Source organism: Moschus berezovskii, chromosome 15 (genome assembly GCF_049115385.1).
Source record: "Moschus berezovskii isolate FMDL1 chromosome 15, NW_MosBer_1.0, whole genome shotgun sequence".
Lineage (NCBI taxonomy): Eukaryota > Metazoa > Chordata > Mammalia > Artiodactyla > Moschidae > Moschus > Moschus berezovskii.
This window is the reverse complement of record NC_142474.1, coordinates 40,794,158-40,866,246: the sequence shown is the minus strand read 5'-3', so window position 1 is coordinate 40,866,246 and position 72,089 is coordinate 40,794,158. Positions and strand designations below refer to the sequence as shown.

General features: G+C 41.7%; 2 protein-coding genes across 3 annotated transcripts in view; both read left to right on the top strand.

The window, feature by feature from the left end:
* The first annotated feature begins 15,168 nt into the window (after positions 1-15,168).
* LOC129559483 (aldo-keto reductase family 1 member C3-like) lies at positions 15,169-47,108 on the top strand. Of its 2 annotated transcripts, XM_055431282.2 has the most exons (9): positions 15,169-15,256; positions 33,421-33,588; positions 33,874-33,990; positions 35,534-35,611; positions 36,029-36,151; positions 36,949-37,058; positions 37,912-38,077; positions 43,808-43,890; positions 45,943-47,108. In XM_055431282.2, exons 1-9 carry the CDS (start codon positions 15,176-15,178, stop codon positions 45,983-45,985), a joined length of 969 nt encoding a protein of 322 aa, XP_055287257.2. In that variant the 5' UTR covers positions 15,169-15,175; the 3' UTR covers positions 45,986-47,108. The 2 variants fall into 2 exon arrangements, with proteins under 2 accessions (XP_055287257.2, XP_088700130.1); XM_088844004.1 differs by lacking the exon at positions 33,874-33,990.
* Positions 47,109-62,929: 15,821 nt separating this feature from the next.
* LOC129559569 (aldo-keto reductase family 1 member C4) overlaps positions 62,930-72,089 on the top strand; it is a 9,781-nt gene continuing 621 nt past the window's right edge. Inside the window, exons 1-8 of the mRNA XM_055431480.2 lie at positions 62,930-63,087; positions 64,425-64,592; positions 65,879-65,995; positions 67,241-67,318; positions 67,747-67,869; positions 68,876-68,985; positions 69,845-70,010; positions 70,203-70,285. Coding sequence (XP_055287455.1) covers positions 63,004-63,087; positions 64,425-64,592; positions 65,879-65,995; positions 67,241-67,318; positions 67,747-67,869; positions 68,876-68,985; positions 69,845-70,010; positions 70,203-70,285 — 929 coding nt within the window. The 5' untranslated portion in view covers positions 62,930-63,003. The remainder of the gene's footprint in view (positions 63,088-64,424; positions 64,593-65,878; positions 65,996-67,240; positions 67,319-67,746; positions 67,870-68,875; positions 68,986-69,844; positions 70,011-70,202; positions 70,286-72,089) is intronic.

Below are 72,089 nucleotides of genomic sequence, written 5' to 3'. Positions count from 1 at the left end.
CTTTTGTGCATTTGCAGTTCAGTCTGTCAGCTCAGCAGTTCTGCTTTAACAGGTGGATGTGGCTCTTGTCAGAGAAGGCTGAAGACATCTTTGTATAGTTTTTATTGGCTTGAATAAGGCAACTAACCTAGTCTTCTTTTCAGCACAGTGATATGATTCTCAGTCAGTGAGTGGGGGAAAAATCTCTTCCTTTGGGGTCACAAAGAGTCGGACATACTGAGTGACTGAATAACAACAACTGTCCATATTTTCCACATTTTCTTTGTCAACTCTGTCACATAACAAGGGTCCATAAGTACATTTCTGTCCACTATTTTCTATTTAACTATTTCTGTACTGTGTTACTGAAGTAAAAAACAAGTTTTGCTTTTCAGTATGGTACGATCTTCTATTTTAAGGATGTCTTGACTGCTTTTGAGTAGCTCTTCTCTTATTTAAAAGTCAGTATCACTATACCAACTTCCACAACAGAATATGTGTTTTAGTCTTTGGTTCATGTTGCATTGAAACAAGAGGTCTCTTTGGAGAAAATGAATTTCTTTACAATATTGAGTTTTCCATTTCAATGTTATAAGGTGAACTTTTAATAATTTGTTGTTCCTTAAGGTTTAGACACTTTTCTAACTTTCCCCTGGAAGGTATATACATAAAGTTTCTTTTTTAGATTCAATCAAAGATAATGAGTAGTTTGATATCAGATTCCTGAATAGGTTTTCTCAGGGGCGCCTCCTTCCCACATTGCTTCAGCTGAATGCTGTCATCCTTAGGGCATGTTAGGGAAAGACAATCAGTCTAATGTCAGCTCAGGTTCAGGTATCACGTCAGGAGTGTGTAAAAGCAGTGTGTTTGGAAAAAAATCATTTTAGATTTTTTTGTCCCAAGTAATTCAATTAGAAAGATAAGCGACTGATGCACTGTAATGTTTGTGAGGTGGACAGAGAAGGAGAATGTGTGGGAAGGGAGAGGTGAGAACTCAGCAGAAGGTCCCAGGTTTGTTCACCTGGGAGCTGAGGAGAGACATGGCTTCCCTGTCCACTCTTCTTGTCTCCATCCAGCTGGAAAGTCCTCCAGTCCCCAGGGGGAGTCCAGCTCCTTGGGGGAGAGGTCAATGTGATTCTTCTTTCCTTCCAGGTGTTTGACTTTGAACTGACTCCAGAAGACATGAAAGCAATCGATGGCCTCAACAGAAACATAAGATATTACGATTTCCAACCGTAAGTGACTTGCTGATTTTCCCCACAAATACTGATTTCTGTAGCAGGCAGGTCAGGAGGAGAGCTTAGCTTTTTAAAAGCTTAATTCTAGGAAAACAGTGCTGATTTCCAGAGTAGGAGTAAACCAGGGGCTTCCTGCAGACCTCAGAACAGAGGTTTCCTCCAGGGCTCTGTCTCTGACCAAGAGAAATGTGATGGGGTCCAGGCCAGCCCTTCAATTAAATCACCTGGGTTGACATCGTGGTGAATTCACTACTTTGTGCCTCTAATCCCTGTGCGTGGTGTACCTCCTCTCAAGGTTGAGGGACCCAGGAAACATAGAGCGGACAGTGCCTGTAGCCCTGTATTCTTTCAGGGTCCGAATCCATCACAAATTTCATTCAAGTTTTGTTGTTGTTTTTATTCACTCAGTTATTTACAACTCTTGGTACCCCATAGACTGTAGCCCGCCAGGCTCCTCTGTCCCTGGGATTTCCCAGGCAAGAATACTGAAGTGAGTTGCCATTTCCTTCTCCGGGGGATCTTGCCAACTCAGGGATCAAACACATGTCTCCTGCTTTGTAGGTGGATCCTTTACCACTGAGCCACCTAGGAAGCCTGCAATCATGTTAACCCCGACACAACTATAAAATGTATTGTAGATGTTTTTTCTGGAGGAGGGTCCTAGAAAGGCCAACATCCATCAGTGCTGCGAAGTCATATGGGTCTGCCCCACCCTGTCCCCTAAGTGTCTGGTGGACATTCTCCCTAATGGAAATTTCTCCACCAAGACACCATTTGCTTCTTACAAATCGATCTTTTCACTGCCCTTTCTTCCCTATTACAACTTCCATGTCCTCATCCTTGTTATCTCACAAAACTGAATTACAAGTAGATCTTGAGCTTAACTGACCCTCCAGTGAGTGACTGCTTAGCAGGACACACTGAGATAAGATCGTCTGCGTCTCTCTGGTTTCTTGAGTCAAGACTCACACCAGTATAGTATTTGTCCATCAGGGGTCCACCACCTGGGGAGCCCCTACCTTCGTGACTTTGACTTAGTCACTAACATTGAATTCCAGCTGCCTAATTACTGTAGGAAGATGTCAGGATTGAAGGGACAGAGGGCTAATCAAACAGGGAGATGCCGGAAGGGAGTTTAGAGAGAAGGGAATACCAATTATTGGAGAAACGAAATTTTGTTTCCAATGAAAGATCTCAAAGCTCTCCATATTGTTTTTATAGCTATCATGCTTCTGATAAAAGACATGTTAATTGAAAAAAGGTGGATAGTTATTTTTTTCTACTTAAAGGTTTTTAAGTATAATTGTATGTTTTCCTTCATTAGTCTGTGAATACCTAGACTTATTTATCTTTGTGGGCTCGGGTCATTAGCCAGGCTCCTGGTACTTGGTATCACTTAGAATGCATTCTTTAATGAATCAAATTGAAAAAGTTAAGTTCTGAAAGAAAAGTAGAAACATGGGAGAAATGAAAAAAGCAGTAATAGTAATTACCGCATAACAAATGTTTGACTAGACTATAAATTACAAAGGTGATACTCCCACTGTGAACTGTACGGTTACTCAGGTGCACATGGAAGCTCTCTTATAGATGACGAGTTCCTCTATGGAGGCGCTCGCTCTGTATGTGTGGAGTGCCCAGTATTTGCTCATCCATGGATGTGTGGAAAAGGACAGCGAATCTGTTCACTGTGCACCTTCTCATCAACTAGGGACCGAAGAAGTTCTACCTGTGTCTGAAATGACCTCCACAGTTAGCCCTAAGTCTTGTGATCTCATAAAAATTGTAACTTGAGTCAGACTACCTGTCACCGTGGAGTGAATATCACACGTGAATGTTGAGACTGGACGTGCAGGTGCCATGTGCACATGGAGCAGACACCTACATGTGTGCTTGTCAGGGGAGAATGAGGGACGTGTTTATATATTTAGACAAATATATCCTGACTGCATCTATCGAGCAGCAGTTTTCAACAGCATGACAGATTTAATAAGTTAATCCTCCTCCTTTCTTTCAGTGGTGTTGGTCAGCCTGGCTATCCATTTTCTGAAGAATATTGACAATCAGCTCTCACTGTGGTTCTCTGAGAATTACTTGCTTCTAGGACTATGAAGAGGATTTTTGTACTTGGTGACAGTGCTTAAATGAAGTGTCTGAATGTTTGAAAATTTGCCTTTCCTTTAAAATATAAGCAGTTTATGAAACAATAAAGACTTCAAAGTAAGAATACTTTTTTGTGATAGTTAAAAAATGCAAATTACAGAAAGTTTGGAAAGTTGAAAGGAAATGATGGAGCATAAAGATAAGCTGTGATTAACCCATTTAAATTTGGTGCCTTTTCCTTATGATTTTCCTGTAGAAATGTGTGTGTAGTTTCATTTACAAATAGAAAAGATCTTCAATTATAGGTTTTCTACTTATTTTTGACTTAGCATAATTATCTTGGTAAAATAAAAATATGACTTAGAAATCCAGTATTATATTTTGCTTACTATGAAGCAGCATATCTTATTCTTTTATTTAATTTCTTAGTTTTTTCCCCATGCTTAGCATTTTGAAGAATTTTTATATATTTGGCCATTGATTCATTGCTTGTCATTCACTCATTAATTCAGCAAAACCTTACTGAATATTCTTTAGTAACACATGGTATTATCAATAAATATCAATTAAAATGAGAAATTCTTGAATTGATATCCTACTGGAGGATAAGACTGTGAATGAAATCAGGAGGACTTAGCTGTTAGAAATGAGTAAGTGCCTGTAGGAGATAATTCTGCACAATCTCTCTCATTTCTGTACATCTGTTAGGCAGAGACACCAACTACCCTTCATCCCACACAACTTTTCATTTGTACAAGAAACAGCCTTGCAACATAGAGACAGTGGCTCCATTCATTACCTGGAACAGAAAATACTAAGTTCAAGAAGGACAAGGGTTATATAACATTTAGGGACAGCAATCTGTCTGACATTACTTTACCAACAAAGATCCGTCTAGTCAGAGTTATGGTTTTTAAAGTAGTCATGTATGGATGTGAGAGTTGGACTATAAAGAAAGCAGGATGCACGGGGCTGGTGTACTGGGATGAACCAGAGGGATGGGATGGGGAGGGAGGTGGGAGGAGGGTTCAAGTTTGGGAACACATGTACACCCAGGCAGATTCATGTCAATGTATGGCAAAACCAATACAATAATGTAAAGTAATTAGCCTCCAATTAAAAAAAATAAATTAAAAAAAAAAAACAACTAAGGCTTCACAACAACAACAACAACAAAATAAAGAAAGCTGAGCACTGAAGAACTGATGCTTTTTAGCTGTGGTGTTGGAGAAGACTCTTGAGAGTCCCTTGAACTGCAAGGAAATCCAATCAGTCAACCCTAAAGGAAATTAGTCCAGAATATTCATTGGAAGGACAGATGCTGAAGCTGAAACTACAATACTTTGGCCACCTGATATGAAGAACTGACTCATTTGAAAAGACCCTATTCTGAGAAAGATTGAAGGCGGGAGGAAAAGGGGATGACAGAGGATGAGATGGTTGGATGGAATCATCAACTCAGTGGACATGAGCTTGAGTAAACTCCGGGAGATGGTGATGGACAGGGAAGCCTTGCATGCTGCAGCGCATGGGGTTGCAAAGATTCGGACATGACTGAGTGACTGAACTGAACTGAAGTTGGCTGATGTGGGTGAAATTTAGTGAGGTGCAGAGACAGAAGCTGAAGATAAGCCAGAGAGATAGTGGCACCATAAGGTTTGTGTCACAAGGGGTTTTGAAAGGAATTTACTGTGAGGGAAATGAAGAATGGTATTTTGGGTTCTGAGAAGGGTAGTTACATAAATAAACACGCCTCACAAAAATTACCCTCATTCATATTTTGAGATGAAAAAGGGGAAAAAAGAGCCCTCTTTAGGACTCTACAGCAATCTAGGTGAGAGATGACGTTGGCTTTGACCACAGAAGGAACAGTAAGTGTGGTCAAAGTTGTTAGAATAAGGATACATTTTAAGGGCTGAATAAACTAGACTGTCTAACATATTGGACATAAAGTGAAAGGAAAAGATGAATCAAAACTGACTCCCAATGTTTGTGCTTAAGGGATAGGAAAAGGAGATGCCATTTTCTCAGATGGAGACAATGTGGGGGAGCACACTTTCATGGGAAGATTAGGAGTTCAATTATAGACATGTATATTTGAGATGCCTTTAAGTACCCAAGTGAAGATGCATGCATATAGCTGGGCATAGAAGGCTATTAGAGTAAAGGGTTAGGTAAAATATTTATATTTGTGGTTTCTCAAATTTCAGTTCAGTTCAGTCGCTCAGTCGTGTCCGACTCTCCGCGACCCCATGAATCACAGTACGCCAGGCCTCCCTGTCCATCACCAACTCCCGGAGTACACTCAAACTCATGTCCACAGAGTCGGTGATGCCATCCAGCCATCTCATTCTCCGTCGTCCCCTTCTCCTCCCGCCCCCAACCTTTCCCAGCATCAGAGTCTTTTCCAGTGAGTCAACTCGTCGCATGAGGTGGCCAAAGTTTTGGAGTTTCAGCTTTAGCATCAGTCCCTCCAATGAACACCCAGGATTGATCTCCTTTAGAATGGACTGGTTGGATCTCCTTGCAGTATAAGGGACTCTCAAGAGTCTTCTCCAACACCACAGTTCAAAAGCATCGATTCTTCGGCGATCAGCTTTCTTCACAGTCCAACTCTCACATCCATACATGACCACGGGAAAAACCATAGCCTTGACTAGACGGACCTTGGTTGGCAAAGTAATGTCTCTGCTTTTCAATATACTATCAAGGTTGGTCATAACTTTCCTTCCAAGGAGCAAGCATCTCTTAATTTCATGGCTGCAATCAGCATCTGCAGTGATTTTGGAGCCCAAAAAAATAAAGTCTGACACTGTTTCCACTGTTTTTCCATTAAAGCCATGAAACTAGAAAATCGGAGACAATATTGTATACATTGATTGAGTGTAGACATGGACATCAAGCTTCATGAGAACCCAGCATTGAAAAGTTAATTTTTTCTTAAAAAAATTGTGAGGAACCAGCAGAAGAGGCAGAGAAGAAGAGGCTAGTGAGGTAGGAGGGACTGTTCTAAGAAGGCACATGAAGGAAATGATTGGAGGAGAAAAGAATCCAATTCTTCCAAGGGGACAAGTAAGAGAAGACTGAAACTGATCATTGGATTTGGCAGTTAACTGTGGCAAGGTCAAGTGCAGCTTTGATAGAGTGGTGAAGGCAAACTCTGAGTAGAGTGGGTTCAAGATGTGGTGTTAAGAGATCAGTGAGAAACGGAGTAGACACAGCTTTCAAAGACTTTGCTGTAATGAGGACCACGGAATTGGTCAGTTGCTGAAGAAGAAAGTGGAATTAAGAGACAAGTACACTGTTGGGGTACCCTGAAGAGGATCATCAGCCTCTGAGGTCAGAGGAACAGTCCAGCAGAGAGAAGAAAACCTATGATGTTGCAGACGGAGATGGGCAGTTTTGAAGCATGTCCGTATTAGTTACTGCTGCTGCTACACCAAATGACTAAACACTTTGTGTCTTGAAACAACACCAATGTATTTACATATGCTGAGGTCAAAAATCCAAAATCCGTTTCAATGGGCTAATGAGAGTTGGACTGTGAAGAAAGCTGATCGCCGAAGAATTGATGCTTTTGAACTGTGGTGCTGGAGAAGACTCTTGAGAGTCCCTTGGACTGCAAGGAGATCCAACCAGTCCATTCTAAAGGAAATCAATCCTGGGTGTTCATTGGAAGGACTGATGCTAAAGCTGAAACTCCAAAACTTTGGCCACCTCATGCTATGAGTTGACTCACTGGAAAAGACTCTGATGCTGGCAGAGATTGGGGGTGGGAGGAGACGGGGATGACAGAGAATGAGATGGCTGGATGGCATCACCGACTCGATGGACATGAGTTTGAGTGAACTCCAGTAGTTGGTGATGGACAGGGAGGCCTGGCGTGCTGTGACTCATGGGGTCGCAAAGAGTTGGACGCGACTGAGCAACTGAACTGAACTGAACTGAAAGTGCCAGCAGGCCTGCATTCTTTTCTGGAGGTTGTAGGGGGAAATCCATTTTGTTGCCTTTTCCAGCTTCTACAGAACAGGTCTTGTGTTGTTTGAAGAGGGTGTTTGCTAAGAGCAGAGCCTTCTCTTGACAAAATTCTGTTAGCTTTTGCCCTGCTTCATTTGTACTCCAAGGCCAAACTTGCCTGTTAATTCAGGTATTTCTTGACTTTCTACTTTTGTATTCCAGTCCTCTCATGAAAAGGATATCTTTTTTTGGTGCTAGATTTTGAAGGTCTCTTAGGTCTTCAGAGAACCAATCAACTTCAGCTTCTCTGGCCTTTGTGCTTGGGACGTGGACTTGAATTACGGTGATGTTGAATGGTTTGCCTTGGAAGTGAACTGAGATCATTCTGCCATCTTTGAGATTATACCCAAGTATACTGCATTTTGGACTCATTTGTTGACTATGAGGGCTACTCCTTTTTTTCTAAGGGATTCTTGCCCACAGTAGGAGATATAATGGTCATCTGAATTAATTCCAACCATTCCCATCCATTTTTGTTCACTGATTTCTAAAATATCCATGTTTACTCTTGCCATTTCCTGTTGGACCACATTAAATTTACCTGGTTTCAGAGACCTAACATTCCAGGTTGCTATGCAATATTATTCTTTAAAGCATCAGATTTTACTTCCACCACTAGACACATCCACAACTGGGTGTTGTTTCTGCTTTGGCTCTGCCTCATTATTCCTTTTAGAGCTATTTCTCTATTCTTTTCTAGTAGCACATTGGACACCTACAAACCCTGGGGTCTCATCCTTCAGTATGATATACTTTTACCTTTTCATACTGTTCATGGGGTTCTCAAGGCAGGAATGCTGAAGTGGCTCACCATTCCTTCTCCATCATCAGATCTCTCCATCATGACTTGTCCATCTTGGGTGGCCCTGTATGGCATGACTGATAGTTTCATGAATTACACAAGGCTGTGATCTATGTGATCATATTGTTTAGTTTTCTGTGATTGTAGTTTTCATCCTGGAGGCCATAGAATTGAAATTCTTACTTATTCTGTGTTGCCCTCTAATGGATGAGGATGAGTGGTTGTTCAAGTTTCCTGATGGGAGGGACTGACTGTGGGAAAGTTTTTATCTGGTGGGCAGGGCAATGTTTAGTAAATCTTTAACCCAATTTTCTGCTAATGGGTGGTGAAATGAGGCCGAATCCTTTGTTTCTTGCCCCTGTACCATGTCCTTCCCTGCTCTTTGTAGAAAACTTCAAAGAATAAGTTTAATCAGAGAATTGAGAAATGTAGACAGAAAAGAAAAGGGTCAAAGGAGACTAAATAATAACCGTGTGGTCATTAAGCATAATCAAGGACCTTCTGCTTTTTGTCAAGGGCTAGAACCATATCCCGTGAGCTGCCTTATAGATACTAGAACACCAGGTGGAGAAGTTTACCACATGATGGCCAGAATATATCCATGACATAAGCTGCCACAATTCTGAGTATTGGCCTGAAGAAATGCAAACAAATAGGTCCTGGAACTGAAGACTAATGTACATAAAACAATCAAGATGACACAGGTCAGACCACTGATGACCAATCTGAAGATGACTGTCAGAGCTGACTGTGCTGTTTCTGCATATAGCACCCCTGTCACTTCTGTCTATAAGGGCTCTCGCCCCACTGGTTGAAGTGGAGGGGGTGGGTCGGATTTGGACAGATGTCTGTCACCCCAACAGCCCAGTTGCCAGAATCTGAAATCAAACAAACTCTCCTTTCCACCAACCTGGCCTGATTATTGGCTTTGAAGTGAATAGAAGCTGTCGCCACAAATGCCCTTTTGGTAACAGTGGGATGTGCTCCCTCCAGTAGAAGGGAAAACCAGTAGGCCATTATGGCATGGCCTAAATGAAATTCTTTATGATTTTACAGTGGAAGTGACAAAAAGATTCAAGGGATTAGATCTGATAGACAGAGTGCCTGAAGAACTATGGGTGGAGGTTTGTAACATTGTATAGGAGGTGGCCAAACCATCACCAAGAAAAGAAATGCAACAAGGCAAAATGGTTGTCTGAGGAGACGTTACAAATAGCTGAGAAAAGAGGAAAAGCAAAAGGCAAACGAGGAAGGAAAAGATTTACCCATCTGAATGTAGAGTTCCAAGGAATATCTAGGAGAGGTAAGGAAGTCTTAAATGATCAGTGCAAAGAAATTGAGGAAAGCAATGTAATGAGAAACACTAGAGATCACTTCAAGAAAACTAGAGATATCAAAGGAACATTTCATGCAAAGATGAGGACAATAAAGGACATAAATGTATGGACCCAGAGTACATCATGAGGAACGCTGGGATGGAAGAAGCTCAAGCTGGAATCAAGATTGCTGGGAGAAATATCAATAATCTCAGATATGCAGATGACACTACTCTTATGTCAGAAAGTGAAGAGGAACTCAAAAGCCTCTTGATGAAAGTGAAAGAGGAGAGTGAAAAGGTTGGCTTGAAGCTGAACATTCAGAAAACAAAGATCATGGCATCTTGTCCCATCACTTCATGGGAAATAGGTGGAAAAACAGTGGAAACAGGGTCAGACTTTATTTTTTTGGGCTCCAAAATCACTGCAGATGCTGATTGCAGCCATGAAATTAAGAGACGCTTACTTCTGGGAAGGAAAGTTATGACCAACCTTGATAGTATATTAAAAAGCAGAGACATTACTTTGCCAACCAAGGTCCGTCTAGTCAAGGCTATGGTCTTTCCCGTGGTCATGTATGGATGTGAGAGTTGGACTGTGAAGAAAGCTGATCGCCGAAGAATCGATGCTTTTGAACTGTGGTGTTGGAGAAGACTCTTGAGAGTCCCTTGTACCGCAAGGAGATCCAACCAGTCCATTCTAAGGGAGATCGATCCTGGGTGTTCATCGGAAGGACTGATGCTAAAGCTGAAACTGCAATACTTTGGCCACCTCATGCGACGAGTTGACTCACTGGAAAAGACTCTGATGCTGGGAAAGATTGGGGGCGGGAGGAGAAGGGGACGACGGAGAATGAGATGGCTGGATGGTATCACCGGCTCTGTGGACATGAGTTTGAGTGAACTCAGGGAGTTGGTGATGGATAGGGAGGCCTGGCATGCTGTCATTCATGGGGTCGTGGAGAGTCGGACACAACTGAGCGACTGAAATGAACTGAACTGAACTGAAGATAGGCAGAAGAGATTAGGATAAGGTGGGAAGAATACAAAGAAGAACGATACCAAAAAAAGGCCTTAGTGACCAGGATAACCATTATGGTGTAATCACTCACTTAAACCAGAAATGGAATGCGAAGTCAAGTGGGGCTTAGGAAGAATCACTATGAACGAAACTAATGGAGGCGATGGAATTCCAGTTGAGCTATTGTAAATCCTAAAGGATGATGCTGTGAAAGTACTGCGCTCAATAGCCCAGCAAATTTGGAAAACTCAGCAGTGGCCACAGGACTGGAAGAGGTCAGTTTTCATTGCAATCCCAAAGAAGTGCAATGCCAAATAATGCTCAAACTGCTGTACAATTGCACTCATTTCACATAGTAGTAAGGTAATGCTGAAAATCCTTGATGCCAGGTTGCAGTGGTATGTGAACCAAGTACTTCCAGATGTACTAGCTGGATTTAGAAAAGCCAGAGGAACCAGAGATCAAATTGCCAACATCCACTGGATCATAGAAAAAGCAAGAGAATTCCAGCAAAAACATCTACTTCTGTTTCATTGACTATGCTAAAGCCTTTGACTCTGTGGATCACAACAAACTGTGGAAAATTCTTTCTTAAAGAGATGGAAATACCAAACCACCTTACCTGCCTCCTGAGAAACCTGTATGCAGACCAAGAAGCAACAGAACTGGACATGAAACAATGTATTGGTTCCAAATTGGGAGAGGAGTACATCAAAGCTGTATATTTTCACTCTGCTTATTTAATTTATATCCAGAGTACATTATGTGGAATGCCGAGCTGGATGAATCACAAGGTGGGTTGAAGATTGCCGGGAGAAATATCAGTAACCTCAGATACGCAGATGACATCACCTGAATGGCAGAAAACACTTCCCTGGTGGCTCAGATGTTAAAGCGTCTGCCTACAGTGCGGGAGACCCAGGTTCGAACCCTGGGTTGGGAAGATCCTTTGGAGAAGAAAATGACAACCCACTCCAGTTCTCTTACCTGGAAAATCCCATGGAGAGAGGAGCATGGTAGGCTACAGTCTATGGGGTCACAAAGTGTCGGACACGATTGAGTGACTTCACTTTCTTTCTTTTAAAGGCAGAAAGCAAAGAGGATCTAAAGAGTCTCTTGACGGAGGTGAAAGAGGAGAGAGAAATAACTGGCTTAAATCTAAGTATTTGAAAAATTAAGATCATGGCATCTGGTTCCATCTGTTCACAGCAAATGGAGAAAAAAATGGAAACAGTGACAGAGTTTATTTTCTTGGCCTCTAAAATCACTGCAAATAGTGACTGTATCCATTAAATTAAGATGCTTGCTTCTTGGAAGAAAAACTATGACAAATCTAGATTACCTGTTTAAAAGCAGAGCCATCACTTTGCTGACAAAGATCTGTAGAGGCAAAGCCATGGCATTTCCAGTAGTCATGTATGAATGTGAGAGTTGGACTGTAAAGAAGGCTGAGCCCTGAAGAATTGATGTTTTCAAACTGTGGTTCTGGAGAAGACTCTGGAGAGCCCCTTGGACAGCCAGGAGATCAAATTAGTCAATCCTGAATGAAATCAACCCTGAATATTCATTGGAAGGACTGATGCTGAAGTTGAAACGCCAATATTTTGGCCACTTGATGTGAGGAACCAACTCATTGGAAAAGACCCTGATGCTGGAAAAGATTGACCGCAAGAAGAGAAGGGGAGGACAGAGGATGAGATGGTTGGATGGCATCACTGACTCAATGGACATGAGTTGAGCAAACTATTGGAGATAGTGAAGGACAGAGAAACCTAGTGTGCTGCAGTCCATGGGGTGGCAAAGAGTTGGACGCAACTGAGAAACTGAACAAGAGAACTCTTACATCTTCATTTGTAGACTCTACTGAGATCTTCAGAGACAGACTATAGCATCTTAGAATCTTTTATCTAATGCTCCTATATTCCCACCTTCTCTTCGAATACAAACCTCCCAGATCACAGGTGTAAGGAATTTGTCATTATATTAGGGTTACCAAGGAAACCAAGAATATTCTGTCTATCAAAATTTTAATCAGCTTTACAGGATCGTTCCCAGCCCAGGTTCAGAACCATGCCCCCTGCAGTGGAAGCACAGAGTCCTCACCACTGGACCACCAGGCAAGTCCCAGGTTAAAGGAAATTTTTAGTCATAATTTCATCACACCTAGATTTTTGACTCCCTTCTCCATCTCTTCTGCTTCTGGAACCCCTGCTCTGTGAATGTTATTATGTTCTATTCCCTAGTTGATGTAGCATTCTTCTTATGATTCTGTAGTCTGGTAAATTATTTTGGTAAATTATTAATCTCTATCTCAATATCTGATCTTTTCAAGTTTTTTTTTCCTTATTGTTTCATTTTACACAAATTCCTCTCTCTTCTCATTTTGCTTAGCTTCCTCCTTTTCTATTAAGTTAGGTGAAAAAGTTACCTGTCCTGGTTTTTCAGGGCTGTCCTTGTGTGGACCCGTCCCTGTGCAGTCTGTGTGCACAAGGCTTTGGGGCAGAGCTGGTCAGAGGTCACCCCTTCCCAGGGCGTGCTGGCAACTGTCACCTCGGTGGGAGGGGGAGGGTCCAGAGCCAGAGCCCAGTGTGAGCAAAGGCTTCTCCTGTGCTCACTGACTGTCCCAACCCTACTGGGCCAGGTAGGTCCCAAGGGGCTGGAGCAGAAGTCATGAAGGTTGGCCTCTTCCACCCCTTGCAAGTGTGCGCCCCCCTCCCCATCCCTGACACTGGCACCTTTGCCCCAGAGGGGAGCAGAGCTGGAGGAAGGCATGCTGGAGCAGCCCCTGGCATGGATGGCCATGCATGTGGTGCAATCCTGGCAACTTGTCAGAGCTCCAGACCCTGGTCCTCTGGCCCCTCTCTGATGGTTGCCCTGCCCCATCCGTACGTGCCTGTGTTCCTGTGTGTGTTCCTTTGTGAAGGTGTTCATAGTTGGATACTTTAAACAACTTGTTTAACAAACAAGGCAAATAATCTTGATAGATTTGTTCCTTGTCATGATTTTCCTTCATTAGTTTGCTTAGTATGCTCCTGGTCCTGGTTTTAGCCCAACAGGAAAACTGAGGGGTCTCAGATCATTTCTGAGTCAGCATCTGGCCTGGCCCATGGGTGGCTTTATGATTCTGGTGTATTTATGACTGCTTTTGAATGCTCTATGTTCTCCCCCACCCAAATCCACACCCCAGTTCTACTCAGGGTTTTATTAATACTTGGTCTAGTCTATGACTCCCCTCCCCCTTATTCCTTTGTCCTTGGCCCCATATATAAATGGGCTTTTCTGGTGGCTTACATGGTAGAGAATCTGCCTATAATGCAGGAAACTTGGGTTCAATCCTTGGGTAGGGCGGGTCCCCTGGAGAAGGGACTGGCAACCCACTCCAGTATTCTTGCCTGGAGAATTCCATGGACACAGGAGAATGGTGGGCTATTGCCCATAGGGTCGCAAAGAGTCAGACACGACTGAGCAACTAACACTCACTCCATACATATATAGTCCCCCTGCAGCTGTAATAGCCTCTCTAGCTGCTCTTCAGTTTAAGTTGAGTTAAATGGAACAGACAGCAAACTCCAAACAGCCCCCAAGTAGGTTGGAACATTGCATACAGGTTTTTGGTGATCACTTTGTTTTGAGGGAGGCAACTGGGAGCTGATCAAGACTGCACTGCTCCATACAGGAGGAGGGTACAGGTGAATGATGCACAATGGAATTCCTTGTCACACTCTGTTCTGAACTTTTCCTAATTGCCTGTTTACTTTGTTGCTCTAGATCTTTGTTTGACTGCTTTCCAGAACTCCTATGAGGTTTTTCAGTTGCTTTCTCTCTCTTTTTTCATCTTTCCTTGGGAGAATTTAGTCCTTCTAGCTCACTATTTTGCTGTCATCATAGTACATATTATACTTTTGACTTCACAATATAACCATGTAGCATTGCATGTTAATTTCCCTTACTTACTCTTCCTGAATTTGTTATAATTTAAGTTGTTGGCTATTCTTTTATGAGTAATGCTGAATAAGATAGTAAGTTAAGTGAAATATGTAAAATATGTATCAGCTACATTATGAGAGTACACTAAAAGTTACATAATTAAGGACAAGGTATAAGCACTCAAAGTCTGTTTGCACGTTGCATATGGTGTCGTAAAGCTATTTATAGTTAACCTCCAATAAGGACTTTGCCAAATGTCTGGTTTTGGTATCCTGTTCAGCATTTCACCACTGTAAGATCTGTAAAGCAAAATAATTTTCCTGGTGGGAAATGTAAAAAAGGAAATGTATGTAGTTTTGAAGTTTTAATTCTTTATTAAGGGATAGCGTTTTGAAAACTCCTTATTAAACACTTTTGTATGTGAATGTGTTTGTACTATAAGGTAGTTGTTTCAATTAATGTTTGAGATCAGCTTCATAATAGAAAAATAAAAAAGATTACTGTGTAGAGTTTCTTGTGCAACTAATGATTAATAATTGTTCAGCACATCTCATCATTATTTGATACTTAAGGTCATATTGATTTAAAAAATCAAACAAGTTAACTGATCTCAATTCTCTTCTTACTCTATGGGAACTGGTTTAATCATGCTCTTCCTACAACATATCAGCTAACATTGGCTCCTGCAGCTGGGTGTTAACTTCCTGTTATTTATAACTGTGAGGGTAGAAGAAAAAAAAAATCAGTCTGCTTACTCAGAGGAGAAACAAGCAATGGATCCCCAAAAGCAAGTGAAGCTTAATGATGGCCACTTCATTCCTGTCCTGGGATTTGGAACTTATGCACCTCCAGAGGTAAGAGTAGTGGATTGGGGTTGAGATATAAAAAATAGTGGAGGTAACATGAGTGAAAGGGATGTGGGGTCTCAAGTTTTGAGTCCCCATGTGACACTAGGAGGGTCATTTGGTTCATTAACCAGGCTAGAACCATGCCCTATGAAAGAGGAGAGAGCATCCAGTATCCACTCTGTATCAAGGTCTGAGGTTGTGCTCACCTGCAGATTACTCTGGGTTCCCCTCCAGTTTCCATCTCTTTCCTAGTTTGGCAGAAGAGGTGAGACTTGGCCATCAAGATCACTGACTGTCAGCTACTTTGCTTTGAGGGGGATTGCAATGGTGGGATTTCTCTGTGTATTTCATTAGGTCCAGAACACTTTCCTTCTTCCAAAAAGACATGATCCAGAGAAGCATTTGAAGTGGAAGGTCCTGAAGATGAGGTGACTGAAAAATAATGGGAGAGAATTGCTTTTTTTACTGTGGGATACCTACTCAGTGCCAGAGCAGAAACATTCCAGCTGTGTTTTTCCCTGTACTTCTCTTTCTGCTTGGAAACTTCTTCTGATGGGAACTACAGTATCATCTGAGTTGGGAGGAGGATATAACTGAGGGGATATCACTGAGGGGATAAACTACAGTCGTACAAGCCAGGTTTTGCAATGTATTCTTGGGTTTCATTGTGTGTTTTTATTAAAGTATAGTCTGAAGTGCTCGGGCGTAAGTGGGGCTAGTGGGCAAGTCTTTAGACTGGAAGGCAGAAAGTTAGCTGTCCATCTTGTCTTTAGAGCATGTAATTGTCACAAGGGACTGGTCCTTAAACTTTGAGTCTCACTTTTTTTCATCTATAAAACAGATAGAAATATCCAGAGATATTTTGGAAACAGAAGCAGGACTTTGTAGTACTCAGGGGTTGAGGGCAGGGAAGGTCCAGGCTGTCAATGAAATTCACTGGTTCATGGCTCAGCACATCCCCAAATGTCCGAACATTTAAGAAAAACCAGGAGTAGACACAACCGAGAAAAATTAGGCCAAATATCTATCTCCTTGAAATAGGAAAGATTCTGAACCACATTTAAAAATTGGAGGAATTGTACTGGAGAAGGATTCCAAATGTGTCTCAGCCGCAGCCGCAACCGCGCCACACGGAGGGAGCAGAGACAGTCCGGGTCCACATCCCGGGAAAGAGAATGCAGGTGCTAAGAAAAGTCCCGGTCCCCAGAGCGAGATCGGAGAAGAAGCCGCTCTCGCTCCCCACACAGAAGGCATTCCAGGTCCCCAAGATGACACAGATCCACATCTCCTTCCCCTTCTTGACTGAAAGAAAGAAGAGATGAGGAGAAGAAAGAAACAAAAGAAACAAAGAGCAAAGAATATCAGATAACTGAGGAAGACTTAGAGGGCAAAACAGAGGGAGAAATAGAAATGATGAAGTTAATGGGATTTGCCTCCTTCAGTTCAGTTCAGTTCAGTTCAGTTCAGTCACTCAGTCGTGTCCGACTCTCTGCGACCCCATGAATCACAGCACGCCAGACCTCCCTGTCCATCACCAACTTCCAGAGTTCACTCAAACTCATGTCCATAGAGTCGGTGATGCCATCCAGCCATCTCATTCTCTGTCCTCCCCTTCTCCTCCCGCCCCCAATCTTTCCCAGCATCAGAGTCTTTTCCAGTGAGTCAACTCGTCGCATGAGGTGGCCAAAGTATTGCAGTTTCAGCTTTAGCATCAGTCCTTCCAATGAACACCCAGGATTGATTTCCTTTAGAATGGATTGGTTGGATCTCCTTGCAGTCCAAGGGACTCTCAAGAGTCTTCTCCAACACCACAATTCAAAAGCATCAATTCTTTGGCCCTCAGCTTTCTTCACAGTCCAACTCTCACATCCATACATGACCACGGGAAAGACCATAGCCTTGACTAGACGGACCTTGGTTGGCAAAGTAATGTCTCTGCTTTTAAATATACTATCAAGGTTGGTCATAACTTTCCTTCCAAGGAGTAAGTGTCTTTTTGCCTCCTTCGACTCCACAAAAGGGAAAAAGATGGATGGCTCTGTAAATGACTATGCCATAAATGTGTCTCAGAAGAGAAAGTATAGGCAGTACATGAGTCGAAATGGTGGATTCCGTCCTGGAGTGTGAAGTCAAATGGGCTGTAAGAAGCATTACTATGAACAAAGCTATTGGAGGTGAAGGATTTCCAGCTAAGTTATTTCCAATGCTAAAGGATGATGTTAAAGTGTTGCACATAATATGGCAGCTAATTTTGAAAACTCAGCAGTGGAAAAGGTCAGTTTTCTTCCCAATCCCAAAGAAGGGCAATGCCAAATAATGTTCAAACTGCCACATAATCGGGCTCGTCTCACTTGCTAGCAAGGTAATGCTCAAAATCCTTCTAGTTAAGCTTCAATAGCAGATATACAAGCTGGATTTGGAAAAGGAAGAGGAACCAGAGATCAAATTGCCAACATCCATTTGATCACAGAAAATGCAAAAGAATTCCAGAAAAACAGGAGGAGGGAACAAGATGGCAGAGGAATAGGATGGGGAGACCACTTTGTCCCCCACAAATTCATCAAAATAACTGTAAAGCCGGACCCCGGTGGCCATCTTGGCTTCTTCTTCTCCTCTTCATTTCCCGCCAGCTGGAAAAAGTCCCTCCAAACCACTGAAGGGTCTCTGACGCAACAGCTCTCGACTGAAATCAACCCTCCCTCCTAACCTCCAGAGCGATCAACCTGGTCTCAACACCTCGACTAGCTGACTGCCACTCCAGACCTCACCTTTTTGGGGAAGAATTTCGCTGCTCCTTACTGAGAAGCTATAAAAGTCACTCTCTGCCTTTGTTCAGTGCAGACCTCCCCGACCTCGCTCTGTTAGGTCTTGGGGTCCTGCCCAGGGGTGCCTAGCCAGTAAAGCCTGTTACATTATCTATTTGGCATGTGGGTTCTTTTATTTAACATCATTGGGCCGTCTCGACCTTACTAGAACATTTGAACGCTGAGTAAATTCCACAAAACAACTTCTGAATGCCGGCAGAGGACATCAGGCACCCAGAAAATCAGCCCATTGTCTTCAAAAGGAGGTAGGAAAAAACATAAAAGATAAAAAGAGAGACAAAAGAGGTAGGGACGGAGCTCCATCCCAGGAACGGAGGCTCAAAAAAGAGAGAAGTTTCCAAACACCAGGAAACACTCTCACTGGTGAGTCTGTGGTGAACCTTGGAACCTCAGAGGGAAACATAACAGGGAGGAAAAAGAAATAAATAATTAAAAGCCACAGATTATGTGCCCAATGGTAACTCCCAGCGGGGAAGCAGTGGAGACACTCGCATCCACCATTAGCAAGCTGGGGCTGGGCAGGGAGGGGCAGGCTGCATTACTTACAGTAAGGACCAGGCCTGAATGCCTGAGAGCAATCTGAGAGAGCTAACTGGAGATAGCAAAGCAGACTGTGGTACAGCTACCCTGCGAAAAGGTGAAAAGCCCTGATCTAAGACTCAGCCAGTCCCACTCACAGGACAAAGGATTGAGTAGAGCTAGCCGGCTGCAGACAACCCATCCTCCTCCGAGACAGGCAGGGGAGGGCAGCCAGAGCCGGAAGGGGGCAATCAAGGCCCCAGTGAGGCATCAGACACCAAACTGCAAGCAGGCTTCGTTGCTAACCAAGACTTCTTGGGTTTCTGGCTGGTCGACATCCGCCTGAGAATGTGCGCTGGTTGTACACACAGAAAACCCAGAGGCAGGGACCAGGGAGGCGATAAGTTGCAGTGACCTCGCTCGCCAAACACCTGATCACCTGAGCTGCACAGAATGGGGAAGGGCACAAAACACAGGTCCAACCATGTCTGCCACTTTGTGGATTACCCAAGTACCTGAACCTGAGCGGCTTAGACCTGGGATGTTCATGCAAACCATTGTCAGCCTCAGACAGTTCCTGGCAGAGCAACATAGAGCCTGTGCAGTGCAGACTGGGACAGCACACACGCCGTGAGTGGGGGCAAACCCAGTGTGGCCAAGACACTGCGAGCACTCCGCACAGATGCCAGAGATATTTGTCTGCAACGTTCCTCACTTCCCACAGCACGACTGAACAAGAGAGCCTTAAAAAGTGTCCACCACAACCCCTTAGTGTCAGGGTGGAAATTAGACACTGAAGAGACCAGCAAACAGAAGCTAAAACAGAGGGAACCACCTTGGAAGTGACAGATGGAGAAGTCTTGAGGCTATTGCAAGAATAAGACTGAAAACCAGAGGCAGGAGGCTTAAGTCCAAATCCTGAGAACACCAGAGAACTCCTGACTCCAGGGAACATTAATCGATAGGAGCTCATCAAATGACTCCATACCTACACTGAAACCAAGCACCATCCAAGGGTCAACAAGTTCCAGAGCAAGACATACCAGGCAAATTCTCCAGCAACACAGGAAAATAGCCCTGAGCTTCAATATACGGACTGCCCAAAGTCACTCCAAACCCATTGACCTCTCATAACTCATTACTGGACACTACATTCCACTCTAGAGAGAAGAAATCCAGCTCCACACATCAGAACACCGATACAAGCTTCCCTAACCAGGGAACTTTGACAAGCTACCCGTCCAACCTCACCCACAGAGAGGAAACTCCACAATAAAGAGAACTCCACAAACTTCCAGAAGATGGAAAGGCCACCCCAAACACAGCAATATAAGCAAGATGAAGAAGCAGAGAAATACCCAGCAAGTAAAGGAACAGGATAAATGCCTACCAACCCAAACAAAAGAGGAAGAGATAGGGAACCTACCTGATAAAAATTCTGAATAATGATAGTGAAATTGATCCAAAATCTTGAAAACAAATTGGAGTTACAGATAAATAACCTGGAGACGAGGATTGAGAAGATGCAAGAAAGGTTTAACAAGGATCTAGAAGAAATAAAAAAAGAGTCAATATACAATGAATAATGCACTAGATGAGATCAAAAACACTCTGGAGGGAACCAACAGTGGAATAACGGAGGCAGTAGATAGAATAAGTGAGTTAGAAGATCGAATGGTAGAAATAAATGAAACAGAGAAAAAAAGAAAAGAAAAACTAATTAAAAGAAATGAGGACAATCTCAGAGACCTCTGGGACAATGTTAAATGCCCCAACACACGAATCATAGGAGTTCCAGAAGAAGAAGACAAGAAGAAAGACCATGAGAAAATACTTGAGAAGATAATAGTTGAAAATTTCCCTAAAATGGGGAAGGAAATAATCACCCAAGTCCAAGAATCCCAGAGAGTCCCAAACAGGATAAACCCAAGGAGAAATACCCCAAGATACATATTAATCAAATTAACAAAGATAAAACACAAAGAACAAATATTAAAAGCAGCAAGGGAAAAGCAACAAATAACACACAAGGGGATCCCCATAAGGATAACAGGGGATCTTTCAATAGAAACTCTTCAGGCCAGGAAGGAATGGCAGGGCACACTTAAAGTGTTGAAAGAAAATAACCTACAGCCCAGATTACTATAGCCAGCAAGGATCTCATTCAAATATGAAGGAGAAATTAAAAGCTTTACAGACAAGCAAAAGCTGAGAGAATTCAGCATCTCCAAACCAGCTCTCCAACGAATGCTAAAGGACCTTCTCTAGACAGGAAACACAGAAAGAGTGTATAAACTTGAACCCAAAACAATAAAGTAATTGGCAATGGGATCATTCAGTTCAGTTCAGTTCAGTTCAGTCGCTCAGTCGTGTCTGACTCTCTGCCACCCCATGAATCACAGCACGCCAGGCCTCCCTGTCCATCACCAACTCCCGGAGTTCACACAAACTCACGTCCACAGAGTCAGTGATGCCATCCAGCCATCTCATTCTCTGTCGTCCCCTTCTCCTCCCGCCCCCAACCTTTCCCAGCATCAGAGTCTTTTCCAGTGAGTCAACTCGTCGCATGAGGTGGCCAAAGTACTGCAGTTTCAGCTTTAGTATCAGTCCTTCCAATGAACAACCAGGATCTATCTCCCTTAGAATGGACTGGTTGGATCTCCTTATGGTACAAGGGATCATACTTATCAATAATTACCTTAAATGTAAATGGGTTGAATGCCCCAACCAAAAGACAAAGGCTGGCTGAATGGATACAAAAACAAGACCCCTATATATGTTGTCTACAAGAGACCCACCTCGAAACGAGGGAAACATACAGATTGAAAGTGAAGGGCTGGAAAAAGATAATCCACGTAAATAGAGACCAAAAGAAATCAGAAGTAGCAATACTCGTATCACATAAAATAGACTTTAAGACAAAGGCTGTGAAAAGAGACAAAGAAGGACACTACATAATGATCAAAGGATCAATTAAAGAAGAAGATATAACAATTATAAATATATATGTACCCAACATAGGAACACTGCAATATATAAGACAAATGCTAACAAGTATGAAAGGGGAAATTAACAATAACACAATAATAGTGGGAGACTTTAAAATCCCACTCACACCTATGGATAGATCAACTAAACAGAAAATTAACAAGAAAACACAAACGTTAAATGATACAATAGATCAGTTAGACCTAATAGATATCTATAGGTCATTTCACCCCAAAAAATGAATTTCACCTTCTTCTCCAGCACACATGGAAATTTCTCCAGGATAGATCACATCCTGGGCCATCCCTCACCTTTGAATTTAGCCTTAGTAAATTAAAAAGAAATTGAAATCATTCCAAGCATCATTTCTGACCACAATGCAGTAAGACTAGATCTCAATTACAGGAGAAAAAGTATTAAAAATTCGAACATATGGAGGCTGAACAACACGCTGCTGAATAACCAACAAATCATAGAAGAAATCAAACAAGAAATCAAAATATGCATCAGTTCAGTTCAGTTCAGTTCAGTTCAGTCGCTCAGTCGTGTCCGACTCTCTGCGACCCCATGAATCACAGCACGCCAGGCCTCCCTGTCCATCACCAACTCCCGGAGTTCACCCAAACTCGTCCACAGAATGGGTGATGCCATCCAGCCATCTCATTCTCTGTCCTCCCCTTCTCCCGCCCCCAATCTTTCCCAGCATCAGAGTCTTTTCCAGTGAGTCAACTCATTGCATGAGGTGACCAAAGTATTGGAGTTTCAGCTTTAGCATCAGTCCTTCCAATGAACACCCAGGATTGATCTTTAGAATGGACTGGTTGGAGCTCCTTGCAGTCCAAGGGACTCTCAAGAGTCTTCTCCAACACCACAGTTCAAAAGCATCAATTCTTCGGCGATCAGCCTTCTTCACAGTCCAATTCTCACATCCATACATGACCACGGGAAAAAACATAGCCTTGACTAGACGGACCTTTGTTGGCAAAATGATGTCTCTGCTTTTAAATATACTATCAAGGTTGGTCATATCTTTCCTTCCAAGGAGTAAATGTCTTTTAATTTCATGGCTGCAATCAGCATCCCCAGTGATTTTGGAGCCCAAAAAAATAAAGTCTGACACTATTTCCACTGTTTTTCTATTTCCCATGAAGTGATGGGACCAGATGCCATGATCTTTGTTTTCTGAATGTTGAGCTTCAAGCCAACCTTTTCACTCTCCTCTTTCACTTTCATCAAAAGGCTTTTGAGTTCCTCTTCACTTTCTGCCATAAGGATAATGTCATCTGCATATCTGAGGTTATTGATATTTCTCCCATGCATAGAAATGAATTAAAATGAAAACACAACAACCCAAAACCTGTGGGACAGTGTACAAACAGTGTAATGGGAAGCTTCATAGCACTACAGGCATACCTCAAGAAACAAGAAAAAAGTCAACTAAATAACCTAACTCTACACCTAAAGCAACTAGAAAAGGAAGAAATGAAGAACCCAAGGGGGAGGAGAAGGAAAGAAATCTTAAAAATTAGGGCAGAAATAAATGCAAAAGAAACAAAAGAGACCATAGCAAAAATCAACAGAGTCAAAAGCTGGTTCTTTGAGAGTGTAAATAAAATTGACAAACTACTAGCCAGCCTCATCAAGAAACAAAGGGAGAAAAACCAAATCAATAAAATTAGAAATGAAAATGGAGAGATCACAACAGACAACGCAGAAATACAAAGGATCATTAAGAGACTACTATCAGCAATTATATGCCAATAAAATGAATAACTTGGAAGAAATGGACAAATTCTTCGAAAAGTACAACTTTCCAAAACTAAACCAGGAAGAAATAGAAAAATTTAACAGACCCATCACAAGCACAGAAATTGAAACTGTAATCAAGAATCTTCCAGCAAACAAAAGCCCAGGTCCAGACGGCTTCACAGCTGAATTCTACCAGAAATTTAGAGAAGAGCTAACACCTATCCTACTCAAACTCTTCCAGAAAATTGCATAGGAAGGCAAATTTCCAAACTTATTCTATGAGGCCACATCACCCTAGTAGCAAAACCTGACAAAGATGCCTCAAAAAAAGAAAACTACACGCCAATATCACTGATGAAGACAGATGAAAAAATCCTTAACAAAATTCTAGCAATCAGAATCCAACAACACATTAAAAAGATCATGCATCATGACCAAGTGGGCTTTATCCCAGGGATGCAAGGATTCTTCAAATCAATCAATGTAATAAACCATATTAACAAAATGAAAAATAAAAACCATATGATTACCTCAATAGATGCAGAGAAAGACTTTGACAAAATTCAATATCCATTTATGATAAAAACCCTCCAGAAGGCGGGAAGAAGGGACATACCTCAACATAATAAAAGCTATATATGACAAACCCACAGCAAATATTATCCTCAATCGTGAAAAATTGAAAGCATTTCCCCTAAAGTCAGGAACAAGACAAGTGTGACCACTCTCACCACTACTATTCAACATAGTTTTGGAAGTTTTGGCTACAGCAATCAGAGCAGAAAAAGACATAAAAGGAATCCAAATTGGAAAAGAAGAAGTAAAACTCTCACTGTTTGCAGATGACATGATCTTCTACACAGAAAACCTTAAAGACTCTACCAGAAAATCACTAGAGCTAATCAATGAAAGGAGATCAATGCTGGGTGTTCATTGGAAGGACTGATGCTAAAGCTGAAACTGCAATACTTTGCCACCTCATGCGACGAGTTGACTCATTGGAAAAGACTCTGATACTGGGAAAGGTTGGGGGCGGGAGGAGAAGGGGACAACAGAGAATGAGATGGCTGGATGGCATCACCGACTCTGTGGACATGAGTTTGAGTGAACTCCGGGAGTTGGTGATGGACAGGGAGGCCTGGCGTGCTGTGATTCATGGGGTCGCGGAGAGTTGGACACGACTGAGCGACTGAACTGAACTGAACTGAATCAATGAATATAGTAAAGTTGCAGGATATAAAATCAACACACAGAAATCCCTTGCATTCCTATACACTAATAATGAGAAAATAGAAAGAGAAATTAAGGAAACAATTACATTCACTGTTGCAATGAAAAGAATAAAATACTTAGGAATATATCTACCTAAAGAAACAAAAGACCTATATATGTGAAAGTGAAGTTGCGTAGTCGTGTCTGACTCTTTGTAACCCCATGGACTGTAGCCTACAAGGCTCCTTGGTCCATGGAATTTTCCAGGGAAGAATACTGGAGTGGGTTGCTCTTTCTTTCTCCAGGGAATCTTTCCAACCCAGGGATCGAACCCAAGTCTCCTGCATTGTAGTCAGACTCTTTACCATCTGAGCTACCAGGAAAGCCCTATAGAAACAAAAGACATATATATAGAAGACTATAAAACACTGGTGAAAGAAATCAGAGAGGGCAATAATAGATGGAGAAATATACCGTGTTCATGGATTGGAAGAATAAATATTGTGAAAATGAATATATTACCCAAAGTAATTTATAAGTTCAATGCAATCTCTATCAAGCTACCAACAGTATTTTTCACAGAGCTAGAAGAAATAATTTCACAATTCGTATGGAAATGCAGAAAACCTCGAATAGCCAAAGCAATCTTGAGAAAGAAGAATGGAACTGGGGGAATCAACCTGCCGGACTTCAGGCTCTACTACAAAGCCACAGTCATCAAGACGGTATGGTACTGGCATAAAGACAGAAATATAGATCAACGGAACAAAATAGAAAGCCCAGAGATAAATCCATGCAACTATGGACACCTTATCTTTGAAAAGGGAGACAAGAATATTCAATGGAGAAAAGACAATCTCTTTAACAAGTGGTGCTGGGAAAACTGGTCAACCACTTGTAAAAGAATGAAACTAGAACACTCCCCAACATCATACACAAAAATAAACTCAAAATGGATTAAAGAGCTAAATGTAAGACCAGAAAATATAAAACACCTAGAGGAGAACATAGGCAAAACACTCTCTGACATAAATCACAACAGGGTCCTCCATGACCCATTCCCAGAATACTGGAAATAAAAGCAAAAATAAACAAATGGGACCTCAGTTCAGTTTAGTTCATTTCAGTCTCTCAGTCGTGTCCGACTCTTTGCGACCCCATGAATCACAGCACGCCAGGCCTCCCTGTCCATCACCAACTCCCGGAGTTCACTCAAACTCATGTCCATCGAGTTGGTGATGCCATCAAGCCATCTCATTCTCTGTCATCCCCTTCTCCTTCCGCCCCCAATCCCACCCAGCATCAGAGTCCTTTCCAATGAGTCAACTCTTCGCATGAGGTGGCCAAAGTATTGGAGTTTCAGCTTTAGCATCAGTCCTTCCAATGAAAACACAGGGTTGATCTCCTTTAGAATGGACTGGTTGGATAAAAACTTAAAAGCTTCTGCACAGCAAAGCAAACTGTAAGCAAGGTGAAAAGACAGCCTTCAGAATGGGAGAAAATAATAGCAAATGAAGCAACTGACAAAGGATTAATCTCAAAAGTATATAAGCAACTACTGCAGCTCAGTTCCAAAAAAAATAAACGACCCTATAGAAAAATGGGCCAAAGTACTAAACATACATTTCTCCAAAGAAGACATACAGATGGCTAATAAACACATGAAAAGATGCTCAACATCCCTCATAATCAGAGAAATGCAAATCAAAACCACAGTGAGGTACCATTTCACGCCAGTCAGAATGGCTGCTATCCAAAAGTTTCCATTCCATTCCATCGCTCAGTAGTGTCCGACTCTATGCGACCCCATGGACTGTAGCCTACCAGGCTTCTCCGTCCATGGGATTCTCCAGGTAAGAATACTGGAGTGGGTTACCGTTTCCTTCTCCAGGGTATCTTCCCGACCCAGGGATCGAACCCGGGTGTCCCACATTGGAGGCAGACGCTTTAACCTCTGAGCCACCAGGGAAGCCCATCCAAAAGTCTACAAGCAATAAATGCTGGAGAAGGTGTGGAGAAAAGGGAACCCTCTTACACTGTTGGTGGGAATGCAAACTAGTAAAACCACTATGGAGAACGGTGTGGAGATTCCTTTAAAAACTGGAATAGAACTGCCATACGACCCAGCAATCGCACTCCTGGGCATACACACCAAGGAAATCAGAACTGAAAGAGACACATGTACTCCAATGTTCATTGCAGCACTGTTTATAATAGCCAGGACATGGAAGCAACCTAGATGTCCATCTGTAGATGAATGGATAAGAAAGTTGTGGTACATATGCACAATTGAGTATTACTCAGCAGTTAAAAAGAATACATTTGAATCAGTTCTAATGAGGTGGATGAAACTGGAACCGATTATACAGAGTGAAGAAAGCCAGAAAGAAAAACACCAATACAATATAATAACACATATATATGGAATTTAGAAAGATAACCCTGTATAGCGATAACCCTGTATACGAGATAGCAAAAGAGACACAGAAGTATACAACAGTCTTTTGGACTCTGTGGGAGAGGGCGAGGGTGGGATGATTTGGGAGAGTGGCATTGAATCATGCATATTATCATACGTGAAACGAATCGCCAGTCCTGGTTCAATGCATGATAAAGGATGCTCGAGGCTGGTGTACTGGGATGAACCAGAGGGATGGGATGGGGAGGGAGGTGAGAGGGGGGTTCAAGATGGGGAACACGTGTACACCTGGGGCAGATTCACGTCAATGTATGGCAAAACGAATACAATAGTGTAAAGTAATTAAAATAAATAAATTAATTAATTAATTATAAAAAGAATATATTGAAAAAAAAGAATTCCTGAAAAACATTTACTTCTGCTTTATTGATGAGGCTCATGCCTTTGACAGTATGGATCACAACAAATTGTGAATACATCTTAAAGAGTTGACAATACTAAACCACCTTACTTGCCTCCTGAGAAACCTGTATGCAGGTCAAGAAGCAACTGTTAGAATTGGATATGGAATGATAGACTGGTTCAAAGTTGGGAAAGAGGCACATCAAGGCTGTATATTGTCACCACGCTTATCTATATTATATGCCGAATACATCATGCAAAATGCCAAGCTGGATGAATCACAAGCTGGAAACATGATTTGGGGAGAAATATCAATAACCGCATGTATGCAGATGATGCCACCCTTATGGCAGAAAGGGAAGAGGAACTAAAGAGCCTTTTGATGAAGGTGAAAGAGGAGAGTTAAAAAGCCAACTTGAAGCTCAACATTCAAAACACCAACATCATGACATCTGGTCCCATCACTTCATGGCTAATAGATAGGGAAACAAAGGAAACAGTGACAGATTTTATTTTCTTGGGCTCCAAAATCACTGAGGATGCTGACCTTAGCCATAAAATTAAAAGTTCCTTGGAAGAAAAACTATTACAAACCTAGGCAGCATATTAAAAAAGAGAGATATCATTTTTGCTACAAAGTTCTGTATAGTCAAAGCTTTGGTTTTTCCAGTAGTCATGTACATATGTGAGAGTTGGACCATAAAGAAGGCTGAATGTGGAAGAATTGATGTTTTCAAACTATGGTGCCAGAGAAAGCTCTTGAGAGTCCCGTTGAGACAACAATGGGATCAAACCAGTCAATCCTAAAGGAAATCGAAGCTGAATATTCATTGGAAGGACTGATGCTGAAGCTGAAGCTCCAATACTTTGGTCATCTGACCAGAAGACACAACTCATTGGAATAGACCCTGATGGTGGGAATGATTATAAAAGGAGGAGAAGATGGTGACAGAGGATGAGATGGTTAGATGGTATCACCAACTCGATGGGCATGAGTTTGAGCAAACTTTGGGAGACAGTGAAGGGTAGAAGTGTCTGGAGTGCTGCAGTCCATGCTATGGTAGAGTTGGACACCACTGAGGGACTGAACAACAGAAGAACACTCCATTCTTGGTATTGTAGACTCTCCAACCATCTCAGAGACAGAGCATATTGTCTTTGAGTCTCTTATCTAATGCTCCTTTCTTCCCACCTTCTCTTTGACTACACCCCTCCCAGGTCCCACGTATAAGGACTTTGTGATTACACCAGGGTGACCCAAGTAATCCAGAAACATCCCCATTTCATGGTTTTAATCTCCTTTGCTAAGTAGTTCCCCTACCAGTTTCAGAACTTGTGCCCCCTGCAGTGGAAGCATAGAATCCTCACCACTGGACAACCAGGATAGTCCCAGGCTCAGAAAGTTTTTACCCATAATTTCACCACATACATTTTGCACCCCCTTTCCTCTCTCTTCTCCTTCTGGGACCCCTATCATGTGAATGTTAGTATGTTCTATTTCCTAGTTAGAATAACATTCTTATTACTGTTCTGAATTCTGGTAAATTATTAATAGCTATCTTATTAGCAGATATTTTTCAGGTTTGTTTTTTCAGGGTTTCATTTGAAACAGATTCCTCTGTCTTCTCATTTTGCTTAACATAGAGACAGAGGTGTCTCTATGAAATTAGGTGAAAAAGTTACCTGTCCTGGTTTTGTGGGGCTGTCCTTGTGTGGACGTGTCCCTGTGCAGTCTGTGTGCCCAGAGGCTTTGGGGCAGAGATGAGCTGAGGAGGGCAGGGTCACCCCTTCCCAAGGTGTGCTGGCAACTGTCACCCCGGTGGGAGGGGGAGCGGCAGACTAGAGCCAGAACCCAGTGTGAGCAAAGGCTTCTCTTGTGCTCAGTGGCTGTCCCCACCCTACTGGGCCAGGCAGGCCCCAGGACACTGGAGGAGAGCTCTGAGGGTTAGGTCCAGACTGGTTCCACCCCTTGTAAGTGTGCACCCTCCTCTCCCACTCTGGAACCTTTGCCCCAGAGGGTGGCAGAGCTGGAGGGAGGTATGCTGGAACAGCCCCTGGTGCGGGCGGCCGTGCCTTTTTTGCAGCCCTGGCACACTGTCAGAGCCCCAGACCTTGCAGGCAAATACTCACTGTTGGTAGATCTTGTTCCTTGTCCTGACTGGCTTTCACTAGTTTGCCTGGCATTATCCTTGCCCTTGTTGCACCCCAACAGGAAAGCTAAGCGTGACTCAGTTCATTTCTGAGTCAGCATCTTGCCTGGCCTGTGGGTGGCTTTCTGATGAATTTATGACTGTTGTTGAATGCCCTATGGCTCCCAAATATACGGCCCAGTTCTACTCAGGGTTTTATCAGTATATGGTCTAGTCTGTGGCTCCATCCTTATTCCTTTGTCCTTGGCTCTGTATAATTCCCCTGCAGCTGCAATAGCCATTCCAGCTGCCCTTCAGGTTAAACTTAGAGTTAAGTGGAACAGACACCAGTCCCCAGGCAGCCCCCAAGCTGGTTGGAACATTGCACAATTGGTTTTCTCTGATCTCTCTGGATTGAGGGAAGAAACTGGGGGCTGATCAAGACTGCACTGTCCCAGGCAGGAGGAGGGTACAGGTGAGTAATACAAGATGAAATTTCCTACCATTCTATTCTGGATTTTTCCTAATTGTGTGTTCACTTTGTTGCTGTAGATCTTTGACTCTTTTCCAGAGAACTTAAGAGGATTTTCAGTTGCTTTCTCTTTCATTTCTTGCCTTTCCAAGGGAGAATTCACCATTTTGCAACTTCACCATTTTGCTGATATCACTATATATGTTAAATTTTATTTAACTTCACCACATCCCCATATATCAGTGCATCACAATTTCCCTTACTCTTTCCAAATTTGTTATAATTTATGTAGCTTATGCAGGAGACTCGGGTTTGATCCCTGGGTCAGGAAGATCCCCTGGCGAAGGAAATAGCAAACTATTCCAGAAGTTTTACCTAGAAAATCCCATGGATGGAGGAGTCTGGTGGGCTACAATCCATGGTGTTGCAAAGAGTCGGACACGACTGAGCAACTAACATGCATGTAGTTTATTGGGTTTTCTTTTATGAATAATGTTCAACAAGTTAGTCAGTTATGTAAAGTATGTATCAGTTACATTATGAAAGTACTCTGGGTGTGTGCTAAGCAGTTTTAGTCCCATCTTACTCTTTGCAACCACATGGAATGTAGCCTGCCAGGCTCCTCTGTTCATGGGATTCTCCAGGCAAGAATACTGGAGTGGGTTGCCATGCCCTCCTTCAGGGTATCTTCCCAACACAGGGATTGAAACCAGTGATCGAAACTTTACATCTCCTACATTGGTAGGCAGGTTCTTTACCACTAGGGCCACCTGGAAAGCAAGCATACTCTAAAAATTATATAACTAACTACAACATAGAAACACTCAGAGTCTCTTTGACCACTGCACATGGTATCCTAAAGCTATTAATAATTAACCTCCAATAAAGACTTTTCCAAAATGTCTGGTTTAGGTATCCTGTTCAGGATTTCACCACTGTCAGGTCTGTAAAGCAAAGTAATTTTGCTGGTGGGAAATGTAAGAAGGAAAATTTACTTTCATTTGAAGTTTTGATTCTTTATTAAGGGATAACATTTTCAAAAATGCTGTTATCACTTTTACATTTTGTGATGTATCTGTGCTGTTTGTACTGTAAGATAGTTATTTCAGTTTATGTTTGATTGAGATTGGGCCTATAATAGAAAATAAAAAGATTGGTGTGTGGAAATTTCTAGTTTATGGTGTGTGGAAATTTCTAGTTTAAGTAATGGTCATTAATTGCTCAGCCAATCTCACTATATATAATACTTTAGATTATACTGATTAAAAAAAATCAAACAAGGCAACTCTCTGATTCCATGGGCATTAGTTTAATCACACTTCTCCTATAATGCATCTGCTAACATTGGACAGTGCAGCTGGAGGTTATCCTCTTGTTATTTATAACCTCTGAAGGCAGAAGAAAAAATCAATCTGCTTACTCAGAGGAACAACAGGCAATAGATCCCAAAAGCCAGAAGGTGAAGCTTAATGATGGCCACTTCATTCCTGTCCTTGGATTTGGAACCTATGCTACTCCAGAGGTAACAGTAGTGGTTGTGGGTTGAGATATAAATAGTAGTGGATGTGACATGAGCAGAAGGGACTTGGGTTGTCAAGCACTGAGATCCTGTGTGACTCTGGGAGGGTCACGTGGTTCCACTAACCAGGCTAGAACCACACCCTGTGAAAGGGGAGAGAGCATCCAGTCTCCACTCTTCATCAGGGTCTGAAGCTGTGCTCACCTGCAGATTACTCTGAGTTCCCCTCTAGTTTCCGTCTCTTCCCCAGCTTGGCAGAAGAGGCTCGGCTCGGCTGTGGAGAACACTGACTGACAGCTACTTTGCTTTAAGGATGATTGCAATGGTGGGGTTTCTCTGTACATTTTATTAGTTCAAGAACTCTTTCCTCCTTCCAAAAAGATGTGACCCAGAGAAGTTTTTAGGTGGAAGGTCCTGAAGATGAAGTGACTGAAAAATAATGGGAGAAAATTGTTTTTCTACTGTGGGGTGCCTGGTAGGTGTTAGGGCAGAAACACTCCAGCTGTGTTTTGCCCTGTGCTTCTGTTTCTGCTTGGAAACTTCTTCCGATGGGAACTATAGTATCATTTGAGGTGATAAAATTCAATCTCACAGGTCAGGTTTTGTAATGTATCTTTGTGTTTTGTAATGTCTTTTTATTTAAGTATTGTTTTCAGCACTGGAGTATAAAAGAAGAACTAGTGGACAAGTCTGTATGTTGTAAACCAGAAAACTTGTTATCCATCTTATTTTTATAGTATGTAGTTGTGACAATGGACTTGTCCTTAAACTTTGAGTCTCATGTTTTTCATCTATAAAAATGATGGAAATAATTAGACACATTTGGAAACAGAAGACAGTACTTTGTAGTACAAATTGGGGTGAGGGGAGGGAAGAGTCCAGGCTGTTACTGAAGCTCACTGGGTTCATTCCTTGGTATACACACAAATACCCAAGCATTTAAGAAAATCCAGGACTAACCCTAGCAGAGAGAAACTACACAAACTATCTACTTCCTTGAAACAGGAACGTTTCTGAATCACATATAAAGAAATGGAATATTATTCAATATTAAAAACAAAATTAATCCTGTCATTTTCAACCAAACATATGAACTGGGAGAACATTAAGCTAAGTGTAATAAGCCATAAACAGAAAGACAATTACTGTATGATCTCCTTATAAGTGGAATCTAAATAAGTAAAACTCATAGAAGAAAGAGTAGGGTATGGTGACCAGAAGTTGGGGACAAGTCTTGGAAAAACGAAAAGATGTCCGTCAAGGGTACAGACTTTCAGTCCTAAGGTGAATAAATCTGAACACCTGATGTGTAGCACAGTGACTATAGTTAAAGACAGTGGGCTATATATTAAAATTTTGTAGAGACTAGACCTTAAATTTTCTTACAAACGCACCCTAAATTTAAGTATGTGAGGTGATGGATCTGTTGCCTAGGTTGATTGTGGTAATCATTAGCATTGTATACTTATATGAAAACATCACTTTATTCTATATATATGCTTTTAAATTGGTGTATTCTGTGTGGCTTCACTGGGAGACAGAAGTCTTAATAGCTTTCTCATGGCTCTTGATGCTTTTACCAGGCATTTTACACCTTTGTTGATTTTGCTTCAAACATCTCACAGTATAAATCTTATCCATGACTACAAATTTATGCTGACTCCTCTGGGTCTTCCAGCAAATCACTGAAACTAGAGGTTGTCTTGGGGTCCTCTGAGGCCTGTGATCAACCACTGGCCATCTGAGATTGAAGAGTTCCTTAGTGCCCAGTTAATCACTGGCCAGGATATTCAGAGAAACTGTCATGAGTTCATCACAACACTTGCAGAATGAACCAAAAGCACAAAGAAATGTTGATTCATAGGAAGATCAACCTTGCACCTTAGCAATCTCTTGATCATGTAGATATTCACCTTCTACCTTGTTGCTTATGTAGGCTGCTAAGAGGGAAGCTCTGGAAATCACCAAATTGTCTATAGAGGTTGGGTTCCGCTATATCGACTGTGCACATGCATACCAAAATGAAGAGCAAGTTGGCCAGGCCATTCGAAGCAAGATTGCAGATGGCACTGTGAAGAGAGAAGACATATTCTACACCTCAAAGGTGCTTTGTGTTGAGTGTATGCACATTTGTGCATGTGATTTTGCCCATGTGACAATTATTTAATAGGATCATTGTTCGTTGAAGGATTGTTTGCTGAACTATTCTTACATACATTCCTGAAGTATTAGAGTTCCCTGGTGGTTCAGTGGTTAAGAGTTGGTGCTTTAATGCCATGAGCCCAGATCTATCCTTAATCAAGGAAGCAATATCCCACAAGCCAAGTGGTAAGGAAAATAATTTACCTAAAGTGTTATTAATACAACTTCCATTCTTTAATCTCTGCAGCTTTGGTTAACTTCCCTTCGACCAGAGTTGGTCCGACCAGCCTTGGAAAAATCACTGAAAAATCTTCTACTGGACTATGTTGATCTCTATATTATTCATATTCCAGTGGCTCTGAAGGTTAGAACTTTGTGTGATACATCAATTTGTATCTTGTGTTAGAATGTGCATCAACTTGCTTGGATGGTTGAATAAAGATTTTTCTTAGTAGGTTGAAGGGAGGATTGCACTAGAGTAGAATCCCCCAAATAATCATTTGTGATCATCTTTTTACTGGGTTTCTTTGAATCCCTTACAAGGCTCCCAGGGAAAGGTATCAAATGATCTGATTTTTTCTGCCTGAAAAGCTTGAGAAATAAGCCCGTTCTGCACACAGTCCTGGTTATGACACCTGAGTCTCTGGGGATTTAATGAACCAAGAGTTAAGTGCAGCTGTGGTGAGCAAGACACTGCCTTACATTGAACATGATGACTTTATCTTGTCTTTCATCCTTTTAATTTGAGTAGATTTGGTGGTGCTCCCTCTGGGTGCATCTAAACCTCATAACTTTACAAGGCCTTGGAAGACCTTGCCTACACTCTTGCCTATCTTCAGGATGATGTTTGTAAATTACACTTAGCCAATAAGAATAGTTTACTTAGAATTCCTGATTTCAAGTTATAGAAATCAACTCGTTATCTGATGTAGAATCGCTTAGTGGACTATGTAGATGACAAGTCCCAGTCACAGACAGATTTTAAGAGTTGCAGTACTCTTCAGAAATGTCTCCTAACTTCTTTTTTTAAATTTGTTTATTTTAATTGGAGGCTAATTACTTTACATTCTATCCCTTATCATGGCTTTACTCATGGTATGCTTTATGTTTATTGAACATTTTCCATTGGTGGCAAATATGGCCTTGGGGCAGTTCAAAGATCACAGTCACGAATTTGATAGCTTGTCTGGATCTTCCACATTCCATATCCACCTAACTTGAGCCTTGGTGGTTCATATGCCTGCCCTAGGGCATCTGATCCTCAGAGGGAAAAGAAAGAGATTGCAATATTTATGCTGGAAATAAAACCCAAGTAACTTACTACAAGTTCTAGCTCAAGAGAGGCATTTCAAAATAGACAAGTACAAGGAACAGACAAAATTCACAGAAATCATTGTGAGTCACTTTTAGGACCTAGAAAAATCGTATTTATTACAACATATATTAAGTATAAGAGATTAGAATAAGCCTCCCTCCTAAAGACATTGCTTCAGTTCAGTTCAGTTCAGTTCAGTCGCTCAGTCGTGTCCGACTCTCCGCTACCCCATGAATCACAGCACGCCAGGCCTCCCTGTCCATCACCAACTCCCGGAGTACACTCAAACTCATGTCCACAGAGTCGGTGATGCCATCCAGCCATCTCATTCTCCGTCGTCCCCTTCTCCTCCCGCCCCCAACCTTTCCCAGCATCAGAGTCTTTTCCAGTGAGTCAACTCGTCACATGAGGTGGCCAAAGTATTGCAGTTTCAGCTTTAGCATCAACTCCATAAACAAATTACTTGGCAGATATTAGTATCTAGAAAGTTGTAAACCTATCTCATGGATGTTTAATTCCTGATGCCTGTCACCCTGGATAAATGTTGGGAAATTATTTTGTGACATCTCTAAAATGCCTGCTTCTGTTCCAGCCAGGGGAGGAATTACTTCCAAAAGATGAAAATGGAAAACTGATATTTGACTCAGTGGATCTCTGTCTTACGTGGGAGGTGAGTCCAGGGAGGAGAGAACCAGGGGAGGAGCCAGGAGAGGGGGGAACATCCTTCATTTCTTCCACCTGTGAGAATGGGCTGTGGACCATCAAACTCAGCAATTCATGGATCTAAGGGTTGTGATGTTGAGGTTGTTGGGAGGAAACCATTGCTGAAATGTTCACAGAGAGGAATGAAGGAGGAGAATATGGGACAGTGCAGACAGGTATCTCTTTCCTTCCATGTGATATGTCTTCTCTAGGGTTTTTTCTAAGGAGGAGACAAGAATTCTTCTTGTGTTATGACTTTTTTCCACTTTTTTCTTCTTGATAATCAATGCTAATTCTTGATGGATGACGGTGATTACCGATGTTTTTCAGCATTTATTCTTGCTCTATCATTCCATGTAATTGTTCACCACCCCTTCCTCCCCAGGCCCTGGAGAAGTGTAAGGATGCAGGGCTGACCAAGTCCATTGGAGTGTCCAATTTCAACCACAAGCAACTGGAGAAGATCCTGAACAAGCTGGGGCTCAAGTACAAGCCTGTGTGCAACCAGGTGAGCTTCTTGGCTCCTCTCCCTCCTGCTCTTCAGAACCTCCTTCTTGCACTGGAGCCTGATGTTTGTCTTTCCTCGCCTCCTGTTCATCTGACCTTTGTGGACAGATGATTCTAGAGCTCAGAGCCTCTGTCTGGATGGTCTGAATAGAACCTAGAATGGTATCCCTAACTGATAAATTTGGGTGGAAAAGGTGGGGAAAGCTTCCAGGTAAATTATGGGTAGAACCTGGAGGCATTTTTCTAAGATGAAAGCATGACCAGAAATTGGACGGGAAAGTGCCTTGTGGCAAACCATGTATAGGAAGGAAAACCATGAAAAGATGGAATGAGAAGTAAATGAAAAAGACAAATCATGTAAGACTGGCTTAAGAATTTGTGTGGAGTTTTGATGGCTAAATCCTTAGTCTTGGTGGTCTCCTCCTTTATGGGTCTTCAACAGGGAGCACAGTACAAAAAATGTGCTGGGGATGATGAAAATCACCTAGGTTAGAGGGTGAAGTTAAAGGTTCATGGTAATATTATCAGTAGATAAAATATTTACTCTGAAACTTTTACTCAGATGTAGAGTCCATATTTTGATTACTCAATCTTGGACTTGTTCTCCCATCCATTTCCATCATAAAATTAACTATATAAACACACTTTTCTCTATTTCACTCTTGCTGTTGATATTTCAAGTTTCCAGTTAATGTTACAGTTTTTCCCTCAGCATGTTTTTAACCTTTTAATCTTTCTCTGTCTTGTTAATGTTACCTTTGCATATAATCTGACACTCTTCTCTTTGGCATTCTAGAGGTAGAATGTCACCCTTATCTCAATCAGAGCAAACTGTTGGCTTTCTGCAAGTCACATGATATCGTTCTTGTTGCCTTTGGTGCTCTGGGATCCCAACGAGTAAAAGAATGGTACTGAATCCTATTGAAGACAACTGGAATTGTCCTTGAAATTCAATTTTTGATGAAATAGTTTACATTGTACAGTACTCAGATAGTTCTCATAGGGAGAGGGAAGAGAAAGGAGGGATGGAATGAATTCTTCTCTTTTATCATCCCATCACCCCGCCTGTTTTTCCACATGGTATTAGCTTGTCGACTCATCAGTAATAAATGTCTGCATTAAAATCTACATGTAGTCCCCCAGTTGAGATCAGAGACACAACATTGTGTCATGATTTACTTATTAACCAAGGAACACATTTCTAAAAATAGATGTTCTAAGCCTCTTACCTTATGTATAAAATTAAGATAATATGTAACACATAGATCAATCATGATAGAAAAATATTGATGAACCATTTTTGTAAACATCTACAGTAGAATAATGGTGAAATAAATATCTGTTATTTTGAGACTTCTCAAATAATACCTTAGAAAAGTGAAATTTTAAAATGATCCCTGTTTATTTTTTCTTCTTCTGTTTCTCTATTCATGCTCTTGATAATAGAAGAAAAACAACCTCTCAGATTTAAAGAACAATCCATGAGTTTGGCAGTCCTAATCTCAAGTCAATAATGGATCTGAATCACCTGCAGAACTCTGTAAACCCAGAATGGGAGGTTACACAGTTGAGGTCCTGATTCAGTTTGTCTTCAGCTAAGCCATAGAATTTGTATTTCTTACAAGATCCCAAGTGATGCTGATGCTGTTGGTCCATGGTCCACAATTTGAGAAGCCCTGTCTACAGTGGACCTTCTTGGTCTGTTTGAGAAACTGAGACAAATGAGTCTCAGCTCCTCATCATTTCTGAATTTCCTTCCAGGGGTAACCTGAACCATCCCATTCTCTTGGAGGACCCAGTTCTCTCTTCCATTGCCCAAAAGCACAAGCAAACCCCAGCTCTAGTTGCCCTTTGCTACCAGATACAACGTGGGGCTGTGGTTCTGACCAAGAGTTTCAACAAGAAGCGGGTCAAAGAGAACATACAGGTGATGATGAGTGGGGCTGCAGGCAGAGGGCTCCTAGGGAAAATCCTTCACTAGGGTCATTTTAGGTCCATCTCGCAAGACTTTCCTTGAGTCAAGATGGGTTACCTGCTCTTTCCCATGTATGAAAACCTTGTGTGTATTCCTGGTGGTTTTCTCCACCTGATGTGATAACAGGAGACTTGGCATGGCTGGAGAGGGTTACGGTTGTACACAGAACAGAGATTTTAACTCCAGTGTTATGTCTCCAATTTATTCTGTCACGTTGTACAAATGATATCTTATTGTCTTTGTTCTCAATTGATGAAATTGCATTATGTGATTTTTTTTTAGACAGTTTTGTGTGTTTTAACAAAATTCTACAGACTGAGTGACTGAGAAAAAAATGGAAATTTGTTTCTCACAGTTCTGAAGCTGGAGGTCTGAGGTCGGGTGCCCATGTGGCCAGGTGAGGGCCCTCCTCCAGGTCACAGGCTTCTCCTTGTATCTTAACATGGTGAAGGGGGCAAAGACCTCCCACAGTTCTCTTATATGAATATGATGTTCTTTAAATCTCATTCATGAGGGCTCCACAATTATGTCCTAAACATTTCTCAAAAACTTCTTTTCTAACATCATCAAATTGTGAATTTGGAGGCACAAATTTATGGCAGTGTTTTTAACCTCCTTTTTAAAATTAAATTAATTCATTTATTTTAATTTGAGGCTAATTGCCTGGAGAATCCCAGGGATGGGGGAGCCTGGTGGGCTTCCATCTATGGGGTCACACAGAGTCGGACACGACTGAAGTGACTTAGCAGCAGCAGCAGCACTGTACTATATTGTAGTGTTTTTTGCCATACATTGATATGAATCAGCCATGGGTGTACATGTGTTCCCCATCCTGAACCCCCCCCCCACTACTTTCCATCCCATCCCTCAGGGTCATCCCAGTGCACCAGGTCTGAGCACCCCGTCTCATGCGTTGAACCTGGACTGGTGATCTGTTACACAAATGATAATATACATGTGTCAAGGCTATTCTCTCAAATCATCCCACCCTTGCATTCTCCCAGAGAATCCAAAAGATTATTCTTTACATCTGTGTCTCTTTTGCTGTCTCGCATGTAGAGTCATCATTACCATCTTTCTAAATTCCATATATATGCATTAGTGCACTGAATTGGTGTTTTCCTTTCTGACTTACTTCACTCTGTATAATAGGCTCCAGTTTCATCCACCTCATTAGAACTGATTCAAATGTATTCTTTTTAATTGCTGAGTAATACTCCATTGGATGTGAGAGTTGGACTGTGAAGAAGGCTGATCACCGAAGAATTGATGCTTTTGAACTGTGGTATTGGAGAAGCCTCTTGAGAGTCCCTTGTACTACAAGGAGATCCAACCAGTCCATTCTAAAGGAGGTCGATCCTGGGTGTTCATTGGAAGGACTGATGCTAAAGCTGAAACTCCAATACTTTGGCCACCTCATGCGACGAGTTGACTCACTGGAAAAGACTCTGATGCTGGGAAAGGTTGGGGGCGGGAGGAGAAGGGGACGGCAGAGAATGAGACGGCTGGATGGCATCACCGACTCTGTGGACATGAGTTTGAGTGAACTCCGGGAGTTGGTGATGGACAGGGAGGCCTGGCATGCTGTGATTCATGGGGTCGCGGAGAGTCGGACACAACTGAGCGACTGAACTGAACTGAACTGAACTGAATACTCCATTGTGTATATATACCACAGCTTTCTTATCCATTCATCTGCAGATGGACATCTAGGTTTCTTCCATGTCCTGGCAATTTTTGACAGTGCTGTGATGAATATTGGGGTACATGTGATTCTTTCAATTCTGGTTTCCTCAGTGTGTATGCCTAGCAGTGTGATTGCTGGGTCATATGGCAGTTCTATTTCTAGATTTTTAAGGAATCGCCACACTGTTCTCCATGGTGGCTGTACCAGTTTGCATTCCCACCAAGAGTGTAAGAGGGTTCCCTTTTCTCCACACCTTCTCCAGCATTTATTGTTTGTAGACTTTTTGATAGCAGCCATTCTGACTGGCGTGAGATGGTACTTCATTGTGGTTTTGATTTGCATTTCTCTGATAATGAGTGATGTTGAGCATCATTTCATGTGTTTCTTAGCCACCTGTATGTCTTTTTTGAAGAAATGTCAGTTTAGTTCTTTGGCCTTTTTTTCAAATTGGGTCGTTTATTTTTCTGGAATTGAGCCTCAGGTGTTGCTTGTATATTTTTGAGATTAATTCTTTGTCAGTTGCTTCATTTGCTATTATTCTATCCCATTCTGAAGGCTGTCTTTTCACCTTGCTTATAGTTTCCTTTGCTTTGCAGAAGCTTTTAATTTTAATTAGTTCCCATTTTTTTAGTTTTGCTTTTATTTCCAATATTCTGGGAGGTGGGTCATGGAGGATCCTGCTGTGATTTATGTCAGAGAGGGTTTTGCTTATGTTTTCCTCTTAGAGTTTTACAGTTTCTGGTTTTATGTTTGGATCTTTAATCCATTTTGAGGTTATTTTTGTGTATGGTGTTAGAAAGTGCTCTAGTTTCATTCTTTTGCAAGTGGTTGACCAGTTTTCCCAGCACCACTTGTTAAAGAGATTGTCTTTTCTCCATTGTATATTCTTGCCTCCTTTGTCAAAGATAAGGTGTCCATAAGTGCATGGATTTATCTCTGGGCTTTCTATTTTGTTCCATTGATCTATATTTCTGTCTTTTTGCCAGTACCATACTGTCTTGATGACCGCAACTTTGTAGTATAGTCTGATGTCAGACAGGTTGATTCCTCCAGTTCCATTCTACTTTCTTAAGATTGCTTTGGCTATTCGAGGTTTTTTGTATTTCCATACAAATTGTGAAATTATTTCTTCTAGCTCTGTGAAAAATACCGTTGGTAGCTTGATAAGGATCACATTGAATCTATAAATTGCTTTGGATAGTATAGTCATTTTCACTATATTGATTCTTCTGATCCATGAACATGGTATATTTCTCCATCTGTTTGTGTCATCTTTGATTTCTTTCATCAGTGTTTTATAGTTTTCTATATATAGGTTTTTTTTATTTCTTTAGGTAGATTTATTTCTAAGTATTTTATTCTTTTCTTCACAATGGTGAATGGAATTGTTTTTTTAATTTCTCTTTCTGTTTTCTCGTTGTTAGTGTATAGGAATCAAGGGATTTATCTGTGTTAATTTATATCCTGCAACTTTCTTACATTCATTGATTAGCTCTATTAATTGTGGTTTTATTTTGTATTTCCATGAATACTGTAAGGTTTCACTTCAAACATTTAATCTCCTTGAGTTTCTGCTGTTGCAAAGTTCCTGTTCTTGACTGTGCTTATTATTGCTAAGTTGTCTGTGTTTTGATTTCTGTGTAGGAGACCATAATTGTACCCTTAGCATAGCTGTACAGGAACCTCTCCCCTGTTTCAGGATTTAATGCAGAGATCACTTCTGCATCTCTTGATTCTGTGGTTTGAAAATCATCCAGAACTCAGCTAAGCTGTTGTCCTCTAGGCTTGGCTCTTTTGTGCATTTGCAATTCCGTGCTTTACCGGGTGGATGTAACTCTTGTCAGAGGAGCCTGCACACTTCTCTGTATATATTACATACATATTTGGCTAGACTGTGACAACTATCTCAGCACAGCCCTAGGATCCCAAGTCACTCAGTCAGTTCAGTTACTCAGTTGGGTCTGACTCTGCAACCCTAAGGACTGCAGTACGCCAGGCTTCCCTGTCCATCACCAACTCCCGGAGCTTACTCAAATTCATGTCCATCGAGTTGGTGATGCCATCCAACCATCTCATCCTCTGTCGTACCCTTCTCCTCCTGCCTTCAATCTTTTCTAGCACCAGGGTCTTTTCCAATGAGTCAGTACGTCACATCAGGTGGCCAAAGTAATGAAGTTTCAGCTTCAGCATCAGTCCTTCAAATGAATAGTCAGGAATGATTTCCTTTACGATTGACTGGTTTTATCTCCTTGCAGTCCTAGGGACTCTCAAGAGTGTTCTCCAACACCACAGTTCAAAAGCATCAATTCTTCGGTGCTCAACTTTCTTTATAGTCCACCACTCACATCCATACATGACTATTGGAAAAACCATAGCTTTGCCTAGACGGACCTTTGTCAGAAAAGTGATGTCTCTGCTTTTTAAGAAGCTGTCTATGTTTGTCATAGCTTTTCTTCCAAGGAGCAAGCATCTTTTTATTTCCCCATTATGATCCCAAGCTAGGGAGTAGGAAAAAATCCTCTTCATGTCTAGGCTTAGAACTAATTCCCCTGTATCATGCGTTGAATCTGGACTGGTGATTCATTTCACATATGATAATATACATGTTTCAATGCCAGTCTCCCATATCATCCCACACTCACACTCTTCCACAGAGTCCCAAAGATTGTTCTAAACACCTGTGTCTCTTTTGCTGTCTTTTGGATGGCATCGCCGACTCTGTGGACAGGAGTTTCAGTGAACTCCGGGAGTTGGTAATGGACAGGGAGGCCTGGCGTGCTGTGATTCATGGGGTCGCGGAGAGTCGGACGTGACTGAACGACTGAACAACTGAACTGAACTGAACTGATACAGGGTTATAAAAAAATTTTAAAAAAAAGAAAAAAATTAAAATATAAAAAAGAACTAACTCATCCTTTCTTCTAGCAAATTTCACTGCCCAATGCAAGTCAGGCCAAGTCAAAACTCAACTACATGGTCCCCTGAAAAGTTGTTTTGGTGTTTGCATTCAAATTTGGCTCTGAAATACATTTGGAACCGTTTTTCTAACATTATATAAAGTTATTACCTATTTTTTTTAATTTAAATGGAAATCTAAGTGTCCACATTTTCCACAGATTTTCACTGCCAACTCTGTCATATATCAAATGTTCATAAATACATTTCTGGCCTCTCCTTTATATTTAACTATCCAGTTTTGTGTACTCTGTTACAAAAGTATAAAATAAGTCTTGATTTTCAGAATGGTATATTCTTCTTTTTTAAGGCTATCTTGACTGCTTTTGACTAGCTATTTCTTATTTCAAATTTAGTATCACTTTACAGAATTCCACAAGTTAATACGTGTTTAAGCCTTTGGTTCAAGTTGCACTGAAACACTAGATCACTTTGGAGAAAAAGAATTTCTTGATAAAATTGAGCTTTCCGTTTCAAAATTATGATATGAATTTTTAATTATTTAGGTGTTCTCTAATGTCTTAAACATTTTTCATAACTTTCTCCACAAAGGCATTTACATAAAGTTTTTTAGATTCAATTATAGGTAATGAGTACGTTTGATATCAGATTCTTGATTAGGCTTTCATGGAGGAACCTGCTTCCAACACTGCTTCAGCTGAATGCTGTCACTCTTAGGGCATGTTTGGGGCAGTTAGTCAGTCTAATGTTAGCTCAGGTTCAGTATCGAGTCTGGAGTGTCCAATGACCGTGCTTGGTAAAAGAAGATTTTAATTTGTTTGTTTTCTGTCTCAAGTGTTTCACTTAGAAAGATAAGGGACTGATGCACTGTAACATTTGTGAGATGGACAGAGAAGGAGAAGGTGTGGGAAGGAGAGGTGAGAACTCAGCAGAGGCTCCCAGCTTGTTCACCTGGAAGCTGAGGACAGACACGGCTTCCCTGTCCCCTCTTCTTGTCTCCATCCAGGGGGACAGTTCTCTAGTCCCCAGTGGGAGGCCAGTTCTTGGGGGAGTTACTGTGGTTCTTTCCTTTCTTCCAGGTGTTTGACTTTGAACTGAGTCCAGAAGACATGAAAACAAGTGATGGCCTCAACAGAAATAGAAGATACTATGAATTTCTACCGTAAGTGACTTTCAGGTGTTTGACACATATGTTCTTTTCTGTAGCAGGCAGTTCAGTAGGGGAACTAAGGTTTTTAAAGCTTAATTCTTGGAAGACAGTCCTGATTTCCAGCATAGGAGTAAACCAGGGGTTTCCTGCAGACCTCACACCAGAGGTTTCCTCTAGGGGTTCATCTCTGACCAACAGAAATGTGATTGGAGCCCAGAACAGTGCATCAATAAAATACTGAGTTCACATCATAGTGAATTCACTACTTTGTGCCCCTGATCCCTGTGCCTGGTGTACCTCCTCTCAGGGCCGAGAGACTCAGGAAACAGGCACAGTGTCTGCATTCCAGTATTCTTTCAGGGACTTGTGAACATGTTTCATCTTTAATTCTTTTTACATCGGGGAAAATAATTATATTGATAATAACTACATAATAATGAATCCATCATGCATTACATTCATGTCTTTGTTTTTGTTTAATCTGTGAGTCCTGTCTACCATCCCATGCTCTATAACTCTGTTCTTGGGATTTCCCAGGCAATAATACTGGAGTGGATTGCCATTTCCTTCTCCAGTGGATCTTGCGAACCTAGGGATCAAACACGGGTCTCTTGCTTATCCGGTGGATCCGCAACCACTGAGCCACCTGGGAAGAAGGCATAAATATGCCTAACAAAATTACAAAATGTATTGTTGATGTTTTCTATGAAGGATGGTCCCATGAAATCCAATGTGCATCTGTGCTATGAAGTCACAGGGGACCTGCTTCCACCCTTGTCCCCTAGGTGTCTGGTGGATTTTCTCCCTAATGGGCATTTTTTCTCCAAAACATCATCCATTTCTTTCAAATTGGTCTCTTCATTGGCCCCTTTTCCCTGTTATAACCCCCACATCCTCATCCTTGTTATCTCACAAAGCTGAATTATCAGTAGATCATGAGCTGAACTGACCATCCAGTGAGTGACTGCTGTGTCCTTAGCAGGACACACCCAGGTAAGATCGTCTTGGTCTTCTGCTTTTTTGAGTAAAGACTCACACCTGTGTGGTATTTGTTCATCAGTGATCCATCCACTGCGGAGTCCCTACCTCCTATACTTTGACTTAGTCACTAACATGGGATTCCAGCTGCCTAATTACTGCAGGAGGATGTCAAGACTGAAGAGACATATGACTGATCTAACAGGGAAAATTTGGAAGGGAGTTTAGAGAGAAGAGAATACAAACTATTGGTAAAATAAAGATCTTATTTCCAATGATGGATCTCAAAACTCTCCCTATTGCTTGTAAAGCAGTATCATGAATCTGAGAAAAGCCATGATAAAAGAAAAGGTGGAAGGCTATTTTTCTGTACTTAGGGGCTCTTTAGTATAATTCTATGTTCTTCTTCATTAGGCTGTGAATGCCTTGACTTACTCATCTTTGTGAGCTCAGGTCAACAGCACAGCTCCTGGCACTTGGAATCATTCAGAGTGCAGTTTTTAATGAATTGAAAAGGACAAATTCAGAAAGAAAAGTAGAAACATGGAAAAAAGGAAAACAGCAGTAATACTAATTGCTGAGTAACAAGGGTTTTAATACATTATAAATTAAAAGAGGAATAATCCCACTTTGAGCTGTATGATTATTCAGGTACTTGTGGTAGTTCTCCAATAGATGACAAGTTCCAGGCACTCTGCATTTTTGGAGAGCTGATTTGCTTATCCATGCATGTATGAAAAAGGGCAGTTAATTTGTTCTCCTTGAACCTTTTCATCATCTAGGGGCAGAAGTTTCACCTGTGTCTGAAATGATTGTTACAGTTACTGCCAGGTCTTGTGGTCTCATATAAATTGTAACCTGAGTCAAATTACCTGTCTGTGAAGTGAATATTACACGTGAATGTTTGGACTGGACGTGCAGGTGCCATGTGCACATGGACCAGGCATCTGCATGTGTGCTTGTCGGGGGAGAAGGAGGGATGTGTTTGTAGATTTACACTTTTAACCCATCCTGACAGCATCATAAAATAATGCTCTATGACAATATGACTGATTTAATAAATGAATCTTCCTCCTCCTCTTTCAGTGGTGTTGGTCACCCTGAGTATCCATTCTCTGAAGAATATTGACTCTCAACTCTCATTGAGATTCTTCAAGAATTTCTTGCGTCTAGGGTGGTGAAGACTTTTGTACTTGGTGGGGGTACTTAATGAAGTGTCTGAACTTTTGAAAGCTTGCCTTTCCTTTTTCAAAATTAAAAAGTTTATGAAACAATGAAGACTTCAAGTAAGAACTCTTGTTTCTGATCATTAAAATAATACCTCCAAAATATAGAAAACTTGGAAAATAGAAGGGATAGATAGAAAATAAAGATCAGTTGTCTTTACCCATTTGAAAATACTTACCTTTGGTATATTTACCTTGTGATTTTCCTAGACAAATATGTGTATTTGTTTACTTACAAAGACAAATGAACTTAATTTGACAGGTTGTATACTTCTTTTGAAACTTAGCATAAGTATCTCAGTAAGCTAAAATAATGATTTTAAAAAATCGAGTGTTGTATTTTGCTTCCTGTAAAGCAGCACATTTTACTCATTTATGTAATTTCTTAATTGTCTGCCCATGCTTAGCATTTTGATGAATCCTTACATATTTTGAGGTCATTCATTGTGAAGAAGGCTGATCGCCAAAGAATTGATGCTTTTGAACTGTGGTGCTGGAGAAGACTCCTGAGAGTCCCTTGGACTGCAAGGAGATCCAACCAGTCCATTCTAAAGGAGATCAATCCTGGGTGTTCATTGGAAGGACTGATGCTAAAACTGAAACTCCAATACTTTGGCCACCTCATGCGCAGAATTGACTCACTGGAAAAGAGTCTGATGCTGGGAGGGATTGGGGGCAGGAGCAGAAGGGGACGACAGAGAATGAGATGGCTGGATGGCATCACCGACTCTGTGGACATGAGTTTGAGTGAACTCCGGGAGTTGGTGATGGACAGGGAGGCCTTGCGTGCCATGATTCATGGGGTCACAAAGAGTCAGACACGACTGAGCGACTGAACTGAACTGAACTGAACTTATTGGTCGTTCACCAAAACTTTATTGAACATTCTTTAGAAAGACATTGTTTCATCAACAAATGTCAATAAGTGAAATAAATTCTTGAGTCATTAGTCTCGTGGAGAATGTGACTGTGAATGTTATCAGGAGAATTTAGCTGTTAGAAATGGGTATGTGTCTGTTGAGATAGTTCTGCATAACATTTTGTGTTTCTGTACATCAATTAGGCAGAGACACCAACTACCCTTCATCCCACACAACTTTTCATTTCTACAAAAGAGCCTTGAACATAGAGACAGTGCTTCCTGCATGTCTCTGAAACAGAAAATGCTTTTTCCAGGAAGGAAGGGTGTTCATGGAACATTTAAGGGCCAGCAAGTTGGCTGATGTGGGTGGAGTTTAGTGATGTGGGGAGACAGGAGCTGAAGATGTCAGAAAGCCCATGGGGCAGGGGGTCCTTGACACATAGGCTTTTAAAGATTTTACTGTGAAAGAAATGGAGAAGGATATTTCCAGAACACTGCTCCTTAGGCCCCTCTCTCATAGCCCATGGCCACCCTGGCCTGTCCAGACATCCTGCTGGTCTGAGCTGGCTCTATACGCCATACTGCCCACTCTGCACAGCATGGGTGGCCTGCACCCTGGGGGGAGTAAACTGGATCCAGAGGCACTGAGGGGACATCTGTGGACTGGGGAGCACATGGGCTGCCGAGTAAAATGGCCAAGTTCTGGATAATATCCGGCTGCCTCCTCAGTCTGTACCAGGAGCAGAAGCGGGTGCGTTTCTCAGGAGAGGGGTCAGGTTCCCAGGTCTCCTGTGGGTCCTCCTGGATACACAGCAGCTGAGGGGCTGAGACCTCCCGGGGTCTTCCTAGGGCTGCAGTTCCCAGTGTGTGATGTGCACGGGCCTCTCCAGGGAGGACCCCTGAGCCCCTGTTTGTCTTCCTCGTCTGGACCCTCCTGTGGGCTCAGTCCTGATATGACGGCTTCTCTTCCCTTCCTACCCAGCTCCATGTTTCTTTACAGTCTTGGTGTGGAGGAGGCTTCCTTCTTGTGTTGTGTATTTTCAGGAGATGTGACCCCCTAATGCGCTTCTGGGAGAGCTGAGCTCAGCGTCCTCTTGCCCACCTGGAGCTCCTCCCCAGGAGAGTGTGTGACATTCACTGTGCACTAAGTGTGGCTCCTGTGATTGTTCAGGAAGAGTTGGTGTCAATTTCTTTTCTGCCTTTCCTGGATTAGGCTTCCCAGGTAGGGCAGTTGTAAAGAATCTGCCTGATAGTGCAGGAGATACGGGTTGCATCCCTGATCCAGGAAGATCCACTGGAAAAGAAAATGGCAGCCCACTCCAGTATTCTTGCCTGGAGAATACCATGGGCACAGAAACCTGTGGGGTCCATGGGGTCACAATAGAGGGGTCTTGACTTAGCAACTAAACAGTAACAAAAACAGTTTCATGGCTCATGTTTTTCTCTCTTTTTTCCTCTCTGTCTCTTTTTTTAGCTTTGTTGTTTCACCTTTCTTTATTGTATGCCTTTTCTCTCTCTCCTTCTGTGCGTTCATGACTGGGTACTTGGAAAAGCACAGCACACCCACTGTTTGTATATTTACCACATCTTGATTGTCCTTCACTAGCTGACATGGCATGTGCCTGGTCCTGGGGTCAGTCCAACAGGAAACTAAGGGAAACTCAGTTCATTTTGGAGTCAACAATTTACCTGGCCCATGAGTGGCATTGTGATTCTGGGAAATTTATGATTGTTTTTGAATGCTTTCAGTTCAGTATCCCCCAAATCCACACTCCAATTCTATCAGGGTTTTACATGGTCTTGTGTGTGTGTTTCTACCCTTACTCCCCTGCCTTGAACCCATATATATATAGTCCCCCTGCAAGTGCAATGAGCCACTCCACCTGCTCTTCAGTTCAAGCTCAGAGTTAAGTGAAATGAACACCAGTTTCCAGGCAAGCTCCAAGTAGGGGAGAATATTGCAAATAAAGATTTCTGTGATGAGTCTGCTTTGAGGGAGGCAGCAGGGCGCTGAGCCGCCACCCTTTACAGATCAAGATGGCTCTGCTCAAGTCAGGGGAGTGGTAAGTGTGAATAAAATCATACGGAAATATCCTTCCAGTCTTTTGGATCGTCCCTGGTTGTGTGTTCACCTTGTTGCTGTAGATGTTTTTCTGACTGTTTCCCAGAACTCCTACATTTTTCAACTGCTTTCTCTTTCCATACTTCCCTTTCCAAGGGAGACTTCACTCCTCCTAGCTCACTATTTTGCTGACATCACTCTATGTGTTAAAATGAATTTTCCTTCACAACATCTGCTTGTACCAGTGCATCATTATTTCCCTTACTGTTCCTAAATTTCTTGCAGTTTCAGTCGTTTACAGGTTTTTCTTTTATGAACAATGTTTAACATGATAACAAACTATGTAAAATATATATTGGTTACATTATAAGGGTACTCTGCAGCCATCAAATTAAAAGGCGCTTACTCCTTGGAAGGAAAGTTATGACCAACCTTGATAGTACATTAAAAAGCAAAGACATTACTTTGCCAACAAAGGTCCGTCTAGTCAAGGCTATGGTTTTTCCCGTGGTCATGTATGGATGTGAGAGTTGGACTGTGAAGAAAGCTGATCGCCGAAGAATTGATGCTTTTGAACTGTGGTGCTGGGGAAGACTCTTGAGAGTCCCTTGTACTGCAAGGAGATCCAACCAGTCCATTCTAAAGGAGATCAATCCTGGGTGTTCATTGGAAGGACTGATGCTAAAGCTGAAACTCCAATACTTTGGCCACCTCATGCGACGAGTTGACTCACTGGAAAAGACTCTGATGCTGGGAAAGGTTGGGGGAGGGAGGAGAAGGGGACGACAGAGGATGAGATGGCTGGATGGCATCACCGACTCTGTGGACATGAGTTTGAGTGAACTCTGGGAGTTGGTGATGGACAGGGAGGCCTGGTGTGCTGTGATTCATGGGTTCACGGAGAGTCGGACACAACTGAGTGACTGAACTGAACTGAAAAAGTTATGTAACTTAGTACAAGGTACAAACACTCAAGAATCTGTTTGAACCTGCACAATTATCCACAAATTCTTAATGATTGATGCCAATAAACAATTTGTCAAAATGTCTGGTTTTGGTATCCTTTTCAGAATTTCACCCTAGTCAGGTCTGTAAGGACTTCTCAGATGGCCCGGTGGTAAGAATTCACCTGCGAATGTAAGTGACACAAGAGACTTGGGTTTGATCCCTGGATCAGGAAGATACTGTGGAGTAGGAAATGGCAACCCACTCCAGTATTCTAGCTGGGAAATTCCATGAACTGTGGAGCCTGGCAGGATACAGTCCATGGGTTGTGAAAGAGTTGGACATGACTTACTGACTATACCTCTACCACCATAGGTGTGTAAAGCAAAATAATTTTGCTGTTGGAAAATTTAAAAGGCAAATTTGGTTTGTTTCACATTTTGATTCTCTATTAAGAGATTATGTTTTGGAAAATGCTTAATAATCAACAATTTTTAATTGTGTGACTAGTGTGTCTTTCTGTATTATGAAGTAGTTGATTCAATTGATGTTTGATAAAAAGTGGGCTTCATAATTAGAAAAGTGAAATGACTGGTGTGTGGAGGTTTCTGTGTAATATTTGGTCAAGAACTTTTTGGCACATTTCATCATTATATAACTGAAGTTATTCTGATTAAAAAAAAAGAAAACTACCGGGAGAGAAGGAACAAGATGGCGGAGGAAAAGGACAGCGAGACCACTCTCTCCCCCACAAATTCATCAAAAGAACATTTGAACGCAGAGTAAAGTCCACAAAACAACTTCTGAATGCTGGCAGAAGACATCAGGCACCCAGAAAAGCAGCCCATTGTCATTGAAAGGAGGTAGGAAAAATCATAAAAGATAAAAAGAGAGACAAAAGAGGTAAGGACGGAGCTCCGTCCCAGGAAGGGAGGCTGTAAAAAGAGAGAAGTTTCCAAACACCAGGAAACACTCTCACTGGTTAGTCTGTGGTGAGCCTTGGAACCTCAGAGGGCCACATAACCAGGAGGAAAAAGAAAGAAATAATTATAACCCACAGATTACCCGCCAAATGGTAACTCCCAGTGGAGAAGCAGCCCAGACACCTGCATACACCATTAGCAAGCGGGGGCTGGGCAGGGAGGAGCCAGCTGAACTGCTTAGAGAGAAGACTGAGCTTGAATGCCACGAGATCAATCTGAGAGAACTAACTGGACATAGCCAAGCAGACTGGGTTAGCTTCCCCATGAAAAGGCAGAAAGCTCTAACCTAAGACTCCGCCAGCCCCACTCACAGAACAAAGGCTGAACAGAGCGAGTCGGCTGCGGTAGGCCCATCCTCCATCCCCTGCTGAGACAGGCAGGAAGGTCAGCCAGAGCCAGAGGGGCAACTGTGGTCCCAGAAAGGCATCCGATACAAACTGCAGGCAGGCTTGTTGCCAATCAAGACTTCTTGGGCTCGGGCCAGTCGATATCTGCCTGAGAAGGTGCACCGGTTTTACACCCAGAAAACCGAGTGGCAGGGACTGGGGAGGTGATAAGTCGCAGTGACCACGCTCGCCAAACACCTGGTCACCTGAGTTGCTCGGACTGGGGAAGGCACAAAAAGCAGGCCCAACCAAGTCTGCATCTTTGTGGAGTACCCGAGAAACTGAACTTGAGACGATCAGACCTGGGAAGTGCATACAACCCAGCGCCGGCCTCGGACAGTTCCCGGCAGAACAACCTAGAGCCTGTGCAGTGTAGACTGGGACAACACACTCACTGTGAGCAGGGGCAAACCCAGTGTGGCCGAGACGCTGCGAGCACTCCCCACAGACGCCAGAGATATTTGTCTGCAGCGTTCCTCCCTTCCCAGAACAGGACTGAACAACTGAGCCTTAAAAAGTGTCCACCCGCACCCTAGTATCAAGGCGGAAATTAGACACTGAAGAGACCAGCAAACAGAAGCTAAAACAGAGGGAACCACCTTGGAAATGACAGATAGAGAAGTCTAGATACTAATCCAAGAATAAGACCAAAAACCATAGGCAAGAGGCTTAAGCCTGAATCCTGAGAACAACAGAGAACTCCTGACTCCAGGGAACATTAATCGATAGGAGCTCATCAAATGCCTCCATACCTACACTAAAACCAAGCACCACCCAAGGGTCAACAAGTTCCAGAGCTAGACATACCACGCAAATTCTCCAGCAACACAGGAAAATAGCCCTGAGCTTCAATACACAGGCTGCCCAAAGTCACTCCAAACCCACTGACATCTCATAACTCATTACTGAACACTACATTGCAATCCAGAGAGAAGAAATCCAGCTCCACCCACCAGAACACAGACACAAGCTTCACTAAACAGGGAACCTTGACAAGTCACCCGTCCAAACCCACACACAGCGAGGAAACAACATAATAAAGAGAACTCCACAAATGGCCAGAAGAGGGAAAGTTCACCCCACGCAAAGCAATATAAGCAAGATGAAGAAGCAGAGAAATACCCAGCAAGTAAAGGAACAAGATAAATGCCCACCAACACAAACAAAAGAGGAAGATATAGGGAATCTACCTGATAAAGAATTTCAAATTTTGATGGTGAAAATGATTCAAAATCTTGAAAGCAAATTGGAGTTACAGATAAATAACCTGGAGAAAAGGATTGAGAAGATGGAAGAAAGGTTTAATAAGGACTTAGAGGAAATAAAAAAGAGTCAATATACAATGAATAATGCAGTAGATGAGATCAGAAACACTCTGGAGGAAACAAACAGTAGAATAACAGAGGCAGAAGACAGGATAAGTGAGCTAGAAGATAGAATTGTAGAAATAAATGAAACAGAGAGGAAAAAAGAAAAACGAATTAAAAGAAATGAGGACAATATTAGAGACCTCTGGGATAATGTTAAATGCTCCAACATTCGAATCATAGGAGTCCCAGAAGAAGAAGACAAAAAGAAAGACCATGAGGGAATACTTGAGGAGATAATAGTTGAAAACTTCCCTAAAATGGGGAAAGAAATAATCACCCAAGTCCAAGAAAACCAGAGAGTCCCCAACAGGATAAACCCAAGGCGAAATACTCCAAGACACATATTAATCAAATTAACAAAGGTCAAACACAAAGAACAAATATTAAAAGCAGCAAGGGAAAAGCAGCAAATAACACACAAGGGGATTCCCATAAGGATAACAGATGATCTTTCAACAGAAACTCTTCAGGCCAGGAGGGAATGGCAAAACATACTTAAAGTGACGAAAGAAAATAACCTACAGCCCAGACTACTGTACCCAGCAAGGATCTCATTCAAATATGAAGGAGATATCAAAAGCTTTACAGACAAGCAAAAGCTGAGAGAATTCAGCATCACCAAACCAGCTCTCCAACAAATGCTAAAGGATCTTCTCTAGACAGGAAACACAGAAAGGGTGTATAAACTTGAACCCAAAACAATAAAGAAAATGGCAATGGGCTCATACTTATCAATAATCACCTTAAACGTAAATGGGTTGAATGTCTCAACCAAAAGACAAAGGCTGGCTGAATGGATACAAAAACAAGAACCCCATACATGTTGTCTACAAGAGACCCACCTCAAAACGAGGGACACACACAGACTGAAAGTGAAAGGCTGGAAAAAGATATTCCACGCAAATAGAGACCAAAAGAAAGCAGGAGTAGCAATACTCATATCAGATAAAATAGACTTTAAAACAAAGGCTGTGAAAAGAGACAAAGAAGGAAACTACATAATGATCAAAGGATCAATCCAAGAAGAAGATATAACAATTATAAATATTTATGCACCCAACATAGGAGTACCACAATATATAAGACAATTACTAACAAGTATGAAAGGGGAAATTAACAGCAATGCAATACTAGTGGGAGATTTTAATACCCCACTTACATCTATGGATAGATCAACTAAACAGAAAATTAACAAGGAAACACAAACTTTAAATGATAAAATAGACCAGTTAGATCTAATAGGACATTTCACCCCAAAACAATGAATTTCATCTTTTTCTCAAGTGCACACGGAACCTTTTCCAGGATAGATCACGTCCTGGGCCAAAAATCTAGCCTTGGTAAATTCAAAACAAATTGAAATCATTCCAAGCATCTTTTCTGACCACAATGCAGTAAGGTTAAATCTCAATTACGGGAGAAAAACCATTAAAAATGCCAACATATGGAGGCTGAAAAACACGCTGCTGAATAATGAAGAAACCATAGAAGAAATCAAAAGAGAAATCAAAATATGCATAGAAATGAATGAAAATGAAAACACAACAACCCAAGACCTCTGGGATACTGTAAAAGCAATGCTAAGGGGGAAGTTCATAGCAATACAGGCACACCTCAAGAAACAAGAAAAAAGTCAACTAAATAACCTAACCCTACATCTAAAGCAACTAGAAAAGGAAGAAATGAAGAACCCCAGGGTTAGTAGAAGGAAAGAAATCATAAAAATTAGGGCAGAGATAAATGCAAAAGAAACAAAAGAGACCATAGCAAAAATCAATAAAGCCTAAAGCTGGTTCTTTGAGAAGGTATATAAAATTGACAAACCACTTGCCAGACTCATCAAGAAACAAAGGGAGAAGAACCAAATCAATAAAATTAGAAATGAAAATGGAGAGATCACAACCGACAACACAGTAATACAAAGGATTATTAGAGAATACTATCAGCAGTTATATGGCAATAAAATGAATAACCTGGAAGAAATGGACAAATTCCTAAAAAAGTACAACTTTCCAAAACTGAACCCGGAAGAAATAGAAAATCTGAATAGACCCATCACAAGCACAAAACTAGAGGCTGTAATCAGAAATCTTCCAGCAAACAAAAGCCCAGGTCCAGAAGGCTTCCCAGCTGAATTCTACCAAAAATTTAGAGAAGAGCTAACACCCATTCTACTCAAAATCTTCCAGAAAATTGCTGAGGAAGGGAAACTTCCAAACTCATTCTATGAGGCCACCATCACACTAATCCCCAAACCTGGTAAAGATCCCACAAAAAAAAGAAAACTACAGGCCAGTATCACTGATGAACATAGATGCAAAAATCCTTAACAAAATTCTAGCAATCAGAATCCAACAACACATTAAGAAGATCGTACATCATGACCAAGTGGGCTTTATCCCAGGAATGCAAGGATTCTTCAATATCCGCAAATGAATCAATGTAATACACCACATTAACAAACTGAAAAATAAAATCATATGATTATCTCAATAGATGCAGAGAAAGCCTTTGACAAAATTCAACATCCATGTATGATAAAACCCTCCAGAAAGTGGGAATAGAAGGGACATATCTCAATATAATAAAAGCTATATATGACAAACCCACAGCAAACATTATCCTCAACGGTGAAAAACTGAAAGCATTTCCCCTAAAGTCAGGAACAAGACAAGGGTGCCCACTCTCACCACTACTATTCAACATAGTTCTGGAAGTTTTGGCTCCAGCAATCAGAGCAGAAAAAGACAGAAAAAGAATCCAAATTGGAAAAGAAGAAGTAAAACTCACACTGTTCGCTGATGACATGATTCTCTACACAGAAAACCCTAAAGACTCTACCAGAAAATTATTAGAGCTAATCAATGAATATAGTAAAATTGCAGGATATAAAATCAACACCCAGAAATCCCTTGCATTCCTATACACTAATAATGAGAAAATAGAAAGAGACATTAAGGAAACTATTCCATTCACTGTTGCAACGAAAAGAATTAAATACTTAGGAATATATCTACCTAAGGAAACAAAAGACTTGTACATAGAAAACTATAAAACACTAGTGAAAGTAATCAAAGAGGACACTAATAGATGAAGAAATATACCGTGTTCATGGATTGGAAGAATAAATATTTTAAAAATGAATATACTACCCAAAGTAATTTATACATTCAATGCAATCCCTATCAAGCTACCAACGATATTTTTCACAGAACTAGAACAAATAATCTCACAATTTATATGGAAATACAAAAAACCTCGAATAGCCAAAGCAATCTTGAGGAAGAAGAATGGAACTGGGGGAATTAACCTGCCAGACTTCAGGCTCTACTACAAAGCCACAGTCATCAAGACAGTATGGTGCTGGCATAAAGACAGAAATATAGATCAATGGAACAAAATAGAAAGCCCAGAGATAAATCCACGTACCTATGGACACCTTATCTTTGACAAAGGAAGCAAGAATATAAAATGGAGAAAAGACAGTCTCTTTAACAAGTGGTGCTGGGAAAACTGCTCAGCCACTTATAAAAGAATGAAACTAGAACACTTCCTAACACCATACACCAAAATAAACTCAAAATGGATTAGAGAGCTAAATGTAAGACCAGAACCTATAAAACTCCTAGAGGAGAATGTAGGCAAAACACTCTCTGACATAAATCACAGCAGGATCCTCCAAGACCCACCTCCCAGAATATTGGAAATAAAAGCAAAATAAACAAATGAGACCTAATTAAAATCAAAAGCTTCTGCACAGCAAAGGAAACTATAAGAAAGGTGAAAAGACCGCCTTCAGAATGGGAGAAAATAATAGCAAATGAAGCAACTGATAAAGGATTAATCTCCAAAATATACAAGCAGCTCCTGCAGCTCAATTCCAGAAAAATAAATGACCCAATTGAAATATGGGCCAAAGAACTAAACAGACATTTCTCCAAAGAAGACATAAAGATGGCTAACAAACACACACAAAAATGCTCAACATCCCTCATAATCAGAGAAATGCAAATCAAAACCACAATGAGATACCATTTCACACCAGTCAGAATGACTGCTATCCAAAAGTCTACATACAATCAATGCTGGAGAGGGTGTGGAGAGAAGGGAACCCTCTTACACTGTTGGTGGGAATGCAAACTAGTGCAGCCACTATGGAGAACAGTGTGGAGATTCCTCAAAAAACTGGAAATAGAACTGCCATATGATCCAGCAATCGCACTCCTGGGCATCCACACCGAGGAAACCAGAATTGAAAGAGACACATGTACTCCAATGTTCATCGCAGCACTGTTTATAATAGCCAGGACATGGAAGCAACCTAAATGTCCATCTGCAGACGAATGGATAAGAAAGCTTTGGTACATATACACAATGGAGTATTACTCAGCCATTAAAAAGAATGCATTTGAATCAGTTCTAATGAAGTGGATGAAACTAGAGCTTATTATACAGAGTGAAGTAAGCCAGAAAGTAAAACACCAATACAATATACTAATGCATATATATGGAATTTAGAAAGATGCAAATGATAACCCTGTATGTGAGACAGCAAAAGAGACACCGATGTATAAAACAGTCTTTGGGATTCTGTGGGAGAGGTGAGGGTGGGATGGTTTGGGAGAATGGCATCGAAATGTATATTATCCTAAGTGAAATTAATCGCCAGTTCAGGGTCGATACATGACAGAATATTTAGATAGAAAAGGGACAGGATAGGGAATGATGATCAGCTGTTTTTGCCTACTTGAAAACACTTCCTTTGGTGCATTTACCTTGTGATTTTACTTGATAAATGTGTGTGTCTGTTTATTTACAAAGACAAATAAACTTCTATTTACAGATTGTATACTTCTTTTGAAACATAGCCTAAGTATCTTGATAAGCTAAAAATATGATTTAAAAAATCCAGTATTATATTTTGCTTCCTGTATAACAAGCAGCACATCTTAGTCATTTATGTAATATCTTATTTGTCTGCCCGTGCTCTGCATTTTGATGAATCCTTACGTATATTGTGTTTATTCAGTGGTCATTCCACAAAACTTCATTGAACATTGTTTAGAAAGACATTGTTATATCAACAAATGTCAATAACTGAAATGAGAAATGTCTTGAGTCGTTAGTCTCATGGAGAATGAGACTGTGAATGAAATCAGGAAAATTTAACTGTTAAAAATGTGTAAGTATCTGTTGAGATAATTCTGCACAATCTCTCCTATTTCTGTACTTCTGTTAGGCAGAGACACAAACTACCCTTCATCCCACACAACTTTTCATTTGTACCAAACAGCCTTGAAAATAGAGACAGTGGTTCCCTGCATTTCTCTGGAACAGAAAACGCTTATTCCAGGAAGGAAGGTTGTTCATGGAACATTTAAGGGCCAGCAAGTCTGCTGATGTGGCTGGAGTTTAGTGAGGTAGGGAGACAGGAGCTGAAGACAAGTCAGAGAGCCGGGGGGCAGGGGGTCCTTGTCACATAGGCTTTTAAAGGACTTTACTCAGAGGGAAATGGAGAAAGATATTTCCAGAACATTGCTCCTTGGGCCCCTCTCTGATAGCCGATGGCCACCCTGGCCCATCCAGACATCCTGCTGGTCTGAGAAGGATCTGTATCCCCCACTGCTCACTCTGCCCAGCATGGGCAGCCCTTTGCCCATGGGGAGTGAACTGGATCCAGAGGTGCTGAGGGGGCGTTTGTGGGCTTGGGGGCACACAGGCTGCCCCATAAACTGGCCGAGTCCTGGGCAGCGTCTGGCCCCCTCCTCAGCCTATTCCAGCAGTAGGAGCGGGTTCATGTCTCAGGAGAGGAGTCAGGTTCCCAGGTCACCTGCGGGTCCACCTGGGTTCACAGCAGCTGCTGGGTCATAAACTCCCGGGGTTGTCCCAGGGCTGCAGTGTCCAGTGCACGGTATGCACGGTTCTCTCCAGGGAGGACCTCTGAGCCCCTGTCCCCACTTCTCGTCTTGGGCCCTCCCGGAGTTCAGTCCTGATCTGCAGGCTTCCCTTCCCACCCAGCTCTGTGAGGACAGTTCTTTACAGCCCTGGTGTAGACAAGGCTTCCTGCTGGTGCGATGTGACCCTGATGTGCTCCTGGGGGAGCTGAGCTCAGCGTCTTCTTGCCCACCTCGAGCTCCTCCCCAGGACAGTGTGTGACACTCACTGTTCACTAAGTGTAGCTCCTGTGATTGTTCAGGAAGAGTTGGTGCTGATTTATTTTCTTCCTTTCATGGCTCAGGTTTCCCAGGTAGGGCTGTGGTAAAGAATCTGCCTGCTAATGCAGTAGATGCGGGTAGGATTTCAGATCCAGGAAGATTCAGTGGAAAAGGAAATGGCAGCCCACTCCAGTTTTCTTGCCTGCAGAATCCCATGGACAGAGAAACCTGTTGGGCTACCGCCCATGGTGTCACAAAAGAGGGGTTTTGACTTAGACAACTAAACAGTAACAACAATAGTTTCATGGCTCACGTCATTCTCTCTTTCTTTTTCCACTCTGTCTCTTTTTTTAGCTTTCTTGTTTCACCTTTCTTTATTTTATGCCTTTTCTCTCTCTTCCTCTGTACGTTCATGACTGGGTCCTTGGACAACCACAACACACCGACTGTTTGCAGATTTGTACCACATCCTGATTGTCCTTCAGTAGGTGGCATCGCATGTGCCTGGTCCTGGGATCAGCCCAACAGGAATCTAAGGGCAGTTCAATTCAGTTGTTCAGTTGTGTCTGACTCTTTGCAAGCCCATGGACTACAGCATGCCAGCCCTCCTTGCCCATCGCCAGCTCCTGGAGCTTGCTCAAACTCATGTCCATTGAGTCGGTGATGCCATCCAACCATCTCATCTTCTGTTGTCACCTCCTCCTCCCGCCTTCAATCTTTCCCAGCTTCAGGGTCTTTCAGATGAGTCAGCTATTCACAGGTGGTCAAAGGATTGAAGTTTCAGATTCAGAATCAGTCCTTCCAATGAATATTCATGACTTATTTCCATTAGGATGGACTGGTTTGATCTCCTTGCAGTTCAAGGAACTCTCAAGTGTCTTCTCCAACACCACAGCTCAAAAGCACCAATTCGTCTGTGCTCAGTTTTCTTTATAGTCCAACTCTGACATCCATACATGACTACTGGAAAAACCATAGCCTTGACTAGATGGACCTTTATTGGCAAAACAATGTTTCTGCATTTTAATATGCTGTCTAGGTTGGTCATAACTTTCCTTTTGAGGAGTAAGGCTGCAGTCACTATCTGCAGTGATTTTGGAGCTCCAAAAAATAAAGTCTGCCACCATTTCTACTGTTTCCCCATCTATTTGGCATGAAATGATGGGACCAGATGCCAAGATCTTAGTTTTCTGAAAGTTGAGGTTTAAGCCAGCTTTTTCACTCTCCTCTTTCACTTTCATCAGGAGGCTCTTTAGTTCTTCTTCACTTTCTACCTTAGTTCTTCCTCACTTTCTGCCATAAGGGTGGTGTCATCTGTAACTGAGTTAATTTCTGAGTCAACAACATAGCTGACCCATGAATGACTCTGGTTCTGTGGAATTTATTACTGTTTTTATTGTCTTGCTGCTGCTACTGCTGCTGCTAAGTCGCTTCAGTTGAGTCTGACTCTGTGCGACCCCATAGACGGCAGCCCACCAGGCTCCCCCACCCCTGGGATTCATCAGGCCAGAACACTGGAGTGGGTTGCCATTTCCTTCTCCAATGCTTGAAAGTGAAAATGCCTTACTGTCCCCCAGATCCACACCTTTTATACTCAGTGTTTTGCATGGTCTTGTCTTGTGTCTCCACATTTACTCCCTTGTTCCTGTCCCCACATATATAAAACCTTCTGCAGCTGTAAGGAGCCACCCAAGCTGCTCTTCAGTTTAAGTTCAGAGTTAAGTGAAATGGACACCAGTCTTCAGTCAGCCCCCAAGTAGATGGGAGCTTTGCACAGAAAGCTGTCACAACAAACTGTCATCAGTTAGTTTTGAGGGAGGCAACTGGGTGCTGATCTGCTGCTGTTTACAGATCAAGACACCACTGTACAAGTCAGCGGAGAGGTGAATGTAAATAAAAATAGCCGGAAATGTCCTTCCCCAGTTCCGGATCTTTCCTAGTTTCGTGTTCACTTTGTTGCTGTAGATCTTTGTTTGCCTGTTTCTCAGAATGCCTATGACATTTTCAGCTGCTTTCTGTTTCCATATTTCCCTCTCCAAGAGAGACTTCACTCCTCCTAGCTCACTATTTTGCTGACATCACTCTATGTGTTAAACTGTATTTTCCCTCATAACATCCCCTTGTACTAGTGCATCATGATTTCCCTTCAGTCAGTTCAGTTCAGTTCAGTCGCTCAGTCGTGTCCGACTCTCCGCGAACCCATGAATCACAGCACACCAGGTCTCCCTGTCCATCACCAACTCCCAGAGTTCACTCAAACTCATGTCCACAGAGTCGGTGATGCCATCCAGCCATCTCATCCTCTGTCGTCCCCTTCTCCTCCCGCCCCCAACCTTTTCCAGCATCAGAGTCTTTTCCAGGGAGTCAACTCATCGCATGAGGTGGCCAAAGTATTGCAGCTTCAGTTTTAGCATCAGTCCTTCCAATGAACACCCAGGATTGATCTCCTTCAGAATAGACTGGTTGGATCTCCTTGCAGCATAAGGGACTCTCAAGAGTCTTCTCCAACACCACAGTTCAAAAGCATCAATTCTTCGGTGATCAGCCTTCTTCACAGTCCAACTCTCACATCCATACATGACCACGGGAAAAACCATAGCCTTGACTAGATGGACCTTGGTTGGCAAAGTAATGTCTCTGCTTTTTAATATGCTATCTCGGTTGGTCATAACTTTCCTTCCAAGGAGTAAGCGTCTTTTAATTTCCTGGCTGCAATCAGCATTTGCAGTGATTTTGGAGCCTAAAAAAATAAAGTCTGACACTGTTTCCACTGCTTTTCCATCTATTTCCCATGAAGTGATGGGACCAGATGCCATGATCTTTGTCTTCTGAATGTTGAGCTTCAAGCCAACCTTTTCACTCTCCTCCTTCACTTTCATCAAGAGGCTTTTGAGTTCTTCTTCACTTTCTGCCGTAAAAGTGGTGTCATCTGCATATCTGAGGTTATTGATATTTCTCCCGGCAATCTTGATTACAGCTTGTGCTTCTTCCAGCCCAGCGTTCCTCATGATGTACTCTGCATATAAGTTAAATAAGCAGGGTGACAATATACAACCTTGACGTACTCCTTTTTCTATTTGGAACCAGGTTGTTGTTCCATGTACAGTTCTGCCTGTTGCTTCCTGACCTGCATACAGGTTTCTCAAGAGGCAGGTCAGGTGGTCTGGTATTCCCATCTTACTCTTCTCAAATTTGTTGTAATTTCAGTTGCTTATAGGTTTTCGTTTTATGAATAATGTTGAGCAGGATAGTAAATTATATAAATACTTGTCAGCTACATTATGAGTGTTTTTTAAAAATTATATAACAAAGTCCATGGAAGAAACACTCAGAGTCTGTTTGCACACTGCACATGGTATCCAATAATTATTAATATTTAATCTCCTGTAAACATCTTGCCAAATGTCTGTTTTGGTATCCTTTTCAGGATTTTACCCTTGTCAGATCTGTAAATGCTTTCTCAGGTGACTCAATGTTAAAGAATTTGCCTGTCAATGAAGGAGTTGTAAGAGATGTGAGTTAGATACCTGGGTCAGGAATTTCCCATGGGATAGTAAATGGCAACCCACTTCAGTATTATTGCTGGGAAATTCCATGAACAGAGTAGCCTGCCAGGCTACAGTCCATGGGGTTTTAAAAAAGACAGACAGGACTTAGCAACCAAACCTCCACCAGTAAGGTCTGTAAAGCAAAATAATTTTGCTGGTGGGAAATGTAAAAGGCAGTTTGTTTTCATTTGATATTTTTATTCTTTATTAAGGGATTATGTTTTGAAAAATACTTATTAAACATTCTTTCAAATTGTGCAACTTGTGTGTTTGTATGTACTACGAGATAGTTGTTTCAAATGATGTTTGATCAAGAGTGGGCTTCTTAATCAGAAAAATGAAATGACTGGCATTGGTGGTTTCTGTGCAACATATGGTCAATAATTGTTCTGCATATCTCATCATTATATAACTTAAGATAGTCTGATAAGAAAAAACAAACAAGCTAAGTGGCTAAATATTCCTCTTACCCTTGGGACTTGTTTAATACTTCTCCTCCTACAGCGTGTCTGCCAACTGGACATTCAGCTGGGGCGTTAACTTCCTGTTATTTATAACCTCTGAAGGCAGAAGAAAAAATCAGTCTGCTTACTCAGAGGAGCAACAAGCAATGGATCCCAAAGGCCAGACAGTGAAGCTTAATGATGGCCATTATATTCCTGTCCTGGGATTTGGAACCTTTGCACCTCTAGAGGTAACGTTAGTGGCTGTGGGTTGAGATATAAATAGTAAGTGAATGTAACATGAGAGGAAGGAACTTGGATTGTCAAGCACTGAGTTCCTGTGTGACTCTGGGAGGATCACGAGGTTCTACTAACCAGGCTGGAACCATGCCCTGTGAAAGGGGAGAGAGCATCCAGTCTTCACTCTGCATCAGGATCTGAGGCTGTGCTCACCTTCAAATTACTCTGGGTTCCCCTCCAGTTTCCATCTCTTTCCCAGCTTGGCAGAAGAGGTGAGGCTCAGCTGTCAAGAACACTGACTGTCAACTGCTTTGCTTTGAGGGGGATTGCAATGGTGGAGTTTCTCGTGTATTTAATTAGTTCAAAAATTCTTTGCTCCTTCTGAAAAGACATGACCCAGAGAAATATTTGAGGTAAAAGTTCTCAAAGATGAGGTGACTGAAAACTAATGGGAGGCAATTTCTTTTCTACTGTGGGGTGCCTGCTTGGTGCTAGGCAAGACACTCCAGCTGTGTTTTGCCTGTACTTCTTTTTCTGCTTGGAAACTTCTTCTAATGGAAAATATAGTGTCATTTAAGGGGATAAGCTACAGTCTTACAGGCAAGGTTTTGCAATGTTTCCTTGGGTGTAGTAATGTGTTTTTATTAAAATATAATTTTCAGTGCTTGGTCATAAGCAGAGTGTTGATGATCATCAACAATGGATCTTTTATGAGAACATAGCTTTGTACACCTTGAATAGATACAGTTTTTATTTAGTGTATTCTGTGTGACTTCACTGGTAAACAGAGGTCTCAATAGCTTTCATCTGCTTTCTTGATGCTTTTACCAGGCAACTTACACCTTTATTGATTTTGCTTCAAACATCTCACAACTTAAATCATATCCATGACTACAACCTTATACTGAGTCTTATGATTTCTTCCAGCAAATCTCTGAAACTTGAAGTGGTTTGGGGGTCCTCTGATGCCAGCAATCAACCACTGATTGCCTGGCATTAAATGTTTCTGTATGTCCATTTAGTTACTTACTAGGAATGAAGCAGATGACAAATGATGAGATGGTTGGATGACATCACTGACCCAATGGACATGAGTTTGAGTAAACTCCAGAAGATAGTGAAAGACAGGGAAGTCTGACGTGCTGTAGTCTCTGAGGTCTCAAAGAGTTGGCCACGATTTGGTGACTGAGCAACAACAATGTTCAGGGAAACTGTCATGGATACATCACCACACATACAGAACTAACCAAAGGCACAAAGAAAAGTGGGTTCTTGGAAAGATCAACCTGGGCCTCAACAATCTCTTAATCATGTGAATATTTAAGTTGTACTTTTGTTGTTTATGTAGGTTACTAAGCGTGAAGCTCTGGAGGTCACCAAATTTGCTATAGAGGCTGGGTTCCGCCATATTGACTGTGCTCATTTGTACCAAAATGAAGAGCAGGTTGGCCAGGCCATTCGAAGCAAGATTGCCGATGGCACTGTGAAGAGAGAAGATATATTCTACACTTCAAAGGTGCTGTGTGTTTTGTGTGTGCACATGTATGTAAGTGATTGTGTGCAGGTGACAATTAGGTAATAGGATCAGTAGTTGTTTGGTCAATGGTGCTTATTGCTACAACTCTTTTCACACATATTTATGTATTAAATCTAATATCCTTCTCCACCAAACCATAATCCCCCACCAAAGGAAGAGTGTGATTATACCCTTCTCATCATTGGTGTGTTCAAATTTTAATTTTAAATTAGTCACTTGCTTCTCTGAACCTATACCAGAGCAATGTGATTTAGTATGGGTGAACGAATCAGACAGAACAGTTATCAGATTATAGCTTTGCTTATCACCTGGTAGACTTTCTAGAATTTCTTCTTATTCTGAATCAGTTCTTAGATCTGTCAGTATGAGAGCATTGGGACAGGCACTTTGTGTATAACACAAGATCTAGCCAAAGTGTCTTGACTTATCTTCTACCCATATTAATATGTTCAAGGTCTTTTCCCTACAGTTACGTAAACAACAAGATACTAATTAATTCTGAGAGATCTGATTGTTTGATCCAGTTAGAGCAAGTTTGTGAGCAGGTTTCACGTTTTATCAAACATAATTCAGATGATGAACATGGTAATTTTTCAATAATTATTTTTATCTCTTCCTTCATTTCACTCCATTGTGACTGATGTAAGAATCTGTCTGATTCAACTGATGATAATTTAAGCCAATAATAAAGCTTACATGGGTAAGTTAGAGTGAAAAGGACCTCAAAAGGAAAATCAGCATCTTTCTTGAGGTCATTTGTTTTAATCAGTAAAAATGTCTAACTAAAGTGTTAGACATAGTCCATCAGTTGTGTTCATCTCTGTGACCCCATGGACTATAGCCTGACAGGTTCCTCTGTCCATGGACTTCTCCAGACAAGAATACTGGAGTGGGTCTCCTTCTCCAGGGGATCTTCTCCAGGTAAGAATACTGGAGTGGGTTACCATTCCCTTCTTCAGGGAATCTTCCCAACCCAGGGATCAAACAGGGTTCTCCTCCATTGCAGGCAGATTCCTTACTGTCTCAGCTACCAGGGAAGCCCCCAAATGTCTAAATATTAGATGAAAGAAGAGGAAAAAGTTACCTAAAGTACTGGAATTCCCTGGAGGTCCAGTGGTTGGGACTCCGTGTATTATTACCATGAGCCTGAGTTCCATCTCTAACTAGGGAACTAAGATCTCTTCAGCCTAACATTTAGCCCCCGCCCCCCCCATTACCTAAAGAATTAATTTAACACAGCTTCTATTGTTGTTTAACCTCTGCAGCTTTGGTCCACTTCCCTTCGTCCAGAGTTGGTCCGACCAGCCTTGGAAAAGTCACTGAAAAATCTTCAACTGGATTATGTCGATCTCTATATTATTCATTTTCCAGTGGCTCTGAAGGTTGGCAATCTATTTTTAAAATCAATCACATATATTTTTTCTTGCCTCAGAATGCTTATAAACTTGCATGGATGGTTGACAAAATTTTTCTAAGTAGGTTGTAAGGAAGCCTTCACTACACCAGAATCCTCCCAAATAATCATTTCTGATCATCTTTTTTACTGAGTTTCTTTGAATACATTACCTGCCTCCCAGAGAAAGGAGTTAAATAATCTGACAGAAAAACTTGTGAAAATAAAAGTAGGTGAGTTCAACACACAGTCAAAATTATGACGCCTGAGTCTCTGTGGATTTCATGAATCCAGAGTTTGGTGCAGCCGTGGTGAGCATGACACTGCCTTACATTGAACATGATGAGTTTATCTGCTCTTTCAAGTTGAGCAGATTTGGTAGTGCTCTTTCTGTGTAGGTCTAAATCTCCAAGCCTTTATAGGGACTTGGGAAGCCTTGCCTACACTGATGTCCGTTTTCACGTTTGTACACTGCACTCAACCACTAAGAACTGTATCATGTAGAACTCTTGATTTTAACTTATATAAATCCACTCAAGCCATCCGATGCAAAATAGCTTGGAGGACTATGTGGATGGCAGGTCCCAACCATGGAGATCTCAGGATTTGCAGTACTCTTCAGAAATGTCTTAAAAAAAAAAACAACAAAAAAACCTTTATCAAGGCAATCCTCTGGGTTTGCTTTACTTTTACTGAACATTTTCCATTGGTGGAAAATATAGTCTTGGGACAGCTCAAAGCTCATGGTCATGAGCATTTGAAAGCATGCCTGGATTGTCCACATTCCATATCAACTTGAGAGCCTTGCTAGTTCACATGACTGCCCTAGGGTATCAGATGCTCAGAGAGAAAAAGAAGTCTGATTATCTAGACCAGGTCAAGGTTGCAATTTTTATTCTGGAAATAAAGCCATGTAGCTTACTGCCATTCACAGCTCAAAAGAGGCATCTCAAAAGAGGCAAGTACAGGAAACAAATGAAATTCACATAAGTGACTATGAGTCCCATTAGGATCTAGAAATATTATTTTTATTACAACAGATAGTATGTGTAAGAGATTAGAATAAGTCTCAATCTAAAGACATTGCTTACAACTCCATATGAAATCACTGCAAATATTAGTATCTAGAAAGTTATAAACCTGACTCATGAAGGTTTAATCCCTGGTGCTGCAGGCTGGCTAAATGTGGAGAAATTACTTTGTGACATCTCTAAAGTGACTGCTTCCATTCCAGCCAGGGGAGGCACTTTTACCAACAGATGAAAATGGAAAAACAATATTTGACTCAGTGGATCTCTGTCGCACCTGGGAGGTGAGTCTGGGGAGGAGAGAACCAGGGGAGGAACCAGGAGAGAGGAAACCTCCTTCCTTTCTCCCACCTGTGATTATGGGCTGTGGACCATCAGAGTCAGCAGTTCATGAATCTAAGGGTTGTGATGCTAGGGTTGTGGGGAGGGAAACATTGCTGAAATGTTCACAGAGAGGAATAGAGGAGGAGAATTTTGGCCAGCAAGACAGGCATCTATTTCCTTCCATGTGATATATCTTCTCTGAGGTTTTTCTTAAGAGGAGATGGTAATTCTTCTTGTGTCATTACCTTCTTCCCCTTTTACCTTCCTTATAATAAATGCTAATTCTTGACAGGAGACATATTTTACAGGTTGTCTTTCAACATTTATTCTTTTTCTATTGCCCATTCCAAGTGACTATTCATGACTGTTCACCACCCCTCCCTCCCAGGCCCTGGAGAAGTGTAAGGACGCAGGGCTGACCAAGTCCATCGGGGTGTCCAACTTCAACCACAAGCAGCTAGAGAAGATCCTGAATAAGCCGGGGCTCAAGTACAAGCCCGTCTGCAACCAGGTGAGCAGTTCAGCTCCTCTCCCTCCTGCTCTTTAGAACCTCCTTCTTGCACTGGAGCCTGATGTCTGTCTGTCCTCCCCTCCTCTGTGGACAGAAGATTCTAGAGAATAGGACCCACAAAGGTATCTGTGTCTGATAATTTCTGGGTAGAAAATATTTGAAACCTTCCTGTTAAATTGTGGTGGGAACTGAGGGAAGGTAATGGAGGTGAAGGGGGTTAGACTAGACATGCAGAACTAAAGGAAGGAGGTGTTTCCCTGAGCTGAAAGCATGACCAGAAATTGATGTGAAAGTTCTCAAAGGGAACTGTGTACAGGAAGAAAGACAATGAACATATTAGTTTCCCAAGTGGAGCATCAGTAAAGACTCTATCTGAAGGAGAAGCTGGCTCCATCCCTGGGTCAGGAAGATCCCCTGGATGAGGAAAAAGCAACTCACTCCAGTATTCTTGCCTGGGAAATCCCATGGACAGAGGAGCCTGGCAGGCTATAGTTCATGGGGGTTGCAAGAGTTGGACAGGACCTAAAAACTAAACCACCACCACCAAAGAAAAGTCATATAAGATGGGTTTCAGAGTTTGTATGGGGTTTGAATGACTGAATCCTTAGTCTTGGTGTCTTGACATTTATGAGTACAGTACAGAAACAGGTAGCACAGTAAGAAAAATGTTCTGGAGATGATGAAAATCACCCAAGTAAGAGGGTGAAGGTAAAGGATCATGGTGATGCTAACACTAGATGAAATATTTACTCTGAAATATTTACTTAAATGTAGAGCCCACCTTGTGATTTTCTCCATCTTGGTTTGGTCCTCTCACCCATGACTATCATAAAATTAACTATATAAACAGAGTTTTCTCTATTTTTCTCTTGATGTTGATATTTCCAGTTTATATTTAAGTTACAGTTTTTTTTCCTTTAGCACCTTTAAAACCTTTAATCTTCTTCTGTCCTGTTAATATTACCTTTTCATATAATCTGACACTCTTCTTTTTGGCATTCTACAGGTGGAATGTCACCCTTATCTCAATCAGAGCAAACTGTTGGAGTTCTGCAAGTCACATGATATTGTTCTTGTTGCCTATGGTGCTCTGGGATCTCAACGAATAAAAGAATGGTGATGAATCCTATTGAAGACAAGTGGGAGTTTCCCTAAATTCCATTTTTGATGAAATAGTTTAAATCGTACAGTACTCAGATAGCTCTCATAGGCAGAGGGGAGAAAGGGGAAAGATGGAAAGAATTCTTCTCTTTTATTTTCCCAGCTCCCAGACAATTTTTCTACATTGTATTAGTCTTGTAGATTCATCAGGAACAAGTGTCTATATTAAAATCTCTATATGATCCTTCTTTGAGACCAAAGACACAAGCTTATCTCATGATTTACTTATCTATTAACTAATGAAAATATGCATTTCTAGCCTCACTTACCTTATGTTTAAAATTGGGATAGTAATATGAAACTCCCAGATCTATCATGATAGAAAAAATTCCAATGTGAAGCATTCTTTTTAAACATCCATGGAAGACTAATGGTGAAATGAATAGCTCTCATTTTGAGACTATTCAATTTTGATCAATACTCTAGAAAAGTGAAAAGTAAAAAAAAAAAAAAAAAATTCCCAGTCTTTTCCTTCTCTTTTTCTATTCATGGTGGTTAAAGAAGAAAAAAAGTAAAAAAATAAATAAAATCCACCTGTTTGGCAGCACTGGCCTCAACTCAAAAATTCATCTGAATCACCTGCACCGCTTTGTAAACACAGAATGGGAGGTGACATAGTTGTGGTTCTGATTCAGTTGGTCTTCAGCTCAGCCATGGAATTTGTATTTCTAACAAGATCCCAAGTGATGCTGATGCTGTTGGTCCATGGACCACACTTTGAGAAGCACTGTCTAGAGTGGACCTACTTGGTCTTTTTGGGAAGTAGCCTCACAAATAAGTCTCAGCTCCTTGGCATTTCTGAATTTCCTTCCAGGGTGAACCCGAACCTCCCCTTTCTCTTGGAGGACCCGGTTCTCTCTGCCATTGCCAAAAAGTACAAGCAAACCCCAGCTCTGGTTGCCCTTCGCTACCAGATACAACGTGGGGTTGTGGTTCTGGCCAAGAGTTACAACAAGAAGCGGATCAAAGAGAACATACAGGTGATGAGTGGGCTGTAGGCAGAGGGCTCCTAAGGAATATCCTTCACAAGGGTCATTCTTTGTCCAACTAAGGACAGATATGGCTTCCCGGTCCCCTCTTCTTGTCCCCATCCAGTTGGAAAGTCCTTCAGTCCCCAGGGGAAGGCTGGCTCCTTGGGGGAAGAGGTTAATGTGATTCTTCTTTCCTTCCAGGTGTTTGACTTTGAACTGACTCTAGAAGATATGAAAGAAATCGATGGCCTCAACAGCAATATAAGATATAATGAGCTACTACTGTAAGTGACTTGCAGCTGTTTCAGTTTTCTGTAGCAGGCAGGTCAACAGGGAACTAAGTTTTTTCAAAGCTTAGTTTTAGGGAAGATGTCCTAATCTCCAGCATAGAAGTAAACCAGGGACTTCCTGCAGACCTCAGACCAGAGGTTTCCTCCAAGGCTCTGTCTCTGACCAACATAAATGTGATTGGGGCCCAGGCCAGCCCAGAGATGACATGGTGGCAAATCCACTACTTTGTGCTGCTCATTCTTGTGTCTGGTGCATCTCCTCTCAGGGCCCAGGCACCGTGTGGACACAGACAGCACAGTGCTTTCAGGCCAGTATTCTTTTAAGGACTTATGAAAATATTTCATCTTCAATTCTTTTTTACATCAGGGGAAATGATCATATTAGTGATTACCATGTAATAATGAATCCATCCTTTAGCATGTTCATGTTTATCCTAATATAATCGTAAAATGCCACGCTCATGTTTTTATGGAGAAGGGGCCCACAAAGGCCAGTGTGCATAGGTACTGAGAGTTCACAGTGGGCCTGCTTCAACAACTTCCCCCACACCCTCACCAAGAGTCTAGTCGCTTTTCTCCCTAATAGGCATTTCTTTACCAAGTCATCATTCATTTCTTTCAAATTTATCTCTTCATTGACCTTTTCCCCCTGTTCCAATTCCCATTTCTTCATCCTTATAATGTCACCAAATGAATTACAAATAGATCATGAGCTTAACTGACTCTTCAGTGAGTGATGACCGTGTCCTTGGCAGGACACACTCAGATAAGATCATCTGGTCTCTCTGGTTTTTTGAGTCCACAGTCACCCCAGTGTAGCCTTTGTCCACCAGGGCTCCATCCCATGGGGGAGCCCCTGCCTCCTTGACTTTGACTTAGTCAGTACTATGGAATTGCAACTGCCTAATTACTGCAGGTGGTTGTCAGGTTTGAAGAGACAGAAGGCTAATCAAACACAAAGAAGTTAAAAGGGAGTTTAAAGAGAAGAAAATACAATTTAGTGATAAAACAACTCTCTCTTGTTTGGAAAGCTGTATCTTGATAAATGAAAAAAAATGGATCCTTTTCTGTTCTCAGCCTTTGAAGTATATTTCTATGTGCTCCTTTATTAAGCTGTGAATGCCTAGACTTACTCATATTTGTGGGTTCAGGTCAACAGCACGGTTATTTTGATATGGAATTGCTCAGAATACACTCTTTAATGAATTGAATTGAAAAGGACAAATTTAGAAAGAAAAATGAGAACATAAGAAGCAGAAGACAATGGTAATGCTAATTATGAACAATAAGTGTTCTTATAAATTATACAATGATTTATTCTCTAGTTATGATCACTCAGGTGAATGTGGTATTTCTTCATTATATTAGAAACTCCTTACCTGGGGCACCCTGTGTCCTGGCTTCAGTAGTTATTTTCTGAATGCTGTGTGAAAAAGATCAACTAATTTCTTAAGGGTTTTCCTTTTCATCATCTAGGGCCCTAAGTTTTACCTGTGGCTGAAATGACCTCTACCTTTAGCCGTCATCCATTTTTTAAAAACTTTCCTTACTATTAAAATTTTTTTAAAAAAGTATTTATTTTTGGCTGTGCTGGACCTTTGTTGCTGCATGGGCTTTTTTCTCTAGCTGAAGCGAGTAGCGGCTACTCTGTAGTTGTGCTTCGTGGGCTTCTCATTGCAGTGGCTTCTCTTGCTGTGGAACACAGACTCTAGGGTGCATGGGCTTCAGGAGTTGTGGTCCCTGGGCTCTAGAACACAGGCTCAGTAGTTGTGATGCATGGGCTTAGTTATTCCATGGC

Coding starts and splice junctions, on each gene's coding strand:
- LOC129559483 (XM_055431282.2), top strand. CDS start 15,176: ATGGATCCCCAAAAGCAAGTGAAGCTTAATGATGGCCACTTCATTCCT. Junction 33,991..35,533: donor ATATTCCAGTGGCTCTGAAG/GTTAGAACTTTG, acceptor CTTCTGTTCCAG/CCAGGGGAGGAATTACTTCC. Junction 37,059..37,911: donor TCCCAACGAGTAAAAGAATG/GTACTGAATCCT, acceptor ATTTCCTTCCAG/GGGTAACCTGAACCATCCCA.